This window comes from Syzygium oleosum, unplaced genomic scaffold (assembly GCF_021117445.2).
Source record: "Syzygium oleosum isolate NSW1041296 unplaced genomic scaffold, Sole_v2.1 Sole_v2.02, whole genome shotgun sequence".
NCBI classification, from domain to species: domain Eukaryota; kingdom Viridiplantae; phylum Streptophyta; class Magnoliopsida; order Myrtales; family Myrtaceae; genus Syzygium; species Syzygium oleosum.
Window position 1 is genome coordinate 13463255 of NW_026607486.1, and position 72089 is coordinate 13535343.

Genomic DNA, 72089 nt, shown 5'->3' on the forward strand with positions numbered 1-72089 from the left:
CATTTCTCGTGATCGGTGTCCGCTTCGCGATCGGGTCCTTGGTCCACGTACCGCTTTCTAATTAGCCATACCCTATTGGTTAGTATCCCGAGAGTGATCAGCTCTGGGCGAGACTTACTAAAATGAAATGCGAAATATTGTCAATTTTATTGATCTCGGAATTACATCGAAATTCAGGCGGTTACATATGCAATAGCCGATGAGCTTGGTGTGCCCTTTGCAATCACTGTCGATTCTCAAGTTGATGTGACCATTCGAGAGAGGGACAGCAGAGATCAAGTTCGAGCAAGTGTGGGGGAAGTGGTCTCAGTTGTGAAGGAGCTGATTGACGGGTACAGGACCTGGTCCGATGTGTGGTCGAGTTTCCCGCATCATACACCTGCATCTGCTGAAGAAGATGAATAGTTGAGTTACTGATATCATTGTTTACGTAACTTTACATCTTAGAATCAAATGTACGACGTAATTGGGTATCCAAGGTAGGAAACAAACGGTATACTTTTCATATTATTTTGCTGGCTAAATATGTTACTTGTTCATGTTATTTCCCCGTGTTAACACGGAGATAAAAACAACTAGGAAGTTGCACATCTGCATTGGTCTCTTGATTTCCTATCACTCAGTTTTCATGGAAATTCTGCTTCTCGAGACGGTGAAAATATTTTTCTATGAGCTTCTCTGCTTTAAAGTCACATGTCATCAAGATCCGCCACAACATAAACCCTAGTTTCCCCTTGTTCCCCCTTGTTCCGCTATGCATTCAGCTGCCCCCTTCAGTTGCTCATATGGACCTTGGATTTAAGGTCGATTGGGTTCGATCTCGGATCCACAAGATTTACTCATGCACATGCCGGATAGGTACATAGAGGTACAGCAAAAAGTGGTTATTATTGAATGTGGCGGCGAAAAGTGGTTTTTTTTTAATGCGGCGGCGACATTGGAAGACACTTATTGTCTTGTCTTCTCAATTTCATAGAAACTGAATGCGATAAAAAAAATGTTAAATGAAAATTTTTGTAACATTGATGTGAAAACCATGTTTGGAGGAAAAAGTTGCAGCAAGAATATCAGGTATTGGCCTTGCCAACACAGGCCGGACCACTGTAGTTGCCTGTCTAGTTCCTTTGCCGGGGAGGGCCAGCTCGCCCTCTCCGGAGATAGGGTGGTTGGTGCTCATCAATACTAACCACAATACAATTGACGGGAAAAGGGTCCAATTGCAAAACTTGACAAGACCTGAACATCCATGAACAATGTCTAAATCAAAGTGGGCTAACATGACAAGACCTGAACAGATTTCGTTGACCCGGTAATGTAGTGCGAGAACATCCATGAACAATGTCTACAAGCTCCACTCCCTCGTCAGCAAGACTGGCCTCTGAGACGAGGCTGCCGCCTCCTATAGTGCGCCGCCTCAGCTCCCGAGAGCTTGCCCCATGCCTGCTCTCTCTTCGCCGGTATCTCCTCTCCCAACGCTGTCGCTTACAACACCATCATCAGATCCCACGCCCACTCTTCCCCTCCTCGCTCCCACTCTTTCTTCGCTCAGATGCTATGCCACGGCATCTCGCCGGGATAACTTCACCTTCCCTTTCGTCCTCAAGTCCTGCTCTCGCCTCGGGGAGATGGGCCACCACCTTCACGCCCTGATCACGCAGATGCGGGATCTCAGCAATTTCCAGCTTAGGGGCTTTGGAATTGGGTAGGTCGGTCGATTGTTACGTTCAGAGAAGTGGCTCGAGTTGGACGATTTCTATTGGGACTGCTTTGATAGACATGTACTGCAGGTGCGGGTCGGTCGATGAATGTGTCGACTTGGACCGGGGCGATCAATGGGCTCGCAATGCAACGCCACGGTGACGAGGCTCTCAAATTGTTCGATGGCATGAAGAAATCGGGAATGCAGCTGTATTCTAGGACGATTTCTGCGGTTTTTGGATAAGGTCAACACTGAGTATAGATAATCTTATTTTTTGTAAAACAAGTAATTGAGGATATTGATAAGCAAATTAAATGATTGAGATCCCATAAAAGTAAGAAGTCCTCTTTACTTTATCTATAGTATAGATAATGTTATCATATAAGCAAGACACTAAGCCGTGCGAACTAAATTTCTTATTGATACCATAATTGCTGTGTAAAATAACAACATGGAACATTATCTTTTATGTAAGAAAGAGTGATATGTTATATAAACTTCTATAGAATAAATGTCTTACACGATAATAGTACCTTCCACGAACCTGAATACGTTAATTTCAATAAAAGAATGTGCGTGCCCACCAAACTAGTAGCAAGTAAAAAATCTCTCTCTCTGTGTGTATTTTCTTATTCTATTACTCATGGCACACAACACATGCTCTCTGTCAGTGAAAATATATTTTCTTGGGCATGCCAAAATGAGTGTTGACAAAAATCGACGAATTCTAAGATGATCTGAGCTTCAGACGACTGGAAAGCAATCGAGATCGCCCCGCAGTTCCACACTCGAGCACAAACTGCGTGGATGAGACATGGATGGAGTGACAAATATGTGAATCTAAGTGCCATGAAATGTAAGTTGCGAAGAAATTAAAGGATATTAAAATGAAAATATACTAAGAGGAAAATATAGGAATTAAAATGTAGAAGGAAGCAAAATACAAGGAAATTGAATGGATAAACTCTAGGTGGAGGGTTGACATGTGCATGCGGGCTTTGTTTTCTTCAAACGCCTAAGCCTCTTTTATTTTCTTAAAGAGAAGTTGAACTGTCAATGACACTTTGCTTGAACTTCTCCAATTTTGGTGGCAACCGCTTGATCCATGATGCATTGCCACTATGGCGACCAGGCTGCTTCGACTGCACACCGACTTCTATTTGCAAATAACTCCTTGCATTGCATGTCAACCACTTGTCTCTGACCCGAGCTTCCACTTTCATTTCGTCTGAAAATGACAAATTTTCTGGAGATCATACATTGACAATTGCCGGTCTTAGAGGTACGTAGTGTTGTATGCATCCTCTCTTTCTTGTTTTCTGGTCCTCCTTTGATCGTTATTACAGAATAAAGATGGCATGTATTTTTGGGTTGATGACCGTTTGGCGGGTCTTGGAAGGCATGACTTGGAAAGTTGGAGTCGTCCTTTAGGAGTCGGATGGCGGGTGATCAGAAAATGACCTGAAGAACATTTTGTAGTGACTCTTTTCTTGCTGAATCAAAGACCATTATACACATGATTAAAGCAATAATTGTTCTCCGTTCCTAAAGAACCTATGGTGTCTTATAGTGGCTTTGTGTCTACCCTCTTATGGGCAATCTTTGTCACTCGAGTAATCGAATTCGGTCATTCCAAAGCTTCGACCAATGTAAGCTATATTGTTACAGAGAGGGGAGCTCATCTTAAGTTCAAACATGGTCTCAAATGAAAATTGGTAACTCCAAACAAGTTGGTAATTCAATTTGACAAAAGTTGGTAAATTACTTTAATTTAGATTGAAAGGTTCATGCAAGAGTTAGTAAATTCGAAACTTTTATTAAGTTATGATAATGGTTGGTAAGTTAGCACAAGATCCGATAATTTGCAAATTGTAATAGAATTGGTAATTTCATAGAATTTCTTAATAAATACCAACACGTTATCTAGGAAAAAAAGTGTGACATCCTGAAAGATTAGTCCATTTGGGATTTATGAAATACTGGATTTTATGAAAGTACTCGTAGTCAGTTCTCGCCCGGAACTGATCATTCCTGGGAATGCTAACCATTAGGGAAAGGCTAATAGGGGAATTAAATTCGCGCGACTAAAGAAAATTCGATCGTGAATGGATTTCGACCATTAAATCGCGTTAGTGATATTTTGAGCCACTGTTGGCCGATCCAAGGATAGTTAGGGGTCAGTTCGCCACTGTCCTAGTAGTGGATCACGGGTGATTCCGTAGGACCACGAAACGACGTGACGAATGATTCTGAAATTATACCGAACGATCGTACCCCTCGGATCAAGTGATTGATCTTCGCGATTTTAATGACAACCGAGGTCGTCACGCACCGAACGGACTTGCACGTGACTCGATTCAGTATCAGTCATGAGTCGATTCTGCGAATTTCCCCAGCAAGCCGCCCGTTAGCTCGAGAAACGCTCGAGTTGCGTTTAATATAATTTAATTATGGAATTTTGCCCAAATTGGACACCGGAAAATTAGGAAGTCACGACGGAACGTTAGGACGACGTTGCACGTGACACGTGTCAATTTTTGGTGCGCTCAATTCCTTTGGAAAAATTCAATTTCGGAGAGAAACGGAGGAAGGGACCATTTTACCCTTGAGAATTAATAAAGGGTTAGTTGTGTAAGAGAAGGGCATTTTGGTAAATTGCCAAAAGTTGGTCAAAATTGATTTTTAAGCCCTTGACCCCCTTTCTCTCTCTACTCTCTCTTCTTTCTCCCCCTCTTCCCGTGAAATCCCCCGTCCTCCGTGAGTCCCCTCCCCCTCCACCGTCTACTCTCTCTCTTTCTCCCCCACCGCCGGCACCGCCGCTCACCGCCGCTTGCCACACCGCCGGACGGCCACCTTGCCATCGCCGTGCCGCCCTCCAACCTCACCGTCTCTCTCTCTTTCCCCTCTCTTTCTCTCTCTTCCCGTGACCCATTTCCGGCCGTGCAAGACCACGCCGCTGCTGGACCGCCGCCGTGCAAGCCGGAAACCACCGTGAGTTGTTCGCCTTCGCCGTAGAGCGCCACCGCTTTCCGTTTTAGCCGTTTTAGCCTAGAACGCGGTAAGTCGTCCTCTAATCCCGATTTAGGAAATTGGGTATCGCCGGATAATTGAATTTTTGGGGTTGAAATTGGAGTTGTTTGGGCGAGGAACGTTGGGGTTTTAGGTTGGGAATGTGTGGCGGGCCTTGAGGATTAGTTTGGGAATTTTTGGAGAACAATTTGAGGTGAAATTGAAACTGCGAATCACTGTTCACGAGGCTGTGATGCTCGGTTCGGGACGCAAGTTGGATTTTTAGAACCGGTATTTAATGGTGAGGAAGTCCCATGAAGGACCGGAATCAATTTGGCGTCGTTTGGTGGGAGAAAAATAGAAATTTATGTGTTTTACGTGTGTTTTAATTATAATTGAGTTGTGGTGGTAGAATTGCGTGTGCATCTGTGTAATGGGCTGGTGTAAATATGTTTGATTCGTGCACGTTGGGTTCAATTGAAATGACTGTTCAATTGACCATGAGATATGCTGAGTTAGCCAACGCGGGTAAGTCGCGCCTAAACCTAATTTAGGACTTTGGGTATCGACGGGTAATTCCGGACAAAATCAGTATGAAATTAGGTGCGGAATTACATGGATAGGGAGTGGAAATTTTATGGCGGGCCTTAGGAATTAATTCGGGTAATATTTATTGGAAATTCAGAAAATTAGGGGCTGCGAATTACTGTTCATTTTCCTAGAATCACTGTTCACCGCTGTGGATTACTGTTCACCGAGCTGTGATGGTCCGATTGGGACGCAAGTTGAATTTTTGGAACCTAGAAATTATGGCGAGAAAGTCCCGTGAAGGATCGGAATTAATCCGACGCCATTTGGTTGGAGAAAATTGGCAATTTACGTGCTCTGGGCATGTTTGAATTATTCTGGATGGGGTTGATTTAATTGAGTATTTGTTTGTGTGTTATATGAGGTAACTCGAGGATGAAATGAGGATGTTTCGAGGCTGGAGTGAGACTGAATAGAGTGTCAGATGTTGTGGGATGGAATTGGCAAACTTAGGGCTCGATTTAAGGCCAGGTAGTGTCGGTTTGGTATGTGGTAGTATAGTTAGATTGTGATGTTTAATAGGCATGGAAATGTCGAAATTATGCCTATGAACGTGGCTGTGATTGTGGGCCCATGAGCGGCCTTGTGTGTTTATTGAACCGTGGTTTGATGGATTGAAATGTGCTTGATTATGTGCACGCGTGGGCCAGATTGAATTAATTGTTGAAATTGGCCATGTCGAATGCTGAGTGAGCATGTTTTACGTGTTAATTGATGCGTGCACGGGCCACGTGTGATGGGCCAGTTGATTGTGGTAAATGCTTGATGAGCATGTGCATGGGCAAGAAAGAAAAGTGGTGTGGCTTGTGATTGTGGAAGTTATGTGAAGGTGTGTAAGTGCAAGAATGGGATCGGGCCGAGTATCATAAGCTCGGGCAGCGATCACGTAGGTCTGTTGCATTTGGCACAGGCTGAGGCTTGAAAAAGCAAGAATGAGAATCGGTCCGAGGCACGATCAGCTCGGGTGAGACCGGGATTGGACCGAGGCATCCTAAGCTCGGGTTCCAATCACGTAGGCCTGTCGCATTTGGCACGGGCTGAGTTGGGATCGGGCCTGGGGCGTGTGATGCTCAGGTCGCGATTGGGGCCTGAGGCGTGAACGGGTACGCGGGCCGGATGTGGTGAATGATCGCAGTGTACCTGAGGCGTGTACGTTTACGCGGGTCACTGGCGAGTGATGTGGGAAGTGATGAGTGGTCGCAGTGTACCTGAGGCGTGTACGTTTACGCGGGTCACTGGCGAGTGATGTGGGAAAGAGGAATTGAGAACGGAAAGAATGTGTGCGAAATGAGAATTGTACATGCGTGTGTTTGCATCTAATGTAATTGTGATCGAGTGTGGGTGTGCGCATGATTAAGCCTGACCATATTAATTGATGTACTTGTGTTGTGATGATTTGATGTGCGTGAATGTGTGTGTTTGTGCTATTGTCTGGAGGTACGTGATAGCCTAGGTTGGGTTTAGGGGTGTACTTACTGAGAAGTGTCTCACGGTTGTTTTCAACCAAATATTTCAGAACCCAAACCTGAGCCGTGAATAATCCGCCACCACCTCCAGTACGTTTTGGAGTTCCAGTGCATACAGAGTATGAGACAGCTGAGTTTCAAATGGGAGACGGGATGATGTGGAGTTAGATTCTGAGTGGACGCCAAGCAAGGGGTGTTAAAGGTTGTTACGGGTTGGATGGCAGGTCATCGGTTTTTGTTCTTACTCTTGAAGGGTTCAAATGTGTGCACTGGTAAACTAAGGCTTGTATTTTGTAAATATGGTGGTACAAGTTTGACCGAGTAATGGAAATGTATATATTCTCCCAATGTTTCCCCAGTTAATTTTTTGTTCGGGTGTTTTATGGTTTCCGTGTGCGCAATTAAATCTCTGATGTTTAGATGAGGTCGGCGACAACCTGGGACGTCGCAATTGATCGACCGGAGGCGGGATGTCGCGGGCTCGACGGGAGCTCGGGGCGTGACAAAAAGTCACCGATCATTTTTTTTCACCAATAATTTTTGACACCTACCAATGTAAAAAAGCCTCTCATTGCCATATAATCGCAGAAAATTGAATGTAGATATGAGATTAGTTATCAAGTCCAAAAGGCATATATGAGATCCTGTACATGAAAGATCTAAAAGGTTCTTCCAACGTAATTTGGCCAAAAAATTAGGATACATTCGAGAACAATAAAATCGTTCATATGTGGCATCCAGAACAATTTTTACAAAAGAATAATCAACAAAAGCATAACTTAAATTTATCAAATTGTCACGTAATGCTGTAAACATTTAAATTGATTTATTAAAAAATTTTAATTTTGCAAAGATTTCCCTTCTTTTTCATTTAAAAAACTTTGCCTTTTCTTTCACACGATCGCAATAATTCACTGGACATTCAAAGGGAGAGATTTCTCCTTAAAAATGAAGAACCTTTGAAAATAAGCGCAAAAACCCACCTATTTAAATGCCCTCACAAGATTTCTCCTTTGCATTTATATGGGAAAATTATTCAAAAGGTCATAAATTTATTATACGAATTTCAATTCAGTCCTAAATTTTTTTAATTGGCCAATGTAGTCCTAAACTTTTTGACTTTTTTCCAATGAAGTTCATCCGCTTAATTTAGGCTAGAAATAACTGACGTGGCAATCCAATTAGCAACATCATCCCATATGGCATGATAGGCATATGATGTGGAAGATCTTAAATGAAACAATGTAGTTTTGAAATTATTTTCTCAATTTTTTTAATTTTATTTTTCTCTTTTTTCCCATATCTTTCCTTCTCTATTATTCATCTTCTTCCCTCCGTTGGCAAGGATTGGCGGGGGTCATTAGCATGTTGGTGATGGCTAGCGACCCTCACCCGTGGTAGTGAGGTCCAAGATGCATTCCGAGACGAGCTCAAGGTGTAAGTCTTGACACCCATGAAGTTCGACAACTTCGGGGTCAATACAGAGAAGGAGTCGGAGCCAAGGGACCGCTTCGATGCATTAGACTTCCTCACGGTGACATGAAGCTTGCCGTCAGCGGCTGATCTCGACGTTAGTCTCAAGGAAGTCCCGAGCTCAACCTTGATAGAGCAATGGACACAATTTAGAGAGAAATTGAAGATTATCTAAAGGAAAAGTAGAATTTCAAAAAAGCCTGGATTTGGGGAGACGATTTGGCATTCATTGTCTCCTCCACCTTGAAGGAGACGATGACTAGTAGTGTTCAATAGGAGACGATTTGGCATTCATTGACAAGGTGAACGTGTTCAATCATGGCAACTTGGAAAACTTATGACCAGTTCTTGATTAAGTCCTGTAAGTCCTTCAATTGCATCATCTTCTCTCACATTGAAGAGTGCAAATGGAAAAATTGGAAGCAAAGGATTGTCCAAAATCCTAGTAACATGTTTACGCAGAGTCACCAACTTCATGTGCATTGAAATCTCTGGTCAGTGTGAGCACAATAAAAAATATCGACAGCGCAATGTTTCGTAATGCAGTGTATGTTCGAGTACAATTTGTGCGAAAAATGCAAATTAATGCATCAAAACTATCAAATCTCCAATGTCTTCAAAAATGGAACATGAATAAGCATATCCACGACATATACTCCTGCAATGCATTCATTTCTCAAGAATCAAATACTTGTCAACCCATATTTACGTCCATTTATAGCTAATTAGTTTGGAAACCATCCCAACATCAGCAGGTTATGAAATATAAAAACTTGAAAAACCTAGCAATGTCGGCCAAGTGGCGGCATATAGAGCCTCCCAGATCTGGAAAGACACGAAAGCATTGACTCACGCTTACTGGACCTATGCTTTCGTCAGCCACAGCTTGTCCCACTGGCTTGTTGAGACTCACTTCGGCTTCTCAATCTCCCTCCCTAGTCTCTCCTTCGCTAGCATCTTTAGTCCGGCACTCTTCAAATCCGCTCGGCCCGCCCTCATAGCTAGGGACCTTGAGTCCATAGCGTTTGTGACACTGAGGCGATAGTTGGGAGCAGCTTCTTGACGTCTTCGATGATGCCGAATTCAACAAAGGTGTGGCGGTCATTACGGAGAAAGTCGATAGAGGCCAGGGGGATCTTGGGAGTATGGAGGAGCTAGAAGATGAGGCAGTGAACACCTATGGAGAGTTGGAGGATTGTGACGTGATTATTGACGCCTTGCAAGTAGGGTAGCCACTCGATATCAAAGCCATAATGAGGTGACTAGGAACCATAGAATGAGAACCAAGAGGAGGCGATGGAAAGGGAGTGGGTAAAGAGGGGTATGGATGCTATCACCATAGAAGATGACGTTGTAGAGGTTGTGGATGTCTTGAAAGAGCTTGTGGTTGAAGATTGTCATCATGGTCAAAGACATGGTGTAGAGAAGAAGAAGAAGTAAAGAGACCATGGAGGAGAGAGAGCATAGCAAAATCTAAATACTTAAACGCGAATGAAAAAGACGGTAAAGAGACAACAAAATAGAAAAGTTTTCCCTCATTCAGTTAGAGCAGAGTGGGAAACCTCACTAGAGGAGAGAGGGAGTCATTCAATCATTCTCTAAAAGCTCAAACGTATAAAAAAAAAAAAAAAGACAGAGGAGAGAGAGAGCAGAGTTGGAAAGCACCAGATGAGAGAGGACGTGTCTTCTCCTCATTCAATCACCTTCTCTAAAAGCTCATGCGCGTGTTTTCTCCCCAGAGGAGAGAGAGAAAGCAAAGTGGAAAAACTCACTAGAGGAGAGGGAGGAGACGCGTATTTTCTGCCCATTCGGTCACCTTCTTTGAAAACTTAGATGCGAGAAAAAGACACAGGAGAGAGAGTTGAGCAGGAAAGCTCATTAGAGGAGAGAGGGAGAAGACACGCATCTTCTTCTCATTTAATCACCTTCTCTATGTTGCTCTTCCCTTTTCTCCATCAACGAATCATCTCTCGCGAGCGAACATGTGAGTGTATCTTCAAATGTGGAACAAGAATGAGTATAGCCATAAAACGATACTCCTACAATGCATTCATTTCTCAAGAATCAAATATTTGTCAACCTACATTGACATCAAATTATAGCTAATTGGTTTAGAAACTATTCCAACATCAGCTAGTTAGGAAATATAAAAACTCAAAGAACCTAACAAAGCCTCATGGTCGAGTGGCGGCATATAGAACCCCCTATATCTGGAGCGACGACAAAGCGTCCATGCATGTATACTGGACCTACACTCTCGTCAACCACAGCTTATCCCATTGGCTTACCAAGATCCTCTCCGGCTTCTCGATCTCCCTCCCCAGTATCTCATTCGCCAACGCCTTTAGCTCAACACTCTTCAGATCTGCTTAGACTGCCCTCATGACCTAGGACCTCAGGTCTACCTCGTTGGTGATGCTGAGGCGGTAGTCGCGGAGCAGCTTCTCAACGTCGAGCCCGGCGAAGATATGATGGTCGTTGTGGAGGAAGTCGGTGATGGCATTAGAGATCTTGGGGGCTTTTGGAAGTTGGTGAGGGCCTAGGGATCTTGGAGGCATGGAGGAGAGGTAGTGGAGGCCCACGGAGAGCTGGAGGATGGTGACACGGTTATTGACGCTTCGGTAATTACTCACGTCAAAGTCGACGACGAGGGGCTGTGAGTCAAGTGACTAGCAAAGAGGAGGCAATGGAAAGGGAGTGGGTGATGAAGGTATGGACATTATGGCCATAGAAGGTGACATCGTAAAGGTTGTGTTTGCCTTCAGGGGGTTTGTGGTCGAAGATCGTCATCGTGGTTGAAGACATGATGTAGAGAAGAAGAAGAAGTAAAAAGACCAAAGGAGAGAGAGAGAGACCAGAGTAGAGTCGGGATGCTCAGACGCGAAAAAAATAAAGACAGATGAGAGAGAGCAGAGCGCGAAAGCTCTCTAGCGAAGATGTCTTCTCCTCATTCAGTTAGGGCAGAGCAGGAAAGCTCACAAGAGGAGAGGGGTGTCATTCAGTGGTCATATCTAAAAGCTCAGATGCAAAAAAAAAAAAAAAAAGATAGAGGAGAGAGAGTAGAGCAGGAAAGCACCAGAGAAGATAGGGGTGTCTTGTCCTCATTTGGTTGCCTTCTTTAAAAGCTCGAACACTAAAAAAAGATAGAGGAGAGAGAGACGGCAGAGCAGGAAAGCTCACCAGAAGAGAGAGGGAGAAGATACATGTCTCCTCCTCATTCGGTTGCCTTCTTTGAAGGTTTAGATGCGGAAGAAAAAAAGATAGATAGGAGAGAGAGAGCAAAATGGGAAAGCTCATTAGAGAAAAGAGAGAGAATACGTTCTTCTTTTTATTCGATCGCCAAGAGAGAGAGAGAGAGTGAAAGCTCACCAGAGGAGAGAGGGATGTTTTCTTCTCATTCAATCACCTTCTCTACATTAGCTCTCCCATTTCCTCCTGTAATGCATTCATTTCTCAATAATCAAAAACTTGTTAATCCACATTTACGTCAATTTACAACTAATTGGTTTTGAAACCATCCTAACATTTAGGAAATAAAAAACTCGAAAAACCTAGCAAAGGTCTCATGGCCAAGTGACAGCATATAGAGCCTCTTAGTTTTGGAGTGACACTTGTAACAGCCCGAATTTCGATGTAATTCCGGGATCAATAAAATTGACATTATTTCGCATTTCATTTTAGTAAGTCTCGCCCAGAGCTGATCATTCTCGGAATACTAACCAATATGGTATGGCTAATTAGGAAACGGTACGTGGACCAAGGACCCGATCGCGAAGCAGACACCGATCACGAGAAATGATGAGAGAATATTATGAACCAATGTGGATCGATCTTAGGAAAAGTAACGGATTTGGTTTGGCCAAGGCCAACGATGTACAATCGGATCGCAGGTGATTCTGCATGACCGAGAGTGCACGTGGTCAACCAGTCCTGAACTTAAACCGGACGATCGTGACTTCTAGGACTAGTGATAATTTCTCATTCCCTCAATGATCGGACCGTTATGACTCGGATAACCCTATGTCGATACGCGTAACCTCTAAACAGCCGCCGTTAGTGAGAGACCCTGAAATTGGAAATTGAGCGAGTTTTGATCACGAAATTGGGCCCGAATTTCGATGTTGATTTTCGATAGCTTAAGAGACTATTTTTGGGAATCTGATGTCATATTATGCTGGCCACGCATATTTTGAGTTAGTATGGTTGAAAATTGGAATTTCGGTCCGGGGGTGAAAAATTACGATTTTGCCCCTCGGGACCCCGACGTTGATTCTGAGGCCGTCTGAGATTATTTTTCGCGGCCGATGTCATTTTGGGGTGGCCACGCTCATATAGAGTGGTTTCGGTCAAAAATTGGAATTTTGGCTCGGAAGTGAAAAATAATATTATTTTATTCCCAGATCTTGACAGTCGATTTTCAAGGGCTTAAGAAGCTATTTTCGTGATTCCGACACCATATTATGTTGGCCACGCTCATTTAGGGTTGATCTAGCCAAAAATTGGAATTTCGCCCCGGGACCGGAAAAATGACCGTTTTGCCCCTGGGCCGTTTTCGGGTCCGAATTTTTGGGAATTTATTTGGGATAATAATTAAGGGTCTTCAGCTGAATTATTGGCCCAATTACCCCTTTTGCCCTTCAATTATTGGATAGGGTTAAGTTAAGGCCGTTAGATTAGGGGCGTTTTGGTCATTTTCGCGGATTGGCGACACTTGACGCCCCTAGCCCCTATTATTTGACCAATTTAAACCTGTTTCTCTCTCCTCTCACCCCCATCTGGCCAGAACTCTCTCTCTCTCCTCCCGAAATCTCTCTCCCTCTTTTGTTCTCTCTCGGCCAAGCCTTGCTGGAGCTCGCCGCCGGTCGCCGAAGCGCCGCCGCCGGCCCCCGTGCCTCGCCGTCGACCACCTCAGTCCCTAGCCTCAGCCTCAGCCTCAGCCTCACCCGACCCCTTTCTCTCTCTCCCTCTCTCTTTCTTTCCCTTTTTCTTCCCGGGATAGCACCGCCACCGCGCTGGAGCCTCACCGCCGCCGCGCCGGAGCCCGATCGGCCGAGCTGCTGCCACTGTGACGTTTCCGACGTCCATACGTCACTGTTCATCGCCGTCCATACAGTGTCAGTACGGCGTCCTCGTACGGTCCGTACACCGCCGTCCGTACGGTTCGTACATCGCCGTCTGTACGGTCCGTACACCGCCGTTCGTACCGCCGTCGTCGGGAACGCTAACGCCGGTTTCACTGTTCATCAGTGATCGGCCGCCATTCCTCGTCATCGTGGATTAGAATTAAGTGAGTACAATTCCTAAATCCGGATTAGGACTGATAGTGCGTTTTTTGGATTGGTTTGGGTATTATTAGTGAATACTGGAATGAATTAGTGAACCGAGTGGTGGAAATTTATACTGGATTAATATCAGTGGATCAATGTGAGATTAATTAGTGGGCTATCGGACTAGCCGGGACTAATTGAGGATTAGGTGACTGGATTGCCGGGTATGCCCGGGCTGGATGACTTGTTGATTGCTGTGCCCAATTGTGGGAAATTGAATAATGCCATGTCGTGTGACTGAGTGGCCGACCAATGCGGAGTGTGATTGGTTAATTGATGGCATGAATTTGACTGGATGCCTGAAATTGTTGTTGCTCATGGAGTATTGTACTGCATTGCATGGCCACGCATTGTGAATGCTGAGAATGAGACGTATGATGAAATTGTGCGAGAATGCGTGCCTGTCATGAGCATGTGATCACCTAATATACCCTGATGCGTGTTACGCGGGGTTCAGATAATAATTGGCAGTGTGTGTATGTGTGATCACAATTCGCCCTGATGCGTGTTACGCGGGGTATGCCGTCCTCATGCACTTTGAAGCAGGACGATGCCCTGTTCGTCCGGAAGACGACCTTCCTAATGCGTTTTACGCGAGCTCTGGTTCGTAAGGAGATCAGTGTTGCGTCTCATGCACTTTGAAGCAAGCTAGAGACACTGGGCCAGATCGGTGTTGCGCCTCATGCACTTTGAAGCAGGCTAGAGACACTGGGCCAGATCGGTGTTGCGCCTCATGCACTTTGAAGCAGGCTAGACGCACCGGGCCAGAAGTGGCATTGACTCGAGTCGTAATAAATAATTGAGACAGTATGCTAGGTGAATCGAAATGAGAGCATAGCATGACATTGACATTGCATGCATAGAATGCATGACCCGGCATGCGAGATGAATACTGTGGGCATGTGTGTGACGCATGTGTGATCATTGTATTCGCGCACGTATCTTGAGGACATTTAATAAACTGCCTAACCTGCAGGGAAATTCCTATGTTCTATCTGGGCCCGAGGGCCCAGGTTATTGTTTGCGTATTATGTTGTTTTGCCTGTCAGGAGATTGCATGTTAGCCTAGCCTAGGTTTAGGGGTTATACTCATTGAGATTCGTCTCACGGTTGTAATAACCCACCTTTTCAGACCCCCAGCCATAAGAATGCCGAATCCACCGCTTTTTGGAATACCTGTACAGATACATCAGTATACAAGTACATACCCCGTAGGAAATGGGGAATCGTATGTAAGATACCGATCCATGGTGTTTGTAAACGTGGGAGAGTATTTTCATCAGATTCAGGAATATGTAGCTTGGTGCTTGAGAGATGCAGATGGAAATCTCGGGCAACCCTTTAGGACTTTTGATGCGCCAATCGGTCAAAATGGATTGATGGAACCCATATATGCGGATGGCGAGGTAATCAATCCTCAGGATGTTTACGATGTAGATGGCGTTGATGAGCCTATGGATGGGGAGCCACGGGAGCCACAGGTGATAGCTGAAGACCAAGACCAAGTTGCCGATGAAGAAGATGAGCCGGAGGACATGGATCTGGATTCTGATGAAGACCACGGAGAGGTAGCTGAGGTAGGGTCAGATGTGGAGATAGGAGCTGATGAAGATGACGAGTTAGGTCTTTACCTAGATCCGGAGTTAGAGCTAGATTCAGAGGATGAGAGGATCGTGGCAGAGGCTATGGACTGGGAGGAGTCAGAATCTAGTGAGGAGGCCTATAAGGAATCGTCAGATGACCCAACCAAGTCCTCAGACTCGGATTGGGAGCCGTAGAGAGAGGCCAGAGCTTGATAGGGAGGATCGTTTCTTTTTTACTGCAGTCCCCCTGGTAGGATTAGACGACTCACCCTAGCCACCGGTCCTTTTTGCTTGTGTGGCTGTTTGCAGGTTTTTGAGCCGGTTGTAAACAAATATTGTAAAAAGGATTTTCTATAGCAATAGAAATATATGCATATTTCCTTCCGTGTTGTATGTTGCCGTGCTATCCATTGTCTCATATTATTATTGTCAGGGTTTGTTTATTTCTTCTGCTTGTGCTTGATCTCTGTTGGGCGTTGGGTCGGCGACGCTTCCTGGGACGTCGCACACATACAAATCGACCATAGCGTGGGATGTTAGCGCTTCGTGGGGTACGGGGCGTGACAACACTAAAGCGTCCATGCACGCATACTAGACTTGTGCTCTCATCAGCCACAACCTATCCCATTGGCTCACCGAGATCCGCTTCGACTTCTCGATCTCCCTCCCTAATATCTCTCATTCACTAGCATCTTTAGCCTAACACTCTTTTGATCCGTCCAGCCGCCTTCACGACCAGGGATCTCGGGTCTACCACATTGGTGACACTGAGGTGGTAGTCATGGAGCAGCTTCTCGACGTCTTCGACGATATCGAGCTCGGCGAAGATGTAGCAGTCGTCGTGGAGGAAGTCGGTGAGGGCCTAATGGATTTCAAGAGCATGGAAGAGCTAGAAGATGAGGCAGTGGAGGCACGGAGAGCTGGAGAATGGCATGAAGATTATTTTCCTTTCGATTTCATGGACACTACCCTACAAGAGAAAGTCAATCACTTTTAAGAGAAATGACTTTCTTGTAAAACGATTTTCTTAACTATAAAGTTTCTTCATCTCACATTTACTTCATCACCTTTGTTGCTCAATAGTATATGTCTTGTGAGTTCTCCCTAGCCATGAAAGACAGAGATGTTCATTACAAGCAAAACTTAGGAATTTGGTTGAATTTACACATCCCAACTATGAATCTTGTTCTGACATAAAAAAAAATAACTATGAATCTTGTCCTCGTTATGACTACTTCAACTTCTTCTTTTTTTTGCATTTGAGCTTTCGGCGAAGGTGATCGAAAGTCTCCCTCTCTTGTCTTGTGAGCTTTCCCGTGCTCTGCTTTAACTAAATGAGGAGAAGACATGCATCTTCTCCCTCTCTTCTCTAGTGAGCTTTCTGGCTCTGCTCTCTCTCTCCTCCCTCTTTTTTGTTTTTTCGCGTGAGCATTGCGGCTCTGCTCTAGTCTCTCTCTCTTCTCTCCTCCGATCTCTTTATTACTTCTTATTCTTCTTCTTCTTCTTCTTCTTCTTCTCTGCACCATGTTTTCGATACGATCTTCGACCACAAGCTCCTTAAAGGCATTAACAACATCTAAGACGTCACATTTTATGGCCACAACGTCCATACCTTCCTCACCCACTCCCTTTCTATTGCATCCTTCTAGCTCTTGTCCCGCGGCTCCTAGCCCCTCGACAACAACCACGTCGCCATCCTCCAGCTCTCCGTGGGCCTTCACTGCCTCATCTTCCAGCTCTTCCATGCCCTGATCCCCCAGGCCCTCACCGATTTCCTTCGTGACGATCGCCACATCTTCATCAGGCTTGACATCATCAAAGACGTCGAGAAATTGCTCTACGACTGCCGCCTCAGCATCACCAACGCGGTGGACCCAAGGTCCCTTCCGTGAGGGCAGGCTGGGCAGATCTAAAGAGTGCCGGGCTAAAGATGTTGGCAAAGGAGATACTAGGGAGGGAGATCAAGAAGCCGAAGCGAGTGTCAGTGTGCCGGTGGAATAAGATGTGGCTGACGAGAGCGCAAGTCCAGTACGCATGCATGGACGCTTTGCTAGGTTTTTCGAGTTTTTATATTACATAACCTGCTGATGTTAGAATAGTTTCCAAATCAATTAGTTATAAAATGGGTTAACAAGTATTTGATTCTTGAGAAATGAACGCAATACCGGAGTATCATTTCGTGGCTATAGTCATTCCTGTCCCACATTTTAAGACACACTAACACACGTTCGCAAGCTAACGAATGGGATACTAAGGAGGGAGATTGAGAAGCCGAAATGGTTCTCGGTGAGCAAGTGGGACAAGCTGTGGGTGACAAGAGCGCACGTCTAGTATGCGTGCGTGGACGCTTTGGTGTCGCTCCAGATTTGGGTGGCTCTATACGGCCGTTAACTCTATGTTATATTTTTTTGTCGACGTGTGCAATGTACATGACTATTAACCGGTATATAGGTATTTTCATCTCATTTTTGGATTAGAATTCTCTCTTTTAATCTTGACATCTGTTAGCAAATGAAAAAAAAGGAGAAAATTGACAAAAATTAAACTAACGGAATTACTAGTACAAAAAATACGATACCAATAATTATTGTGAAATTGAGATTGTAAAAATTTGATGAAAAAAATTAATAGAAAAAGAAACACAACTAAGTATCAAGTAAAAGGGGAAAAGGCCCTAATACAAAAAGACGAATAACAAAAATTGGATAATCATTATATATTTTTAAATAATCAATCAATGCAAAAAATAATTGATTAATAACAGATATTAAAGAAAATCACGTTAAATATCATCTAATCATTTCCTTTTCCTTTTGTAATTATTTATAATATTTTTGTGAATCAATTACTTTTTACCTAAGTTGACCATTCAGATATACACAATTGAGTAATCAAATTTTTTTCTTTTGAGTTTTTTGTTACTTGGCGCTTTTTATTTAGGTTGTGTTTATTCTTTTTCTTAAAGTATCATATAACTCTATTAAATTGGCTATATTTATATAATTTTACAACATTTGATTATTTATTGTTCTTATTTATATTCCTTTCTTCTGTTATTAGCAATTTTCGTTAATTTATTTATCTCTCGTTTTCTATATTTTTATTTTCTTAACGACAGTTAGAGAAAAAAAGAGTTATCCTTAAAAAAATAATATGAAAATATACTTTGACCCCTTTCGTGACGATAAAGTCCCGCCCTTTTATATTGGGTTAACAAAACCCGAGACTTGGGAAACGCTCCGTATTCTACATCCCCCTCGTTCAAGATTTACGGGGGGTGTGGCCGGGCTCTACGGCTACGGCCCTCTCGGCGCCGCCATCAAGCTGAACGTCTTGGCGTTCTGGCGTAAGGTCAGTCGCGCGAGAAGATTAGAGGATAATCTTTTAGAAATTTGTTCGATTTGCTCGACTATCAGTTTTCTGCGGGTCTGAGTGTGTGAATCTTTTTCTTATTTCTATTCTTAGCATTTTGTTGACGAGGAATGACATGTTGGAGATTGACTGCTCTGGCGTCGGGTCACGTCGACTCGACAAGTTTACTGACCTTATGGTGAAGGATGAGGAAACTGGGCCTGCTATCGAGCTGGGCAGGACTTTTGCAACGAGATGCTCCAAAGTCGCGAGTACATGCTTTAGTTCTGCTCGGAGACTTTTTTGTAATGAGATCCTCCAGAAGGATTTGACCATTGGTGTAGAGAAGGCCGGCTGCGGAACTAAAGCATGTTCTTACAACTTTGGATGATCTCTCTGCTGATGAATTGGGTGCCAAGATAGAAGAATATGGTATCACAGCTCCTCCAGACACCAAAAATCCTCTCTCAGATCCCTATCCGTTCAACTTGATGTTTCAAACGTCCATAGGCCCGTCTGGTTGTCTGCGTGGTTAAGTACAATCACTGGATGTCACCCTGTCATTGGAAAATGTTTTCAGATTTACGGTAGTTTCTTCTTTTTTCCTCAATCTACAGCAGGTACATGCGACCTGAAACTGCACAAGGAATTTTTGTGAATTTCAAAGACGCATTGAACTCCCCTCTGCTGCTGCTCAAGTTGGCAAGGCTTTCAGAAATGAGGTTGTGCATCGTTCTTTCTGATCATCCTAATTCGTGCATGTTCACATGCTCGGGTTGTGTGCCTGATCTCTGCTTTGATGCTATTGCATATTCGTAACTTGTCTTAAGACTGAGTTACATGTAAGATTTGATTGTCTCGTTAGTCAAAATGGGCTTAATCTGTGGTCTCCAATGCTGTGGTAGAGATATTGTTGTTATCTTCATCGTGCCCTTATATTTTAATCTACGATTGATTTTAAATGCTTTTCGCGCATGTAGATTTCTCCTCACCAAGGTCTTCCGAGAGTCCGTGAGTTCACTCTCGCTGAGATTGAGCATTTTGTCGATCCAGAAGATAAATCCCATCCATAGTTTTCTAAAGTTGCAGATCTGGAATTCTTGATGCTCCCAAGGGAACGACAAATGTCTGGCCAATCTGCTCGGCTTGGTGAAGAAGTTTCAAAGGTTAGCTTGAATAATCTTTTGGACTTGATTTTTCTTCCCCTAACTTGTTCACTTTGAGTCTCACAGTTTTGATGTTTATTTTTACGGAACTGTCAACAACGAGACTCCCGGCTAGTTCATTGGGAGAGTATATCAATTTTTAACTCGCCTCAGCATAGACAGGGATCACTTGCGGTTTAGGCAGCATCTTGCAAACGAAATGGCTCGCTATGCAGTAGATCGTTGGGATGCTGATTTTGAGTGTTCCTATGGTTTGATCGAGTGTGTTAGTATTGCAGATAGGTCGGCATATGATTTACGAGCACATACGGTAAGAGTCATGTTGCTCTCTTTCCAGTACTCTTTCTTTTTTTTTTTTTTGGGAGAAGGTGCACGTTCAAGAATACTGAACAAAACAGCTACATCTTTTGTTATCTCAATAAGTGAAATGATTTTATCATAAGGTCCTCTTTAGTCGTTTTGAAATCTTGCCAGGATTTTTGTTTCTAATTTTTAGGTAGCATGTGCATCATAGGCTGCCAACAGGCCTAAGAAATTAATGATATTTGCTTTTCATTATCCATATTACTTCTTTCTTCAATGATCCCTGTATGGTATGGTGTGGTTTTGTTAAATTGTATAGGTTCTCTTTCTAGCTGTCTTGTGTGGCAACCATCTGATGGATGACATATATTATCCGTTGTTGCACAATATTCTTTTGTCTAATATACTGTTTGAAGCAAAAATTATCCGGCATATTTCGAGGGGGTTAAAAACCGGATAAGAGAAAGTTTAGAGATCTACATGTTCCACGAATTATACAGGCACTAGTTGGAGTGATGATTGTTATCATTTGACAGGAGAAAAGCGGAGTTGCTTTTGTTGCCCATGAAAAATTTGCTGAACCCAGAGAAGTGGAGGTAATTCCTCAGACTAGTTAATTTTGCTAGCTTTTCTTGGAATACATGGAGCAGACTTCTATCCTTTATCTGTGAATGCTTGAGTTTGTTATTATGGCTTAACTAATTAAAGTATCAATGCAGAAATTGGTTATTGCTCCAAACAAGAAGGAACCAGGTCTTGCCTTTAAGAGAAATCAAAGGATGGTGGTTGAATCTCTGGAGGTATATGTGGGGGGTTCCTTGGTTTTTACTCTTTTGCTAAGTATATCAGGAATTCTTCCTTTACTTGATGCTTGCATTCGTCTTGTTAATACCGGGCAATGGGTAAAGAGGAAGCTTTGCAGTTGAAGGCTGCTTTAGAATCCAAAGGAGAGGCTGAATTTCTCGTATGCACAATGGGGAAGAGTGTAATAATCAAGGATAACATGGTTAAGATTGCTAAGCAGAAGATGAGGGAACATCAGAGGGTTTTTACACTGTCTGTTATTGAACCGTCTTTTGGCATTGGACGCATGATACATTGCCTTTTTGAGCATTCTTTCTATACAAGGCCCAGCAAAGCGGGGGATGAACAACTAAATGTGTTCCGCTTGTCTCCATTTGTAGCACCTATCAAAGGTACAGTTTTCCCTTTGACACAGAATCCAGAGTATGAGTCAGTTGCTCAACTTATTAGCAAATCACTGAATGCTGCTGGTGTTAAACGCAAGATTGACATCATAGGTACTTATCCAATTTAGAATTTAGAATCTTAATATCTTGCGCAGCATGAGTTTATAAGAGCAGTAGATGCTTCTTAGATGTACATGCTGACTTTTGTATATATTTACATGAAGCTTATATCTTGGTCACCCTCTTTTCTCTACTCACCATAGAGGGGGATTTTATCAAGGGGTGTGAATGCCTATTTTCCTGTAACTGCTTCATTTATCCTCATGCTAGGATCAGCTCCAAGTTTGACCGACATCTTTTTCCTCTTTGCTTTTTCTTTCTTCAAACAGAGTTATTGATTTCTGAAGCTTTTTTCTTTTCGTATGTGTTTACATGAATTCTATATGTTGATATCTTTTTTTTTTCTTTCCTATTCTCCATGAAGGGGATTATCTGGAGGGGTTTGGACGCCCGTTTTTCTAGGATCGTGTTCTTTTATTTTAATGCTAGGATCAGCTTCAGAATTAATTGGCATCTTCTCTTTCCTCTTTCCCTTTGTTCTTGTTAAAATCTGAGCTACGATTTATGGAATTTGCTAAGGTGCATGTCAGGTTGCAGATCTGAATGACACGCAAATATCTTATAGGAGAACTTGTTTTGTTACGAAGCTGTATATTTGGGTCGAGATTTACTTTCTTGTCCTTGGTGAAAGCACCAAATTTACATTTGATGATCATCTTCTACTGCGCCCTGGCTATGTTTACAGGCAACTCCATTGGGAAGAGATGTGAGAACCGATGAGCTTGGTGTGCCCTTTGCAATCACCGTTGATTCTCAAGTCGATGTGACCATTCGAGAGAGGGATAGCAGAGATCAAGTTAGAGCAAGTGTGGGGGAAGTGGTCTCAGTTGTGAAGGAGTTGATTGACGGGCATAGAACCTGGTCCGATGTATGGTCGAGTTTCCCACATCATACATCTGCATCTGCTGAAGAAGATGAATAGTTGAGTTACTGATATCATTGTTTACTTAACTTTACATCAGTTTGAATCAAACATACAATGTAATTAGTCACACTTTTGGGGGTAGATAATGTAGAAAACAAACGGTATACTTTACATATGTATATTGCTGGCTAAATATGTGCTGTTGATGTTTTATCCGTGTCATAACACGGAGATAGATAAAACTAACAGGAAGTTGCAGATTTGTGTGTCTCTTCTCTTGATTTCCTATCGCTCAGTTTTCATGGAAATTGTGCTTATTGAGAAGGTTAAAATATTTTCTATGAGCTTCTCTGCTTCAAGTTACATGTCATCGAGATCCGCCACAACATAAATCCTAGTTACCCCTTACTCCGATCTGTATTCCACTGCAACCATCATGGCTGTTGCTCCGCCAAATGCTAGCCTTCAGTTGCTTAACCTCAGCCCCCTTTTCTCTCTCTCTCTCTCATGATGGAACAAGGTCCTCAATCTCATGTGGACCTCGGGATTGAGGTCGATTGGGATCGATTACAACATTTTACTCATGCACATGTCGCATAGGTACAGAGAGGTGCCTGATCCTTTTGTGCTCGTGGTGCTATTGATGAAGGTAAAGTCGGAATCACTGAATGCGACGGCGACATTGGAAGACTCTTATTGTCTGGTGTTCTCAATTTCTCGGAAACCGAAAACGATAAAAAAAAAATGATACATGAGAATTTCTGCAACATTGATGTTAAAACCACGTTACGAAGATGATCCGAGCTTCATACGATTGGAGAGCGATCGAGATTGCACCGCAGTTCCACACTCGATCACAAAGTGTGTGAATGAGACATGGATGAAGTGATGAATCTACCAATCCAAGTGACATGAAATGTAAGTTGCGAAGAAGTGAAAGGATATTAAAATGAAAATATACTCAGTGGAAATTATAGGAATTAAAATGTACAAAGAAGCAAAAATACAAGGAAGTTGAATGGATGAACTCTCGGGGGAGTGTTAATATGGGCGTGCGGGCTTTGTTTTCTCCTAGCGACTAAGCCTCTCGTGTTCTTCACGAGAAGTTGAACTGTCAATGACACTTTGCTTGAAATTCAACAATTTTGGTGGCAAACCGCTTGATCCATGACGCATTGTGTAACAGCCCGAATTTCGACGTAAATTCCGGGATCAATAAAATTGACATTATTTCTCATTTCATTTTGCTAAGTCTCGCCCAGAGCTGATCACTCTAGGGATACTAACCAGTGGGGTATGGCTAACTGGGAAAACGGTACGTGGACCAGGGACTCGATCGTGAATCGGGCACCGATCACGAGGAATGATGAGGGAATATTTTGGGCCAACGTGGGCCGATCTTAGGAAAAGTGACGGATTTGGTTTGGCCAAGGCCAAAGATGTACAATCGGATTGCAGGTGATTCTGCACGACCGAAAGTGCACGTGGCCAACCAGTCCTGAACTGGAACCGAACGATCGCGATCTCTGGGACTAGTGATAATTTCTCATTCTCTCGATGATCGGGGCAGTCATGACTCGGATAACCCTAGGTCGATACACGTAACCCCTAAATAGCCGCCCGTTAGTGAGAGACCCTGAAATTGGAAATTTAGCGAGTTTTGATCACGAGATTGGACCCGGATTTCGGTACCGATTTTCAAGGACTTGTACAGCTATTTTCACGGATCTGACATCATATTATACTGGCCACACACGTTTGGAGTTAGTCCGGTCGAAAAATGGAATTTCGACCCAGAAGTGAAAAATGACGATTTTGCCCCTCGGGACACCGATGTTGATTCTAAGGCCGTCTGAGGTTATTTTTCGCGGCTGATGTCATTTTAGGGTGACCATGCGCATTTAGAGTTGTTTCGGTCAAAAATTGGAATTTTGGCTCGGAAGTGAAAAATAATATTATTTTATTCCCTAGGACTTTGCAGTCGATTTTCGAGGGCTTAAGAGGCTATTTTCGGGATTCCAATGCCATATTATGTTGGCCACACCCATTTGGGGATGGTATAGCCAAAAATTGGAATTTCGCCCCGGGACCGGAAAATGACCATTTTGCCCTTGGGCCGTTTTCAGTTCCGAATTTTGGGAAAATATTTGGGATAATTAAGAGTAATTATCAGCTGAATTATTGGCCCTATTTACCACTTTGCCCCTCAATTATTTGGATAAGATCAACCGAGACCATTGGATTAAGGCTATTTTGGTCAAATCGCTCGAATCGGCGACACGTGGCGCCCACCAGCCACCCTATTTGACCGGATTGACTCTCTCTCTCTCTCTCTCCTCCTCCCCTCATTCGGCCAGCCTCCCCCACTGATCAGCCCTCCTCCTCTGTTTTCTCTCTCTCTCTTGGCCGTCCGTGGATCTCGCCGGACCGCCACCGTGCCGCCGCCGTTCGCCGGAGCTGCTAGTCGCCGGCGCCGTTCACGTGTCCCCGACCCCACCAGCACCCTCATCTCGTCCGTTCTCTCTCTCTCTCTCTCTCTCTCTTCCTTGTTTTCTCTCTCTCGGCCAAAGGAACGCCGGAGCTTCGCCGGACCGCCGTCCAGCCGAGCTGCTGCCGCCGTGACCCTCCAGCCATCCGTATGTCGCCCTCTGTACGCGTCCGTACGGCTGTCCGTACGCGTCCGTACGGCCGTCCGTAAGCCCCCCCGTCCGTACGTCGCCGCCGTTCCTCGTCGTCGTGGTCTAGAATTAAGTGAGTGTACCTCCTAAATCCGGATTAGGACTGATAGTGCGTTTTCTGGACTGATTTGGGTATTATTAGTGAATACTGGAAAGAATTAGTGAACCGAGTAGTGGAAATTTATACTGGATTAATATCAGTGGATTAATGTGAGATTGATTAATGGACTATTGGACTAGCCGGGGCTGATTGAGTATTAGGTGATGGAATTGCCGGGTATGCCCGGATTGTTTGACTTATTGGTTGTTGTGCCTAACTTTGGGGAAATTGAATATTGCCATGTCGTGTGATCGTGTGATTGACAATGTGGGATGTGATTGGCTAATTGATGGCTTGAGATTAATTATTGCAGTGCACATTGTAAATTGGGCCACACGGTATTAATTGGCCAAGAGAGCAGATTGTTGTGGCATAAATTGACTGGGTGCCTAATTATATTTAATGCTCATGGTGCAATGTGCTGCATATCATGGCCACGCATTGTGTATGCCAAGAATGAAATGTGTGATGAAATTGTGCGAGAATGCATGTCTGCCATGAGCATGTGATCACCTAAAATACCATGAAGCGTATTACGCGGGGTTCAGATAAAATTGGCAGTGTGCCGTGTGATCACATATTGGCCTTCGGGTCGTGCCTTCCTCATGCACTTTGTAGCAGGATGATGCCCGGTACATCCGGAAGACGACCATCCTCATGCACTTTGTAGCAGGCTCTGGTTCGTAAGGAGATCGGTGTTGCGCCTCATGCACTTTGTAGCAGGCTAGAGACACTGGGCCGGGGGCATTTTTACACTGGCCATGGAGTGTTGTGAGCCTTCGGGCCGTGGTTTTTGGATTAGTTATTAATTAAAAATGGGCTGTATGCCAGGGTGCAGTGTGAGCCATAATGAATAGGGCATAATGATGACATTTACATGCATAAGAGTGCATGGGCTAATGTGCGAGTGTGCGAGTCTCGGTGTTTGGCATGCGAATCAAACATTAATAAGCATGAACATGCGTGTGGCGTACGTGTGACCAGTGTGTTCGCGTATGTGCCGTGAGCATGTTTATGAACTGCCTAACCTGTAGGGTCAATTGTATGATCGATCTGGGCCCGATGGCTTAGGTCATTGTTTGTATTTTGCATTGTTTTGCTGGTCAGGAGAATGCATGTTAGCCTAGCCTAGGTTTAGGGGTTATACTTGCTGAGATTCGTCTCACGGTTGTTATAACCCAACATTTCAGACCCCCAGCCCTGAGCATGCCGAAGCAGCCACCTCTTTTTGAGATCCCCACTCAGATCCATTCGACTACGAGAGTATACCCAGCTGGGAATGGGGAATCGTATGTAAGATATCATTCCGTAGTATTCGTGAATGTGGGTGAGTATTTTTATCAGACGCAAGAATATGTAGCCTGGTGCCTGAAGGACGCAGACGGAAACATCGGGTGACCCCTCCGTACATTTGACGTTTCGGTAGACATAGGCGGGGTGATGGTACCCCAGATGGCTGATGGCGAGGTTGTGGATCCCCCACTCGCAGACGAACCTGTGGCCATGGACCAGGAGCCAGGGGTATGGTACGAGGATCCCGAGCCAATGGCCGAGGAGGTTGAACAGGAGCCGGAGCCCATGGATCAAGACCCGGATGAGGACGGAGAGGTTGCTGAGCTAGGATCTGATGAGGAGGTAGTGTCCGAGGAGGAGTTAGATCTGTATTTGGACCCGGAGCTTGAGATAGACTCAGAGGATGAGTGGGCTGCAGCGCAGGAGATGGAGTCCGAGGAGTCTGAGCCCCCTGAGAGTTCTTCAGGGGAGTTGTCGGGTGATTCTTCGGAGTCCTCAGTCCCTGATTGGGAGCCCTAGAGCAGGCCAGAGTTAGTAGGGAGGACTGTCCCTTTTTTACTGTAATTCTTCTTATAGGTTTAGTCAGACTCACCCTAGCCACCTACCTTTTTGACCTAGTGGCTGTTAACTGCTTGTATCGTTTGTTTTTGTTGTATAAATGGATATTGTATAAAAGTTTTCTATAGTAATATAAAATGTACATATTATCAGAATCGATGGATTGTAGTCGGGCTATCCGTTGTCTCTTATAGCTATTGTCAGGGTTGTTTATTTAATTGCTTCCGCTTGTGCTTGTTCTCTGTTGGGCGTGGGTTGGCGACGCTTCCTGGGACGTCGCACCATAATCAACCAAGGTAGGGATGTTAGCGCTTCGTAGGGTACGGGGCGTGACACATTGCCACTATGGCGACCAGGTTGATTCGACTGCACACCGACTTCTGTTTGCAAATAACTCCTTGCATTGCGTGTCAACCACTTGTCTCTGACCTGAGCTTCCACTTTCATTTTGTCTGAAAATGACAAATTTTCTGGAGATCATACACTAACAATTGCCAGTCTTAGAGGTACGTAGTGTTGTAAGCATCCTCTCTTGTTTTTTGTTTGTCGTCCTCCTTCGATCGTCATTACAGAATAGAGATTGACATGTATTTTGGGGTTGATTTTGATGGGTTGATGACCGTTTGGCGGGTCTTGGAAGGCATGACTTGGAAAGTTGGAGTCATCCTTCAGGAAGTCGTGATGGCCGGTGATCAGAAAATGACCTGAAGAATGTTTTATAGCAACTCTTTTCTTGCTGAATCAAGACCATTGTACCCGTGATTGAAGCAATACTTGTTCTAAGGTCCTAAAGAACCTGTGGCGTCTTATGGAGGTTTTGTGTCTACCCTCTTATGGGCAATCTTTGTCATTCGAGTAATCGAATTTGGTCATTCCAAAGCTTCGACCAATGTAAGCTGTATTGATACAAATAGGGAATCTCTAAGTTCAAGCATGGTCTCAAATGAAAGTTGGTAACTCCAAACAAGTTGTTAATACAATTTAAGAGAAGTTGGTAAATTACTTTAATTTAGGTTAAAAGTGTCGTGTAAGAGTTAATAAATTCGACACTTTTATTAAGTTATGCATATAAATGTTGGTAAGTCACTTCAAAATCCGATAATTTGCAAATTGTAAAAGAATTGGTAATTCAAAGAATTTTTAATAAATACGAATGAAAAAAAGTCACTGATCATTTTTTTCATCAATAATTGTTTAACAGTTACGAACGTAAAACTGCCTCTCATTGCTATTTAATTGCGGAAAATTGAATGTAGATATGAGATTAGAAATTTAGTCCAAAAGGCATAATGAGATCCAGTACATGAAAGATCTACGAGGTTCTTCCAATGTAATTTGGCCAAAAAATTAAGATACATTTGAGAACAATAAAATCATTCATATTTGGCATCCAAAACAACTTTTACAGAAAGAATAATGAACAAAACCATAACTTTACCACCCGCCTGGGTGGCGCTGCTAGAAAGGGCACTCTTCCTCTCGCAAAAGGTTGTGTGTTCGAATCCCGGGCGCCGCAGGGTGACTTAACCGGTGCACGTGTGTGGTGGCTAGCACGTGTCGCTCCCAAGGTTTAACTCCCGGCTGTCGGCCGTGCGGGGGTTCCCTGGGTTACCAAAAAAAAAAAAACCATAACTTAAATTTATCAAATTGTCACATAATGCTATAACCATTTGAATCAATTTCCTAAGACGTTTTAATTTTGCAAAGATTTTCCTTCACGTGATTGTGCTATTTCACTGGTCATTCAAATGGAGATATTTTCTTCTTCAAAATGAAGAACCTTCGAAAACAAGCGTAGAGACCCACCTATGTAAAGGCCCTCACGGGATTTCCCCTTTGCATTTATATGGGAAAATTGCCCAAAAAGTCATAAACTTATTATACGGATTTTAATTCAGTCCTAAATTTTTTTTATTTGGCCAATGTATCCTAAACTTTTTGATGATTTTTCAATGTAATCCATCCACCCAATTCAGGCCAGAAATCGCTGACGTAGCGGTTCAATTAGCATCATCCATCCTATATGGCACGACTGGCATTTGATGTGGACTATCTTAAATGAAACGACATAGTTTTGAACTTATTTTCTCAATTTTGTTTCTTTTCTTTTTCTTTTTTTTCCCAATTCTTTCCTTCTCTACTATTTATCTTCTTCCCTCTGCCGACATGGACTGACGGGGGTCGTTAGCGTGTTGGTGATGGCCTACGACCCTTGCCCATAGCCAGTGAAGTTCCAAGACGGGTTCCGAGATAAGCTCAAGGTGTAAGTTTTGGCACACGTGAAGTTCAACAACCTCGGGGTCAACTCGGAGAAGGAGCCGGAGCCGAGGGACCGCCTCTACACAATGGACTTCCTCATAATGACATGAAGCTTGCTATCATAGTGGATCTCGGCATCAGCCTTAAGGAAGTCCCTGCCATTGAGTGAAATGACATCAAGCTCGACCTTGATAGAGCATTGGAGGCGATTTGGGAAGACAATGAAGATTATCTAAAGGAAAAATAAAACTTCAAAAAAGCCTAGATCTAGAGAGACGATTTGGTGTACCATTGTATCCTCCACCTTGAAGGAGACGATGAAAAAAATGAAAAAGGAAAAAGAAAGAAAATTTTAAAAAATTTGAAAAACAATGGCATTCAAATTACCTCCCCACATCAATCGCCGGCCGTGCCATATAGGATGGTCGATGCTAGCTAAACTGCCACGTCAACGATTTCCAGCCTAAATTGATCGGATGTACTATATTAAAAAATAGTCAAAAGGTTTAAGACTACATTTGCCAAATTAAAAAATTTATGACTGAATCGATATCCATATAATAGATTTAGGATTTTGTTGGATAATTATCTCCATTTTTATCGTGGTATAGGTTACTAATCTAGATGTTGCTTATATAAAAGGAGGGTTGCCCATTTCTGTTAAAAAATGAAGGTTACTAACCCCCTTTTGTTTTCATACTATTGGTCATTTCAAGATTAATTGCGGTGCGGTGGAGGGCCGACACCGGCAATAACCAATTTTTGGAGATCATACATCATACACTGACAATGACCAGTTTTAGAGGTACACAGTGCTGTCAGCATCCCTCTTTCTTCGTTTTTTTTTTGTCGTCCTCCTTTGACCCCTATTACAGAGATTAAAGATGACATGCATTTTGGATTGATTTTGATGGGTCGACCGTTTGGCAGGTCTTGGAAGGCATTGACTTGGAAAAGTTGGAGTCGTCCCTTAGGAAGTCATGATGGACGGTGATCAGAAAATGGCCTCAACGATATATTATAGTGACTCTTTTCTTGGTGAATCAAAGACCATTATCTACATGATTAAAGAAATACTTGTTCTCAGGTCCTAAAGAACCTATGACATCTTACGTTGGCCTTGAGTCTGCTGTCTTATTGGCAATCTTTGTCATTCAAGCAATCGAATTAGGCCATTCCATTGCTTCGACCAATGTAAGTTGTATTGGTGTAGAGAGAGAAGCTCTTTTGAAGTTCAAGCATGGTCTCACTGATCCTTCAAGACGACTGTCGTCGTGGACCGGAGAGGAATGTTGCAAGTGGGAAGGAGTCGAATGCAATGAGAAGAACGACCATGTCGTGAAGCTCGATCTTCATAATCCATGTATTGAAGAGATCGATATTGACATCTTCGTACCTTCAGATAAGTGCATGCTAGGAGGTAACATAGTTCCTTCTTTAACTGAACTATAGTATCTCAAGTATCTGGACCTTAGTGTCAACAACTTTTCAACCCAGGAAATCCCAATGTTTTTGGCTTCTCTTCAGAAACTGGAGTATCTTAACCTTTCATATGCAGGCTTCTACGGACGTATTCCTAGGCAACTCAATAACCTTTCCAAATTAGAATACTTGGATCCGAGTAGTGATTTCGGTTTGGGTTATATAACCTCGAATGACCTTGATTGGGTGTCAAAATTATCTGCCTTGAAATTCTTGCACATGTCATTTGTTGGCCTTTCGAAGGCTGAAGATTGGTTCTGTTCTATTAACATGCTTCCATCTTTGCAATCTTTAGGATTGAGAAACTGTGAATTGCAACATATTTTTAGCTCTTCGCAAGCCAATTTCACCTCTCTTAGATTCCTCGACATTGGGTTTAATAGCATAAGCTCTATTCCACCATGGATATATAACTTGAGCCAGCTAGAACATATTGATTTGTCTTCCAATGATTTTTCGAAAAGCTACCTTTCCATGGCAATCTTCGAGAATAATCGAAGGCTTGCCTATTTTGACGTGTCTCAAAATTTGATGCAAGGTGAATTTCCAAAAAACTTAAGCAGTCTTTGCAAATTGCAAGTGGTACGATTATATGGTAACAACTTCAATGGGAATATCACCAGCATTTTAGGCGGTGCTCTTGGTTGCGTGCAAAGTAAGTGGAAGATCTTTGAGGTTTTCAACAATGATTTTAGCGGTGACCTACCAAATCAATTCGGAGATTTCAAAGAACTAGAGCTCCTTGATCTTTCAGGGAACTCTTTTTCTGGTTTTCTTCCTGTCAATTTGGTTGAGCTATCATCTCTAAGAAACTTGCATCTAGCAAATAACAAATTGAGCGGGACCATTCCAGAGAGCATTGGGCGACTATCGAATTTAAAGGAGCTCCATTTTGCGCAGAATTTGTTGTATGGAGTTGTTGGCGAACTTCACTTTGAAAATCTCAGAAACCTGACCAGTTTAGACATTTCCTCTAATAAGCTCATATTAAATGTGAGCTCTGCCTGGGTTCCACCATTCCAAGCTCGTGACATAGATTTGTCGGATTGTAAAGTGGGACCTGAATTTCCAAGATGGCTTCAAACACAGAGGAACATTACCACTTTGTCGATGTCAAATGCGAGCATCTCAGGCGGCATTACTAATTGGCTCTACAACATTTCCTCTAACATTGAATATTTAGATATCTCAAGCAACATGCTTAGAGGCCAAGTTCCCCGAGATATTGGAGACAAGATGCCACGATTAAGAGTATTGAGACTTTGGGGTAATAATCTCACTGGCGGCATTCCGAGTTCTTTGTGTAAGTTGAATAGGTTGACTCGAATTAATCTCTCAAATAATCGATTGTCTGGGAGACTTCCTCGATGTTGGGGAGCATTGCAAGATTTATGGGTTTTTGCATTTGGGGATAACCAATTAAATGGTCAGATTCCGAAATCCTTGTGCTATCTTCAGCAATTATTCGTGCTTAGCCTAAAGAGGAATGGCTTTACTGGAGAAATCCCAATATGTTTGTCAAATCTACCTATGATGATCCTTGATCTTAGCGACAATGAATTCACGGGTAGGTTACCTCCATTTGGGAAACATCCTCGACCCTTGGCAGTGATCAATTTAGAGAAAAATCACTTTGTTGGAGGCATTCCTCCACAATTTTGCCGACTTCGCAATCTCTGTTTCTTGAGCCTAGCACAGAATAACATTTCTGGACCCATTCCCAATTGTATTGACGGCTTCTCGTCTATGGTTGATTCTGCGTATTTTGCGGGTTTTCCGAACATGAACGGTCTCAATTTCATGGTTAACACAAAGGGAACCAGCCAAATATATGGTGATGTGCTTTCATACTACTTCTCGGTCGATCTTTCTGCAAACATGTTGGATGGGCAGATACCAACAGAGTTCACTAGGCTTCTCGAACTTCAAAATCTGAACCTCTCTCGGAATAATTTGAGTGGACACATCCCCTCAAACATTGGTGACTAGAAAAAATTAGAATCTCTCGATCTTTCCAGAAACAAACTGTCAGGTACAATCCCTCCGAGCATATCCGACATTGACTTCCTTAGTCATTTGAATCTGTCTTTCAATAGACTGTCCGGCCCTATTCCATCCGGCAACCATCTGCGTACTGTGGATGATGAATCTGTTTATCGTGGCAACAACGGACTCTGTGGAGCTCCTCTTTTGAAGAATTGTACTAGAGACGAGCCACATGGTAATGATGGACACCATAGTGATAATTCCAATTGAGATAAGCCTAGCGAACACGGTTTGGACATCCGCAACTGGTTCTATGCAGGATTGGGACCTGGTTTTACGGTGGGATTTCTGGGATTCTGTAGCATCTTGCACTTCAAGCGATATTGGAGGGTCTCTTACTTTCGAGCATTGGATAGGGTCATCGAGAAATTCTCAATGACAGCGATGATCACCATGCTTTGGTTCAAGAGAACATTTCGACAACGCGAATAGGAGCTTGTTTAGCAGGTAAGCCTGGCCCCTTTCTTGCTAGCCAATTTCTTGCATCTTATCTTGGCTGAAGCCATTATTGATTATTTTTGGCATGTGTAACAGAAGAGTTAGAGAGCTGGTGGAACTTGCCCTACTTTGAAGAACTGCTTTGTATTATCAGATGGACGGAAGAAAGTCCGTTCAAAGCAATAAACAGAATGTGTTTCAAGCCTTCAACTTTTCTCTTTCCTCTCTTGTCAATTTGTAGTACGTGGAAATATGAATATGTTAAGTTGCGTGGACCAGTCAACTTGACAGGAACTACTATGGATATGTGTCATTCGATAATTTCTTTTAGTTGCCATTACAGAAGTAAAAAGCATCATCGATTTTCCCACACCGACTTGAGGGCGAGTATTAGGATACATACTTCCCTAGTTTGTGTAGATAGTATCTTCATTTCAAATTTTAATTATCAATGCGCGGGTGTAAATCATTGTTGTTATGAACATAACGCTAGCTATATTATCTGAACTTTTTTTCTCAAGGACACAACGTAAAACGCACTTGTTTGAAAGAATATCCGATGTATTGGCTAAATTGTCCTATTACCATCGAGGTTAAAATATTTTATAGAACCCAAAAAATAAGTCCTCCCTAATCAATTCTTATGACGCTCCTAATCATTAAGCTATACAATGATTTGCTTGATCATCAGCTGATATTTCCGGTTGTTTATTGAAGTCCACAACACGTATCGCGCGTCCATCGTGAAATTCACGGCTCCCTTTCATTGAAAATAGAATAATGTATGTGTACAACGTACAACTATTACTCTAGATACAAATTGATCTTCTAGCTAGATTCTTCTTTGGCTTCCTCCGTAATGATCTTACAACATCGCGTCTCGCCTCCACCACCATACGCTGCTACGCCGGCAATTCCATCGTAGCCTGTCCACCGTTGCACCACCTCAAGCTCCCATACAGTCCGATTCAATTTTCCAGGATGACATTGATAAAAAAAAAAAAAAAAAGAACAGAGAACTTCATCGCGAGAAGAACATCCATGATTGAAGCTCGATGGAGATCAGATTCTTCATTTCTTCGATGGACTGAAATGAGAGTGAAGCTAAGTTCTCTCTCTTTCTCTGGTTTCCAATTTCGATTCAATCAATTACGCTGATTCTCAGCATCTTTCTTGTATCACCGGTGCTCACCTCAATCAACTCTAGTCCATCCAAAAGCCACTGTCGAACCCTCCATCGCCGGCCAACATAGGCTAGGTCGCAACAGAACCAGAGAACAAAGAGCAGAGCATCCTTCACCACACTCACACGATCGTTAAAAATTCCTCTGGATTGAAGATTTTTCTGGTCTTCAAGTCCTCGCCACTACCTTTGTAAGTCGCCCGTTGCCACTTATCACCGCCGGACTCTGTTTCAAAGTCGTACCGATTGTGCTCTGTTCTACTTTGTCTTTTTTTTGGTCGAGTAGCCCAAAGCACTTCATTCTTGGCTGAAGCTCCTTCGCCGGAGTTGATACTCATTGGAGACACTTCTATTAGGTTTGGAGAATTGGAATGGATGCATTTCTCATTAGGCACAAGGCCAATATATAGATACAAAGAAGGGTATAAGCGTAAAAATATACAACTTTAAGATATACAATATAACCAAATATGTACGATATATCTAACACCCCCCCTCAAACTCAATGTGGGTCAACCAAAGAGAGTTTGGAAAGAAGAGCAGCAAAACGATGTAATGTAAGAGATTTGGTGAAGAAATGGACAAGCTAAGCTGCAGAGGCTACAAAAGGGAGAGAAATGACGTGTGTCTGAAGCTGATGACGCGTGATATGGCAATCGATATTGATGTGCTTGGTATGCTCATGAAAGACCAGATTTGTAGAAATGTGAATAGCACTCTTGCTGTCGCAGTGTAGAGGAATGGGAGCAGAGGAGGCAACACCTAGATTAGCAAGGAGACGATGAAGCCAAATAATCTCAACTAAAGTGTCAGCCATAGCACGATACTCAAACTCACCAGAGGAGCGAGACACGATAGGCTGCTTCTTGGCATGCTAAGAAATCAGAGAATCACCCAGAAAAACACAAAATCCAGTGATGGACTTGCGATCAGTAACATCCGCCGCCCAGTCAGCATCAGAGTAAGCACAAAGAGCAAGTGAGGAAGTCGATGGGAGAAAAATAAAGCGTGCCATAGTACCACGAAGATATCGGAGAATCCAGAGTATAGCAGCATAATGAACTGTGCGAGGAGTCACTACAAACTGATTGACAAGATGAACAGCATAGGCGATATCAGGACGAGTGGTCGTAAGGTAGACAAGACTGCCGACAAGACTGCCAACAAGAGCCCGATAGCGAGTGACATCAGACAGAGGCTCACCATCATCCGAACAAAGCTGTAAATGAAGTTCAACAGGAGTAGCCACGGTACGATTATTAGATAACTCAGCACAAGCAAGAATGTCAGTGATGTACTTCTGCTAGGAGAGAAGCATACCATGTCCACTACGAGTAACCTTAATATCGAGAAAATAGCGTAAGAAACCCAGATCCTTCATAGCAAACTGAAGGTGAAGATGTTGCTTAGTATAAGCAATATGAGTAGAGTCATCCCTAGTAATAATCATATCATCAACATAGATAAACAGAATAGTATAACCAGCAAGAGAAGTGTGAGTAAACATAGCATGATCATTTTCACTCTGAATAAAACCAGCTGACCGAACAACATCTGCAAAATGCTCAAACCAAGCTCGAGGAGCCTATTTGAGACCATAAAGGGCCCGATGAAGACAACAAACTTGACCAGGAGAATGAGCAAGACCAGTAGGTGGCTACATAGAAAGTTCCTCCTGAATGGCCCCATGATGAAAATCATACTTCACATCAAGCTGAAATAGAGACCAATTACGAACAGAGGCTACTGTAAGAAGAGTGCTAATGGAAGTCATTTTGGCAACAGGAGCAAAGGTCTCCTCATAATCAATCCCATACTCCTGATCAAAACCACATGCGACAAAATGCGCCTTATATCGTTCAATACTACCATCAAAGCGAGTCTTTATTTTGGAGATCCAGCGACAAGATATCAAGGACTTTCCTGGTGAAAGAGGCACAAGGTCCCACGTACCAGTGCGCTCAAGAGTAGACAACTCCTCAGACATAGCGTCACACCACTCGACATGACGTACTGCCCTACGATAATGTGATGGTTCCTGCAAAGTGTGGACAACAGCCATAAAAGAACCAAACTCATCATAATAACTTGTAGCCACCACATACCTAGCCAAAGGACGGCGATCCCGCGGAGGATTCCGTCAAGGGGACAGTGGGCGAGAATTGTCAAGAGGCGTCGGAGTGGTAGGTGAAGTAGACGAAAGAGGAGGCATAACAGGAGAATATGGTGACACTGGGTCAAACAAAGAAGACATAAGAGGAGGATCATGAGGTGAATCAAAGGAAAAATCCATAAAAACATATGGAGATGACTGTGAAGAATTAGAAGAGGTGGAAAAGAATGGTAAGTGCTCAAAGAACTGTACACTACGAGAGATACGAATATGCCGTGAAGAGGGATCACAATGCCTGTAGCCTTTATGTTATGTGCTGTAGCCTAAGAAAGCACACCGAACTGACTTGGCGGAGAGTTTGGTGTGCTCATGGGAAGAAAGAAGCACATAACATGTACAACCAAAAACACAAAGGTGGTGATAAGTGGGTGGTTTCGAGAAGAGACGTTGGTGAGGGGTGGCTTTGGAGAGGACAAGAGAAGGAAGTCGATTTATCAGATAGATTGCAGTAGAGAGTGCTTCAGCCCAAAATTCAGGGGGAACAGAATTAGACAACAGAAGAGCACGAGTAATATCCAAAATATGATGGTGTTTTCACTCAGCAAGACCATTTTGAGCAGGAACATCAGGACAGGACAACTAAGGTAGGGTTCCCTGAGAAGTTAAGAAAGAAAAAAAAGCTGTAGAGAGATACTCCCAACTTGAATCAGAACGAAAGACTTTCAATAGTTTTAGAGAATTGAGTAGAAATCATGGTTGTAAAATTTTTATAGATAGAGAGAAATTCATCACGAGAACGCATGAAATAAACTAAGGTAGAACGAGAATAATCATCAATAAATGATACATAATACTTAAAACCACTTCTAGAAATGTGGAGGGCACGACCCCAAACATCTAAATGTACTAAATCAAAACAAGCATTAGAAACAGAAGAGCTAATAGGAAAAAGGAGATGCAGATTATTTAGTTAAAGAGCAACTAGTATAAGGACGCATAACAGATGATGGAACAAGCTCAAGTACACCCTGCTGACGCATAAAAGACAAACGAGATGCAGATATATGACCTAGATACTGGTGCCAACTGTCGCGACCGACCTCCGGCTTTTTTATCGAACACGCAAAAAGGGGGGGCTCGCCTGGTACGCGCTAAGTCCAGGTTGTGACATCCTAAAAATTTGTCCATTTGGAATTTATGAAATACTGGGTTTTATGAATGTACTCGTAGTTAGTTCTCGCCCGGAACTGATCATTCCTGGGATACTAACCATTAGGGAAAGGCTAACTGGGGATTTAAATTCGTGCGACTAAGAGAAAATTCGATCGTGAATTGATTTTCGACCATAAAATCGTCGAGGTGACATTTTGAGCCACTGTAGGCCGATCTGAGGATAACTAGGGGTCAGTTCGCCACTGTCATAGTAGTGGATCGCGGGTGATTCCGCTGGACCACGAAATGAATTGACGAATGATCCTGAACCTATACCAAACGATCGTGCCCCTCGGATCTAGCCATTGATCCTCACGATTTAAATTACAATCGAAGTCGTCACGAACCGAATGACCTTGCGCGTGACTCGAATTATTATCAGTCACGGGTCGAATATACAAATTTCCCCAACAAGCCGCCCGTTAGTTTGAGAATCGCTCGAGTTGCGTTTAATAAAATTTAATTATTTAATTGAGCCCAAATTGGACATCAAAAAATTAGGAAGTCACGACGGGATGTTAGGACGATGTTGTGATTGGAATGTACAACTTTGGAATGTCCCGAATCCTTCAGAAAAATCCAATTTCGGCAAGAAAATGGAAAAGTGACCATTTTACCCTTGGGAATTCATGAAGGGCATGTTTTATGAGGGAGAGGCGTTTTGGTCATTTTGCCCTAACTTTTTGGTTGGACATTTTTGCCCTTGGAATTTTATGAAATTCCCAAATTGCCTTTGGATATTTTTGGGAAAGATTCGATCTCGGCCGTCGGTTCTAAGATAAGATCGAATCTGGGCCGTCGATTTGGATTGTGAGAGAGGGGCAAGATGGTAATTTGCCACTTTTGGTCCAAATTTCACTATTTAAGTCAAGACTCATTCTCTCTCTCCCCATTCGGCAGCCCCCCCACCGAAATCTCTCTCTCCTCTTCCTTGGCCGTACACCGGTCACTGCCGCCCGACTGCCCGCCGAGCCACCGCCCGTACGCCGGCCGCCGCACCACCGACACCACCCCACGCCACCGTCTCTCTCCCTCTTTCCCTCCCGCTCGTGTGGCCGAGAGCAACGGCCAAGGAAGGCCGTTGCCGCCGCCGTCAAGCCGCGCCGCCGCTCACCACTGCCATTCCCGCCGATCGCCGCCGCTTTTCGCTCTAGCCGAGATAGTCTAGAGTGTCGGTAAGTCACGCCCTAATCCCTACTTAGGACGTCGGGTATTGACGGACAAAATTAGGAGTGAAATCGGGTTTAATTAGGTGTGGATTTGTATGATTGTCGGAGTGGAATTGATTGGCAGGCCTTAGAGACGAATTCGGGAAATTTTGGTGGAAATTATAGGCCAAAGGCGGGCTGTGGATGGCCGATTTGAGTGCTGTGGTGATGGGTTCGGTGCGCAAATTGGATAATTAAGTCCGGCAATTAAGTGTGAGAAAATGTCGTGAAGAGCCGGAATTGATTCGCCGAAGTTTGGAGGTAGAAAAATGAGAATTTGTATGTCGATTGTGTATTTGTAATGTGGCTGAATTGTGGTGATGAAATTGTGTGCATTGGTGTGCAATTGATTGAGTAATATATGCTTGATTATGTGCACGCATGAGCCGAATTGAATTGATTGTCAATTGGCTGTGTTTGAATGTCGATTGAGCATGAGAAATGCGTAGTTTGATGTGTGCACGGGCCAAGTGTGAATGGCCAATTGTTGAGCATGTGAACGAGTGAGAAAGTGCGTGTGGAGCAATATGTGTGATTGTGGAAATTCCTGAGGCGGTACTATTACGCGGGGAATTGTGCCGTCCTGAGGCGTGTACTTCAACGCGGGTCGTGCTGTAGGTGATAGATGTTGAGCCTGAGGCGTGTACTGTAACGCGGGCAAGAGACATGGCCTGAGGCGTGTACTGTAACGCAGGCCCTAGAGTATTGTGATAAGTTGGTAGCAGTGGACCTGAGGCGTGTACTGTAACGCGGGTCACTGGCGAGTAATGTGGAAAGGATATGATGATAATGGAATGAATGCGCGAAATGCGATTTGATCATGCATGTGATTGCATATGGTGTGGTTGTGACTAACGTGCAGGATGCAAGCTGGATAAGCCCAAGTAAGAATAATTGATGTGCCTGCTATGTGATGATTGTGTGTGTGATTGTGTTTTGTGATTGTCTGGAGGTACGTGATAGCCTAGGTGGGGTTTAGGGGTGTACTTACTGAGATATAATCTCATGGTTATTTCAACCAAACATTTCAGAACCCCGGCAGGAACAATGAATCCCCCGCCGCCGCCGCCCGAGCGTTTTGGAGTATCAATGCACACCGAACATGAAGTTTTAGAGTTTCCTATGGGTGACCATATGACTTGGATTAAACACACCACCGTAGTTTTTGTAGATGTAGGATTGCCCTTGTGGGAGCCCCATACCTACACTGCTTGGTTCTTCAGGGACGGGGTAGATGAGTTCGAGCCTGTCCGAGGATTTGACGTCCCTTTTGATGGAGTTGGGGACTGGGACCCTTCTGCTATAGCCCCTCCCGACGGCGAGTTGACTAGTGCGGAAACTAGTCTGGCGCAATCAGGACTGCATCCAGCGCCTGTGGCACTGGGATCTTCAGGGGCTGAGCACAAACCGGAGCCGGAAGAGTCTCTATTCCCGAGGAAGAACCAGAGGCGGAACCCGAGAATGAGCCTGCTGAGTCTGCAGAGCCTGAGGAAGAACTGGATTATATACTTCCGTATGAACAGTGGATGGACCCTAATTTCATGCCTAAGGATGGTTTCTTTGAGGAGCTGGTCGAGGGAGATCAGGACGAAGTTCCAGCTGAATCGGGTGATATAAATCACCCAATCGAGATTAAGGCCGAGCCGGAGTCCTCGGAGGAGCAGACCGTCCAGGGGGACTCAGATTCGGATGATGAGGAGTCTGATTCAGAGTGGACACCGAGTAAGGGGCGTAGGGGCTAGTATAGGGGTTTGGACATAGGTTTTTTGGAGGTGTACCATTTTTGAAGATAGGGTACCAGGTCATCGATCCTTTTTGTCATCGGTGGTTTATAGTATGGTGTGCATGGGATAAATGGTGGTTTGCAAATTGTGAATATTTTATAAGTTTGATAAATGGAAATGAATATGTATATTCTCCCTGATTATCCCAGTTTCATTTGTCCGGGTACTTTAAGGTTTCCGCTGGTTATTTCAAATCTCTGATAATTATAAGTGAGGTCGGCGATACCCTGGGATATCGCATTAATCGACCAGTGAAGGATGGCGCGTGCTCGATGGGGTTCGGGGCGTGACATCCTAGTTGAATTGGTATCAAAGCAAGGTCAGCTCGATCTAAACTGGTCGAAGTTGGAGTGATAAGGAGCAGAGACCCTGGGATAGTAATTTAGGGAGACTTTAGTGAGATATAGGGCGGAATAAGCTATACGTGCCTCCAGATTGTTTGTTGTGGTTGATTGAGTGAATTGATTATGGTGAATATTGAAATGCAGGTGCGTCTGGACCTGAGGTAAGTGTTCAGACCCTATTGATTGTGGCCTTGTGACTATAGTGATTGATTGCCTGCTGAGTGAATCTTTGTGTTAAATTCATTGCGTAGGACTAGACTGATCTAGTTGGTCTAGGTTACTAATTCCTGAGTGGAATTATAGCAGGTAGGAGAGTGATAGGAAGCTGATACAATGAGCAGCGAAGGAAAAGGTGTAGGAAGAGTCCCAAGAAGGGGCGCAGGAAGAGGGGCAAGAGGTGGAGGTCGTGCTAGAGCTAGAGCTGTAGAGGACTTCGGAATGGGTGTTAGAGCGATAGATAATCCTGGAGTTGGTGCTGGAGCTGCAGTGGACCCCAAAGTCGATGTTAGACCTGCAGAGGATCCTAGAATGGAAGCGGTCATGAGGACCCTAGAGCAGATTGGTAACATAATAGGACAGCAGACTCAGGAACGAGTTGCTACGATTGCCCAAGCTGCCGAGGCCGCTGTGGCCACTGCTACTAATAATAACAATGGAAATCAAGGGCAGGGGCAAGTGAATGTGAATAGACCAATACACCAACTGATCGAGCAGTTTATGAAGCTAAAACCACCTAAGTTCTCGGGAAAAGATGATCCTGAGGCTGCACCCCAATGGGTAGAGGAACTTGAGAAAGCCTTTGAGGTGTTAGAGTGCACCGATCATGAGAAAGTAACCCTGGCGGTATACCAGTTGCAGGATAACGCGAATGATTGGTGGAAGGCCACCAGGGATAGGGTGTTTCCAGAAGGTACAGCCCGAACTTGGGCTGCTTTTACCGAAAGTTTTTATGAAAAGTATTTCTCGGCAAGTGCTAGGGAAAGTAAGCTAGCAGAATTTATGAGACTCCGCCAAGGCCAAATGACGGTAGATCAATATGAGGCGGAATTTGCGAGATTGTCTAAGTTTGCGTCGAGAATGGTAGAGCATCCCGATGACAAGGCGCGAAGATTTCGGGATGGATTAAAAGCTGACATTCGCAGCCAGTTATTACTGGTAAATCTGAGGACTTATGAGGAAATATTTGATAGGGCTCAAGTCCTTGAGCGTGATCAGGTAGACAGGGCAGCCGTATCTGGGTCGCGATTTGTCCAAGGTAGGGACAATCGTAATCTCGGGAAGAGGCCGATGTCGGGCAATAGACGTTTTGTCCCTCCTATTAGAAGAAGTATCGGGAAGTCGACCCGTAATTAAAATGGTCCATGTAGGGTATATGGGGAAAGGCACGGAAATGGACCTTGTCCAACCCGGGGCGGAGCATGTTTTGGGTGTGGTGGATTTGGTCACCACATAAGAACTTGCCCCAATCTTCGGTAGACTAGATCACCTGCGTTGCCGCCACCTCGAAACAGGAATCAGATTGGAGCGGCCCAGACAGCAAACCCGAATAGGCCTCAGGCGCAAGGACGCGTATATGCTATGGCCAGAAGAGAGGCTGAGAACACGCCAGGGGTTGTCATAGGTACGATTTCTCTGTGCAACCATGCTGCGTATGCTTTATTTGACCCTGGGGCGTCACATTCTTTCATATCTAAGCAGTTTGTTGAGCTGATTGGAATAGAACCGCAATTGCTTGATGTTGTGTTATGCGTGATGACTCCCATGAATGATAAGATGTTGGTTTCATTGGGGTGTCCAAATTGTAAGATTGTGATTGGGGATAGGGAGGAAATGATTGATTTAGCGGTTCTAGCCATGTACGATTTCGATGTGATAGTAGGTATGGACTGGCTGTCTAAGCAGAGGGCCGTAATGGATTGCAATAGCAGGGTGATCCAATTTAATCTCGTTGGACATCCAGAATTCAAATTTGTAGGAAGTCGAAGAGGACCCTCGATTCCATGGATTTCGTCGCTGGAAATGACGAAGTTGTTGAGTGAAGGGTGTCAAGGATTTCTAGCGGCTGTAGTTGATTCGACGGCTGAAGAGCCGAGGCTTGAGGACATAGCGGTAGTGTGCGAGTATTCCGATGTGTTTCCTCAGGAATTGCCGGGACTGCCACCAGAAAGAGAAGTAGAGTTTGTAATCGAGTTGGCACCTGAAACTAAGCCAATCTCGAAGGCATCTTATAGAATGTCGCTGTCGGAGTTAAAGGAATTAAAGGTGCAGATGCAAGAATTGTTAGACAAGGAATTTATTCGTCCGAGTGCGTCTCCGTGGGGAGCGCCGGTTTTATTTGTGAGAAAGAAGGATAGATCGTTGAGATTATGCATCGATTATAGGCAGCTAAATCAGGTGACGATTAAAAATAAGTATCCCTTGCCAAGGATTGATGATTTATTTGATCAGTTACAAGGGGCTTCGGTATTCTCTATAATTGATTTGAGAACGGGATATCATCAGTTGAGGATTAGGAAGTAAGATATACCGAAGACGGCATTTCGGACGAGATATGGACACTATGAATTTATAGTAATGCCGTTCGGATTGACAAACGCCCCTGCTGCCTTTATGGATTTGATGAATCGGGTGTTTAAGGAATTCTTAGATCAGTTCGTGATTGTTTTTATAGATGACATATTGGTGAATTCGAAGAGCCTAGAGGAGCATGAATTTCACTTGGGTCGAGTATTGCAGACTTTAAGAGAGAACGCACTATATGCTAAGTTTAGCAAGTGCGAATTCTGGCTCAGTCGAGTAGCATTTCTTGGACATGTGATCTCTGGGGAAGGAATCTCAGTGGACCCATCGAAAATTGAGGCAGTAATAAAATGGCCTAGACCAACGACGGTAACAGAGGTTCGAAGTTTTCTGGGTTTAGCTGGATATTATCGTCATTTCGTGGAAGGATTTTCGGCGATAGCAACACCGCTGACACATTTGTTGAAAAAGGAGATGAAATTTGAATGGACTGATAAATGTGAAAGGAGTTTTCAGGAATTGAAGCATAGATTGACAACCGCACCGGTATTGATTATTCCATCAGGACCCGGAGGATACGAAATTTATAGCGATGCGTCGTTGAAAGGATTAGGCTGTGTGCTAATGCAAAATGGGCAAGTAGTAGCCTATGCGTCAAGGCAGTTAAGGCCGCATAAGTTGAATTACCCGACGCATGACTTGGAATTAGCCGCAATCGTATTCGCCCTAAAAATTTGGCGACATTATTTATACGGAGAGAAATTTCAGATCTATACTGATCATCAGAGTCTCAAATATTTGTTTTCTCAAAAGGAATTAAACATGAGGTAGCGTCGGTGGATGGAGTTGCTGAAAGACTACGATTGTGATATATTATATCATCCCGGGAAGGCTAACTGGGCAGCCGATGCTTTGAGTCGAAAGTCGAGCATCGCCCATTTGATGGTCAAGGAATGGACATTGTTAGAAAAAGTGCGAGACTCGGAGTTTAGATTCGAAGTAAGTCAAGTCTCGAGCTTGCTGGCTACGCTTAGGATTGAACCGGAAATTCAGGCTAAGATTAAAATGTTGTAGTCTATGGACCCAGAGATTCAAAGAATTTTAGAGATGGAGGAGGCCAAGAGAAAGCCGGATTTCCAAGTATCCAAAGACAGGATATTGAAGTTCCGAGGACAATTATGCGTGCCTGACGATGCGGAAATTAAGGAAGAAATTTTATCAGAAACGCATCGTAGCAGTTATAGTATCCACCCAGGCAGTACTAAAATGTATCGAAATTTGAGGCAATATTACTGGTGGAACGGTATGAAGGTGGATATAGCCAGACATGTGGCTAAATGTCTGACGTGCCAGCAGGTAAAGGCACAACATTGTAAGCCTGGAGGATTATTACGACCTTTGAAAATCCCAGAGTGGAAATGGGAGCATATAACTATGGACTTTGTGACGGGATTGCCAAGGAGCCAAAGAGGCCATGATGCTATTTGGTTGATTGTTGACAGATTGACCAAGTCGGCACACTTTTTGGCTGTGCGAAAGGACTTCGCATTGGATCGGTATGTTGAATTGTATGTGCAGCAGATAGTTCGATTGCATGGGGTACCAGTGACTATTACCTCAGATCGTGATCCTAGGTTTACCGCCAGTTTTTGGAAAAGTCTGCAGACGGCTTTAGGATCCAAGTTACAATTTAGTACAGCTTACCATCCTCAGACAAATGGCTAGTCTGAAAGGACAATTCAGACCTTAGAGGATATGCTTCGGGCATATGTGTTGGATTTTCAGGGTAAATGGGAAGAGCAATTGCCCTTAGCAGAGTTTGCTTATAATAATAGTTTTCAGCAGAGCATTGGTATGGCGCCCTTTGAAGCACTATATGGCAGAGCGTGTACGACGCCCGTGTGCTGGGACGAAGTAGGAGAACGGAGTATAACCGGGCCAGAGTTAGTCCAACAGTCAGTTGAGGCTGTTAAGGTGATTCATGAAAGGTTGAAAATAGCGCAAAGCCATCAGAAGAGTTATGCAGACAGAAGGCGAAAGCCTTTGGAATTTCAAGTAGGGGATCATGTATTTCTTAAGGTGTCGCCCATGAGAGGACTATCCAGGTTCGGTAAGAAAGGGAAGCTGAGTCCGCGGTACGTGGGACCTTTTGAAGTTTTAGAAAGGATCTGGGATTTAGCGTATCGACTTGCACTTCCGCCGAATTTATCGCAAGTGCATAATGTGTTCCACGTATCGATGTTGAGGAAATATGAACCGGACCCAACTCATGTGTTAAATTATGAGGAGATAGAAGTCAATGACAAGGTGTCCTACGTTGAGAGACCGGTAAGGATTGAAGATCGGAAAAAACGGGTTCTAAGGAACAAGACAATCCCGATAGTCAAGGTTATTTGGGAGCACCATGGGACTGAAGGTGCAACTTGGGAAAGTGAAGAGATGATGCAACGTCAATACCCCCAGTTGTTTGAGTAGTAGTAGAATTTGTAAATTTCGAGGACGAAATTTTTGTAAGGGGGAAGAGTTGTGACATCCTAAAAATTTGTCCATTTGGGATTTATGAAATACTGGGTTTTATGTATGTACTCGTAGTTAGTTTTCGCCCAGAACTGATCATTCCTGGGATACTAACCATTAGGGAAAGGCTAACTGGGGATTTAAATTCGTGCGACTAAGAGAAAATTCGATCGTGAATTGATTTTCGACCATAAAATCGCCGAGGTGACATTTTGAGCCACTGTAGGCCGATCTGAGGATAACTAGGGGTCAGTTCGCCACTGTCATAGTAGTGGATCGCGGGTGATTTCGCTGGACCACGAAATGAATTGACGAATGATCCTGAACCTATACCAAACGATCGTGCCCCTCGGATCTAGCAATTGATCCTCGCGATTTAAATGACAACCGAAGTCGTCACGAACCGAACGACCTTGCGCGTGACTCGAATTATTATCAGTCACGGGTCGAATATATGAATTTCCCCAACAAGCCGCCCGTTAGTTTGAGAAATGCTCGAGTTGCGTTTAATAAAATTTAATTATTTAATTGAGCCCAAATTGGACATCGGAAAATTAGGAAGTCACGACGGGATGTTAGGACGACGTTGTGATTGGAACGTACAACTTTGGAATGTCCTGAATCCTTCAGAAAAATCCAATTTCGGCAAGAAAATGGAAAAGTGACCATTTTACCCTTGGGAATTTATGAAGGAAATGTTTTATGAGGGAGGGGCGTTTTGGTCATTTTGCCCTAACTTTTTGGTTGGACATTTTTGCCCTTGGAATTTTATGAAATTCCCAAATTGCATTTGGATATTTTTGGGAAAGATTCGATCTCGGCCGTCGGTTCCAAGATAAGATAGAATCTGGGCCGTCGATTTGGATTGTGAGAGAGGGGCAAGATGGTAATTTGCCACTTTTGGTCCAAATTTCACTATTTAAGTCAAGACTCATTCTCTCTCTCCCCATTCGGCAGCCCCCTCCACCGAAATCTCTCTCTCCTCTCCCTTGGCCGTACGCCAATCACCGCCGCCCGACCTCCCGCCGATCCACCCCCCGTACGCCGGCCGCCGCACCACCGACACCACCCCACGCCACCTTCTCTCTCCCTCTTTCCCTCCCACTCGTGTGGCCGAGAGCCACGGCCAAGGAAGGCCACCGCCGCCGCCGTCAAGCCGCGCCGCCGCTCACCGCTGCCGTTACCACTGATCGCCGTCGCTTTTCGCTCTAGCCGAGATAGTCTAGAGTGTCGGTAAGTTGCGCCCTAATCCCTACTCAGGACGTCGGGTATTGACGGACAAAATTAGGAGTGAAATCGGGTTTAATTAGGTGTGGATTTGTATGATTGTCGGAGTGGAATTGATTGGCGGGCCTTAGAGACGAATTCGGGAAATTTTGGTGGAAATTATAGGCCAAAGGCGGGCTGTGGATGGCCGATTTGAGTGCTGTGGTGATGGGTTCGGTGCGCAAATTGGATAATTAGGTCCGGCAATTAAGTGTGAGAAAATGTCGTGAAGAGCCGGAATTGATTCGCCGAAATTTGGAGGTAGAAAAATGAGAATTTGTATGCCGATTGTGTATTTGTAATGTGGCTGAATTGTGGTGATGAAATTGTGTGCATTGGTGTGCAATTGATTGAGTAATATATGCTTGATTATGTGCACGCATGAGCCGAATTGAATTGATTGTCAATTGGCTGTGTTTGAATGTCGATTGAGCATGAGAAATGCGTGGTTTGATGTGTGCACGGGCCAAGTGTGAATGGCCAATTGTTGAGCATGTGAACGAGTGAGAAAGTGCGTGTGGTGCAATATGTGTGATTGTAGAAATCCCTGAGGCGATACTATTACGCGGGGAATTGTGCCGTCCTGAGGCGTGTACTTCAACGCGGGACGATGCCCGGTATTACCGAAGGACGGTCAACCTGAGGCGTGTACTTCAACGCAGGTTGTGCCGTAGGTGGTAGATGTTGAGCCTGAGGCGTGTACTGTAACGCGGGCAAGAGACATGGCCTGAGGCGTGTACTGTAACGCAGGCCCTGGAGTGTTGTGATAAGTTGGTCGCAGTGGACCTGAGGCGTGTACTGTAACGCGGGTCACTGGCGAGTGATGTGGAAAGGATATGATGATAATGGAATGAATGCGCGAAATGCGATTTGATCATGCATGTGATTGCATATGGTGTGGTTGTGACTAACGTGCAGTGTGCAAGCTGGATAAGCCCAAGTAAGAATAATTGATGTGCCTGTTATGTGATGATTGTGTGTGTGATTGTGTTTTGTGATTGTCTGGAGGTACGTGATAGCCTAGGTGGGGTTTAGGGGTGGACTTACTGAGATATAATCTCACGGTTGTTTCAACCAAACATTTCAAAACCCCGGCAGAAACAATGAATCCCCCGCCGCCGCCGCCCGAGCGTTTTGGAGTATCAATGCACACCGAACATGAAGTTTTAGAGTTTCCTATGGGTGACCATATGACTTGGATTAAACACACCACCGTAGTTTTTGTAGATGTAGGATTGCCCTTCCGGGAGCCCCATACCTACATTGCTTGGTTCTTCAGGGACGGGGTAGATGAGTTCGAGCCTGTCCGAGGATTTGACGTCCCTTTTGATGGAGTTGGGGACTGGGACCCGTCTGCTATAGCCCCTCCCGACGGCGAGTTGACTAGTGCGGAAACTAGTCTGGCGCAATCAGGACTGCATCCAGCGCCTGCGGCACCGGGATCTTCAAGGGTTGAGCACGAACCGGAGCCGGAAGAGTCTCTAGCGGGAGACGATCCAATGGACGTGGATCTTGAGCCTATTCCCAAGGAAGAACCAGAGGAAGTAGAACCCGAGGCGGAACTCGAGAATGAGCCTGCTGAGTCTGCAGAGATTGAGGAAGAACCGGATTATATACTTCCGTATGAGCAGTGGATGGACCCTAATTTCGTGCCTGAGGATGGTTTCTTTGAGGAGCCGGTCGAGGGAGATCAGGACGAAGTTCCAGCTGAATCGGGTGATATAAATCACCCAATCGAGATTGAGGCCGAGCCGGAGTCCTCGGAGGAGCAGACTGTCCAGGGGGACTCAGATTCGGATGATGAGGAGTCTGATTCAGAGTGGACGCCGAGTAAGGGGCGTAGGGGCTAGTATAGGGGTTTGTAAATAGGTTTTTTGGAGGTGTACCATTTTTGAAGATATGGTACCAGGTCATCGATCCTTTTTGTCATCGGTGGTTTATAGTATGGTGTGCATGGGATAAATGGTGGTTTGTAAATTGTGAATATTTTATAAGTTTGGTAAATAGAAATGAATATGTATATTCTCCCTGATTATCCCAGTTTCATTTGTCCAGGTACTTTGAGGTTTCCGCTGGTTATTTCAAATCTCTGATAATTATAAGTGAGGTCGGCGATACCCTGGGATGTCGCATTAATCGACCAGTGAAGGATGGAGCTTGCTCGATGGGGTTCGGGGCGTGACATAGGTTCGGGACTTAACTCAGGCTCTCCCAAGCCCATACCATATCGCGACTTAGGGTTTAAGTTTTCAACATGCAAGTGGTTTATATCAAAGAGTCGCCACTAATCGATTTGGGGTGAGTCGATTAGAAACCCAAATAGGGTGATGGGAGAATCACCCTATTCCTACGAACCAGAGATTAAATGAGTTCGGGGACTTGGTTACACTAGTTGGATAACTAATGCCCTTTCGGTACCTTTTTACCCTGTTCATTTTTTTGAAAATTTTAATTAAGCAATTTGGATTGATTTTAGGACCTTTCTCCTAACATGTGAGGTGATCAAGCGAGTGCATAATCATAAACGATCAGCAGTCAAAATAGATATGCAGCCTTAGGTTCTAATCCTAACTAAGTCAGATGACATTCAAAACATAACAGTTCATGCAATTATGTTTTAATTAAAAACATGCAAAATAATAACAAAACAGTAGTAAAAATAACATGCAAAATACTACCGCATAACCCCATAGGCTTGTCTAATTTAAATATGGCAATTTATGCAATTATAACAACATGCATAATAATACAACAATAAATTAAAACAATCAAATATATCACATAATTTAGAGAAATAAAAAAAATTTAAATTTTTTTTAAAAAATACTTTTTAAAATAATTTTTTTTAAAAAAAGGTAAATACGGAAAGAGAAAAAGAAAAGAAAAAAAATTAATCTTTTAATTTTTTTAAAAAAAATTAAATAAAATAAAATAATAATATAATATAATATAATATAATATTAAAACCGGGTCGGGTCGGGTCGGTGGATCCGGGTCGATCAGAACCGACCCGGGTAAACGGATCAGACCCAGGGCGTTGACCCGGGTCGGATCAGCTGATCCGAGTCGGCCAGAACCGACCCGGGTCAACGGATCCGACCCAGGGCGTTGACCCGGGTCTGATCGGCTGATCTGGGTCGGGCATCGGAATCGGATCCGATCAGGACTGACCCGGATCCGTGAAACTGACCCGAATCGACTGATTCGGGTCGGTAATCGGATGCAGTTTGGATCTGACCGATCCGAGCCAATGAACCGGCCGGTTCGACCGGTCTTCGCGCCTCAGACGCCGGGAGGCCACTGACAGGACGAAATTCCAGCGATTCGCCGGCTGTTTCATCTGGCCAGTGGCACCAATCTCTTCAGGACATCAAGCTGAAGAGAACCCAGCACCTGGTCGCCGGAGAACCGATCGGAACAGTCGCCGGCCAAGCTCCGACCGGGGCTCGTTTGAGCCCAAACGTCGGTCGGAGCTTGGCCGACGGACCCAGATCGTAATTTGATCTTACTCGGCCTCCAGTGGTCATCCCAGAGCTGCCCTAAGGCCACTCAGCCTCCAGCCAGCCTCGACATCACTGACCGGAGCTCAAACAAAACGAGTCCCTATTGGGCATTTTATCGAACAGTTGGAGTGCACGACCAAAATAGAGGTGTTTTGATCTATTCCGAGGCCTCGCCACCCTCCAACGACCAATCCTTACCTTCGGCGACGACGTGTGAACAACGGGGGACGACGGTATGGCCGGGATTCGCGCGAAATGGCCAGCGCGAGTCCCGGCCAAACTGAACGCAAAAACAGGGGAGAACAGGGCAATAGGGACCCGGGGGAAGCTCACCGATCAGCGACGTGACTGGAAGATTTCCGGCTAATCTGCGGTCGACGGCGCGGCTATGGGGACCTGTAGAAGTTCGAATCTCCTTTCTTTCTCTCTCTTTTCTCTCTGTTTTTCTCTCTCGCTCTGTTTTCTCATTTCTCTCTCTCTGTTTTTCTCTCTCTCGGCCGACCAGGGGTTGCTTCCGGGGGTTGCCGGTCGGCTTGCTGGAGACGGCGAGACCGGCTAGGACCTGCAAGACACTCCGAGGCTCCTCTCTCTTCTCTATTTCCCTCCAATTCTCTCTCTAAATTTTTTTTCGTGCCCTGTTCTGGACCGAGAAGAACCACCCCCCTCTCTCTCCTCTCTCTGGCCTGTATAGCCGACGACGATGACGGTGCTCTCTGCTCCATTAAATGCTCTGCACCGGCCTACCGCTCCTACTGAAGACTTTCGTGGCAATTTTGCGCGGTGGAGCGGGTAATCCGCATTGTCCCAGGCGCGGTCGGGACAGAGGAGAGCAGAGGAGAGAGGGGGAAGGTTCGACTAGGGAAGGGGAGGAGAAGAAAGAGCTAGGCCGGGCCAGGCCCAGCTCGCGCAAAAGGGGAAGAAGAAAATGGAGTGGGCTGGGCCTGCGACAGGGGGGAAAAGAGGGTCGGGTTGGGCCAGCCTTGGCCCGGCCCGATCCGATTTTTTTAATTAATAATTAATTAATTTTTTAAATTTTTTTAAAATTTTTTTTTGAAAATTAATTAAGAAAATATGCTCTAATAAGTCTTTTTAATGCAAATATGCCTAATGTCTATATGCAATGCAATTAGAAACTAAATAATTTTTTGCTTAGGAATTAAGGACATTAATTCCTAAATTTTTGTGTAATTAATTTTGGGCAATTAAAAATAGGTGTCAACAGCTGCCCCTCTTTGAAGGTGAGCTCGCAGAGGTTGAGATCGCAGAGGTTGCAGTCAAAGATAAAATGACACCTAAATTTGGCCCATATATGCTCAATGAATGTTATTTTTGGCGAGACCGTGAGTTCCATTTTTAATGATGCGATAAGATGATACATGCTAAAGTAAATAAAAACATACCTGGGGCTACTTACCTTGCCGAAGGGTAGAGTAATTCCAGATAGTTGATATTGTGTGTCGAGGACCCGAACCTTTCTTCGGTCGCCTTGATTGGGGAAATCGCTTGCCTAGGACCCAAACCTATCTTCGGTCGCCTTGACTGGATTTCGTTTGTTTAGGACCCGAACCTTTCTTCGATCACCTTGGCTGGGGAAATCGCTTGCCTAGGACCCGAACCTATCTTCGGTCGCCTTGACTGGATTTTGTTTGTCTAGGACCCGAACCTTTCTTCGGTCGCCTTGACTGGGGAAATCGCTTGCCTAGGACCCGAACCTATCTTCGGTCGCCTTGACTGGATTTCGTTTGTCTAGGACTCGAACCTTTCTTCGGTCGCCTTGACTAGGGAAATCGCTTGCCTAGGACCCGAACCTATCTTCGGTCGCCTTGACTGGATTTCGTTTGTCTAGGACCCAAACCTTTCTTCGGTCGCCTTGACTGAGGAAATCGCTTGCCTAGGACCCGAACCTATCTTCGGTCGCCTTGACTGGATTTCGTTTATCTAGGACCCGAACCTTTCTTCGGTTGCCTTGACTGGATTTTGCTTTGCCAAAGTACCTGCATCTCATAAGGGGTACCTAAAAAGACTTAATGTGAACAGAGGGGGTTAATCCTATGCTCAGGAGGGGTACCATAACAATCATAGGTACATGGTGAACAGAGAGGTCAATCCAATATTCAGTTGGTGAACAGAGAGGTCAGTCCAATGTTCAAAGGGTACCATAACAATCCTAGGTACATGAATTTTTGGAATCGGGCATGGGTAGAATACACTTACCTAGGCACGTTCCTGCCTCTTAAGGGCGTGTCTCCTATCAGACAAGTTTTTTTGTGCAAAGACATACGCATTCATTGGAGAAATAGACAACTGAGGCTATTCTAGAATATCGTGTGAAATATCCTGACCAGCAAGTCAAGATGCTTTTCTTTTTCAAAGGAACACCATGTTTACCTTCTGGATAGTTTGAAAAGAATTCTGATGAATACTGGGATTTCTTACCCAGAGGTTTGATGCATCATCTGCTGAATACTCGACCTTTTTCGGGACATCTCTCTTGGGATGATAATGAGGGCTTCTCCAGTGCCCGGATTTTCGTGTCCTATCACTGGGGATCACAACTCTGAGCTGTCAAAGACGATTAGCGCAAACATGCGTGCATTCATCAAGGATAGACAAGCTAGGCTATTCCAAAATGTGTATTTGAAAGTTCATGCATGATGATTTTGCCATGTTTGCATCACCAAATATCCACCGAGGGTCGATCAAGACAATTTTTGCTCGCAAAGGTGGACTTCCCGAGATGCTGAATGAGGGACCTTCAGTCAGAAAGGATTTTCCACTCACTCTCATTGAAAAGGGTTGTTTGTCCCGTCCATTAAGGCGGGAACATCGAAAACACTCAATCTGACCGTTATCACATCAACAAGGGTCTGAGTTTTCTCGCGAAAGGTACGACGCTGCCAATCTGAGAGATCTTCTACAGGGTCGTAATGTAGGCTTGGTCAATGGCTTAACAAAAGAGACTGTCCGAGTCAAGGCCATGAAAGAAAATATTCTGCAATTATCTCCAGGTTTACAAGTCAAGAACCCTACAAAATGAGATAGAAGTAGTCTTGCTCGCACTTCCTCGAGCATTGTTTATAAACATTTGAAATTCCACGTTAATTCAAGTGCCCTAGTCAGAAGAGACTTCATGAGGGATGTAACGTGGACTTGGTTTACAGGTTGAGGAACGAAATGATCGTTGGGCTCAAAAATGTGTGTGAGGGTGAGAATTGGTGCTCATCTTGGCATTGTCACCAGTCTTTTTCTCCACCGTCAGGATCCTTTTGGAAAACTCCGTGGGTAATCTCGTGCTTTGGCTTCTTGGACAGCTTTTTCTTGAGGAGCTTCTGCGTCAAGCGTCTTCCTGCATACCATTCGATCTCTGTCCCAATTGCTTTCTCCAGAATAGGTTCATCTTCATGTATCATGTGATAGATCTTTGTCAAGACAGAGTTCTTAAAGTGGGGGTTTATATCGAAGAAGAACTCAAGTTTAAACCCTTTGGGGTCGTCTATTCTACACCACTTAATATCTTTGAGATATTTGAGAGCACCTTCATCACGCTCAGAGATCTCCTCAGCTAAAACTTCATTGTTTTTCAAAGCAATTACCCAGAAATTATGGACTCTTTTCTCTTCATCTTTTTCATCATTTTTCTTCTTCTCCTTTTCTTTTTCTTTGTTTTTTTATTCATGGACATTGGCCTTGCTTTTACTAGGCACACTACTTTTTTATGCCCCTAGTTTTCAACGTTTTTTTTTTGCTGTTATTTTGGTATTGTCAGGACTAGCCTAAACAAGTTTGAACAGAACGACATTATTAGGCTCTTGGAGTCTTCATCTTCATTTGGTACTTTAGACCATGGTGCTCAAACTGTGGTGACTTTTGCATTGCCCCGGTGTGGGGGATGATCACCAACTGGGTTCGTACGAAATGAAATCGCTGGCTCAATTGGGCTAGCAAGGGATATAAGTGTATAGGATAGAAGAAGAATTGCTCTTCGTCATCTTAGGGCTCTTAAATTATCGTGAGAGTTCATCTGCAATAATAACACTCAAAGATTAATGCAAGTGAGAGCAAGAAAATTTCTATTCATCTTTTCACCTTGTGCGAGCTACTGCGACTGATGATCATAGAAAATTTTAGATATTACAAACTCCTCATCCTTCTTGTCTTGCTCAATTCCTAGATGAAAACATCACTATTATCAATGATATGTTGGCATTTTGGACAGGCATTAGTTTGCTACTCTTCTCTTGACAAAGCCCTCTTGGCCTCGACCGTCCTGCCGTCGATAGTGTGCTTGTCTTGGAGGACCCTGTCGAGGACCACCGGGTCCGTGAAAATGACGAGGCCGAAGCCACGGGGGCGGTGATCGAAAGGGAGGGACGCACTTCTTGCTCCCTCTGAATTTGAATCCTCCCTATAATGCCAATTTACCTCAAGCTGCCCCAATGTGGGGTAGTTCTTGACAGAGGTAATTTAAAAGGAACCTCCGAGTGTATGGGCTCAAAAATGGTGAAGCAAAGGATCATGGGTAGTGTATGGGGCAGAGAAATGAACTGGCTTTTATCACTTTGGCTACCGTACCTTACGCGAGAAATCCCTTTACCTTGTATAAATGGGACCTTTTCACTCATCTTGCAAGGGTTTGGTATGTGAGAATGTGTATAAACTAAGGATTACCTCTCATCATCCTGACACACCTCGTTCAATACATCGGAGCAGTTCGACACCATTCGTCGAATTATCAAAATTTTCATCAGGGAATTGGTGAATGAAACAGGTAAAATGATCATGCAAAATTCCTTACCAAAAGACGTGCGATGCACTTGGAGAAAGATTGAGCATTTATTTCCTTTAACGTGTTCCCTCTTTTTTGCTTCTTTCTATTCTTATGAGAAGAGTTTTTTAGGGAAAGAGATACTTACCTATGCTGTAATAGCGAGGCAAACCTGCAAGGTAATAAAAAAGACTGTGTTAATGAACGGCTTTTTGAGGGACAGGAATTGGGAACGATACAACATTACCCTTCATGACTCCCTTCATTTGAGATTAAACTGACAACTCCTTGAGTTTTCTCGGATGTTGATAATTCCCTTCTAACAATAACATGAGCTTATGTTAGAAATGAGATGATTGAGGGTAAATTGAGAACGATACAAATTACCCTTCTTTCATTTTGCCTTCAAAGCTAGCAAAGTCTTTTCTCTTCTCATGGTTGGTCTCAAAGCTCGAATGAAATCCTCTATAATTAAGGGTGCTCCCAATTAGACGGTCCTATTATCAGTGCATGCTGTGTTAATGCGGTCCCGGCACGTCGGGGAGTTTCTCAGGAATCATATGATTCCTGACATGCATAGGGCAGGTGCAATTGCTAGCGTGGGAATCTTCGCAGCAAAGCTAATTTCTGCTTTAAAGGTCTTTGACGGATATGGGCGTGACTACCATCGAGACTTCCGTGGTTGTCAAGATCGGCTTCGATGCCATTTTGTCATATACAAAGTCCTTTCCAGTTAGACTTGTTACCATGAGTATTCTTTACTCAATTTTGTCCTATGTAAAAGGAAAAGATATGTCATTTCTATGCTAAAGTGGATGAACTTTAGGAACGAAAAGCACCCTTTTTGATGGACCGGGAGATCGCATGCCCCCTAGTCTACTTTTCCAATTAAGCACTTCTTCGTCATGTTTCATTCGAGAGGTCCCAACATTGGTGCTCCATCCGGCTTGCTAGCACGTCAGAGTCTAGCATGTTCCCCAGTTCATTATCTGCAAAAGAAAAGGGATGGAATGTCATTTTTAAAATTTGTTAAGGAATAAGACATACCTATTTTTTTCAAAAGGGGTAATCTTTTCTTGATCTGCCCCCCGACTTTTGTACGAAATGATGTTTCGCTCATCTTGGAGTCAAGGAATGCTCAGCATTCTCTTCGACTTTCTGGGGCTGATATCACCCACTGGTAGTAATGAGATTTGCCCCATGTTTCATTTGAAAGTTGGATGATCTTTGATCGGACTGCCCCTATCAGATGAGTTGGTTCGCTAGCATCACCAGGGTCTAATGTGCTCTTCAATTTGTGTCATTTCCAAATGTCCCCTTTGTAATAAAAAATCAAAAAGGAGTATGCTCTGAGACACGAAGTGAGCGAGTTAAAAAAACAAACAGGGCTATGAGCTTGCACGCTTTTCCACCACCGTTCTTTTTTTGTCCTTTTGAAAAATGCTAAAAAGTTTGTTTTATTTTTAAAAGCTTAGAAACAAGGAAGCATGAGGAAGCCCGGGCTTCAAAACACTTTCCTTTTCGTGGCTGGATATCATTAACGGGTCGGTTTGGGATACTTCTTCAGGCCCTCAAAATAAAACATTTGTAATTCTTATGAATAATTCAGGCGAATTACATTTGTTGGAATGGAAATTGCAATACTAAAATTCCAAGCATAATTAAAAATTCAGAAAACTGGGAATCTTAGAAAACAGCTGAGACTTTAAAAAGCAAGAAAAGCTCCCACATAGGGGAGGATTTAAACTATTAAATATGCCTCTATTCTAAGGGAGGAAAATTGAGTCTTCAATTTACTCAATGACAACATCCACACCTCCTGCTTAATTGGGTGGTGCATTGCATAATGAAAGCATCTTTGCATTCAACAATTTCTGGACCTTATTTTTTAAGACAATACAGTCATTGACGGAATGTTCCATTTCACCCAAATGATAGTCACATGCCTTGGAGGGATCGTAGTTGGGGAAACGCTCAGGATTTTCACGCTTTGGCTCTTTAGCAAGCAACCTCTTTTTCAGGAGAATAGGCAGGATCTGAGACATAGGCCAAGGGAGTGGCGTGAACTGCTTTTTGTTATTTCGCCTTTGGGGTGGAGGGATACCAGGTTTGTATTGTTCATGTTGCATGAACTTTGGGCATAGGGTGCTCAATTCCTTAGGATCAAAGGACTCGTGGACATTGTCAGCTATGACGTCTTTACCCTTTTGGTTGACACTGGAAGGCTCCATTTGAATCATCACCCCTGGTTTTGGAAGCGAAGCAGAGTCATGGTGAGTTGGCCTAAGCGGACTGACAGATGTTCCACTTGTTTTGAGAGTTGTCGAAGAAAGGTGAAGACTTGCTTCATTTCGGTCTCCATGTCCGCCATACGAGTTGTCATATCTTTTCAGCCATTTTTACTTGGCGGGTTAGTATAATTCGTAATTACCTGTTAAAAAAATGGCAACGAATGAGTATAAAATCTCATAAATGATTAGTCCATGACTTAGTCTAGTATTGCATCTGTCTGTCATGTATTTTCTTTATTTGCAAAAAATAAGGGAAGCAAAAAAGGTTTTTATTTATATTAACATTACAAACGGCGTCCCCGGGGTTCGAACCCCGGTCTCCTCAGACCGTTTTAGCTCATCCCCGGATACCACTGGGTCGAAGGCCACGGTGGTGTCATTAAGGCGCAAAACATTTCATTTATATAATAAAAAGTGGTCCGAGCTATATTAACATTAGTACAACCCATAAACATTTTTAAAAAAGAAAACCAAAACCCCTAAATATAAATACTAGGAAAAATAAAAGACAGGGGCTTTTAACAAAAGGGTGCCTTTCCCGGATACTCATTCTATAAACGATGGGGAAGCTACAGTTTCTCAGAGCCGCTAATTTTCACGGACAAGCTCCGCAATAAGCGTATCCCTCGTCCCCACAGTCCTTTCGAGATGGTCGATCTGTGTTTCGCGACTGGGCTTATTGATTACATTCGGGACTTTTGGCTGTAGATCGGTCGGGATTTGTTGATGTAGAATGTAGAATAGAGAGGTATGGTGGACCTTTTCCTGCCCTTTCAATAGTCTAGGTACAAGAATGTTCTCAGGCTGACACTCAGTTCATATCCCTTGGATGGCACGAATTTCTCCAGCGTAATTGTAGTTTGAGCGAGTGAATCGAGCTTGAAACCGGTTTGTCTTGAGAGGCGGCGGGATCTCCTGAAGGGCCCCGTACTGGCAAGCTACCCAGTAGGGATAGTACGAAGTAGCGCCAGATAAACCAAGCAGTGGAACGGGGTTGTGAAACTGGTGAGCATAATGACCTTGACCCTCATGGAACCATTTAGCGTGCCATAAGAAAGCTTTGGGATCGGGGTCTTTCAAAAAATTTATCCAGGTAGAGTAATCCTTATGAGGGGAATTACTTTTTAAGACCTCAAATCTTTGTATCGGATACATAAGGTCATCAACTTCAAAAAGCTGCATGAGGTGCCCAAATCCTCTTAAATGAGATAAAAACCAGATTTGCAAAATTTCTGGGGTGGCCTGCATGATTTTCTCATCATTTTGTTTAAAACAGTTTAGAGACAAAAATGTTTCTTTCATAACCGAATTAACATAACCCAAGCCGGTGCAAATTTGTTTGGCCACATACGCAATCGAGGGGTTTATTGAATTTTTACGATGGGAGAAAATGACACACCCGACAAAAGCAAGGATAAAAATCTTAGCTTTTTGGCTCGTGGGTTGACTTTCAAAGCATTCGTTTAAGAAAAACCAGGGGCAGGCACTACAATGAGCTTTAACGACTCTTTTCACGGTATTGCTCTCGGTTCGCAAAAACTGGGATAATTTGGGTAGAGGGGATACACCCAAAAGTGGTTTGATGAGCTCATATCCCAAAGGCTTTCCAATGACAACACTATACTCTTCGAGAGTCGGGGTCGTTTCAAATTTACCAAATATGAAAGTGGATGTCTGTGGGCACCAGAAATGTGCTAATGCTTGCATCATGCCCATATGGATATTGATTTTGAGCAATGGAAGTAGGCGACCAATTCTTGTTTTGACATATTGTTGGCTATTCTGATCGAGTCGGTCCCACCATGCCAGAAGCTCTTTCTTAGGAGTGGGGATGAATTAGACATCAGCTTTTCCCATCGTATATAGAATGAATCAACGGGTGGCCTAACAGTAACAAATCAAATGAATAAATGGGCTGCATAATAAAATGAGAAGGGATAGAATATATACCTTTCCTTGAACCATGGCAATCACAACAACATGCACATGAGGAGTGAGGTTCGATTTCTATCTAGACTGGCTCGGCAAAATGAAGTTAAAAGGGTGCCTGACCGTCGCAGTCTCGCGTTGGTGTCAAGTCCTTTTAACCTCGGCTAAATCGAAAGAAATATCTTATAGTCACGCGAATAGCGGCTAAAGATATTTCTTTACGATTTTTTAGAAATAAATTTCGGGGAAAAGAAAGGCAACCTCTACATCGCGGGCTTGCGTTCCAGGTCGTATCTTTCTTAACACCATCCTAAAATGCCCTATCGCGGCCCAGGTCCGGCAGCGTGGTTGTGTGTGCAACAGTGTAGTGCTAAATCATTAAAGCATGCACAACAATTCATAAACAATCAATTCGAACCAGCAAGAACAAATAACACCTTAATGTCAGGATCATACCTGGAGTCCTCGCTGCCAAACAAAAATTATTTTGAACAGGATAAAAATTTTTGGCTTAAGTCCACTTTTTTTTTAAAAACAAGTCCCTAGTGGAGTCGCCAATCTGTCGCGACCGACCTCCGGCTTTTTTATCGAACACGCAAAAAGGGGGGGCTCGCCTGGTACGCGCTAAGTCTAGGTGCGGGACTTAACTCGGGCTCTCCCAAGCCCATACCATATCGCGACTTAGGGTTTAAGTTTTCAACATGCAAGTGGTTTATATCAAAGAGTCGCCACTAATCGATTTGGGGTGAGTCGATTAGAAACCCAAATAGGGTGATGGGAGAATCACCCTATTCCTACGAACCAGAGATTAAATGAGTTCGGGGACTTGGTTACACTAGTTGGATAACTAATGCCCTTTCGATACCTTTTTACCCTGTTCATTTTTTTGAAAACTTTTGTCAAGCAATTTGGATTGATTTTAGGACCTTTCTCCTAACATGTGAGGTGATCAAGCGAGTGCATAATCATAAACGATTAGCAGTCAAAATAGATATGCAGCCTTAGGTTCTAATCCTAACTAAGTCAGATGACATTCAAAACATAACAGTTCATGCAATTATATTTTAATTAAAAACATGCATAATAATAACAAAACAGTAGTAAAAATAACATGCAAAATACTACCGCATAACCCTATAGGCTTGTCTAATTTAAACATGGCAATTTATGCAATTATAACAACATGCATAATAATACAACAATAAATTAAAACAATCAAATATATCACATAATTTAGAGAAATAAAAAAAATTAAAATTTTTTTTAAAAAAAAGGTAAATACGGAAAGAGAAAAAGAAAATAAAAAAAATTAATTTTTTAATTTTTTTTAAAAAATTTAAATAAAATAAAATAATAATATAATATAATATTAAAATCGGGTCGGGTCGGGTCGGCGAATCCGGGTCGGTCAGAACCGACCCGGGTCAACGGATTCGACCCAGGGCATTGACCCGAGTTGGATCAGCTGATCCGGGTCAGCCAGAACCGACCCGGGTCAACGGATCCGACCCAGGGCGTTGACCCGGGTCGGATCGGCTGATCCGGGTCGGGCATCGGAATCGGATCTAGTCAGGACCGACCCGAATCGATTGATTCGGATCGAGTAATCGGATCCGGTTCGGATGTGACCGATCCGAGCCAATGAACCGGTCGGTTCGACCGGTCTTCGCGCCTCAGACGCCGGGAGGCCACTGACCGGATGAAATTCCGGCGATTCGCCGGCTATTTCGTCTGACCAGTGGCACCAATCTCTTCAGGACATCAAGCTGAAGAGAACCCAGCACCTAGTCGCCTTAGAACCGATCGGAACAGTCGCTGGCCGAGCTCCGACCGGGGCTCGTTTGAGCCCAAACGTCGGTCGGAGCATGGCCAGCGGACCCAGATTGTAATTTGATCTTACTCGGCCTCCAGTGGTCATCCCAGAGTTTCCCCAGGGTCACTCAGCCTCCGGCCAGCCTCGACATCACCGACCGGAGCTCAAACAAAACGAGCCCCTATTGGGCATTTTATCGAACAGTTAGAGTGCATGACCAAAACAGAGGTGTTTTGATCTATTCCGAGGCCTCGCCACCCTCCGACGACCAATCCTTACCTTCGGCGACGACGTATGAACAGTGAGGGACGACGGTATGGCCGAGATTTGCGCCAAATGGCCGGCGCGAGTCCCGGCCAAACCGAACGCAAAAACAGGGGAGAACAGGGCAGTAGGGACCCGGGGGAAGCTCACCGATCGGCGACATGACTGGAAGATTTCCGGCTATTCTGCGGTCGACGGCACAGCCATGGGGACCTGTAGAAGCTCGAATCTCCCTTCTTTCTCTCTATTTTTCTCTCTCTCGCTCTATTTTTTTTCGTTTCTCTCTCTCTGTTTTTCTCTCTCTCGGCCGACTAGGGGTTGCTTCCAGGGGTTGCCGGTCGGCTTGCTGGAGACGGCGAGACCGGCTGGGACCTGCAAGACACTCCGAGGCTCATCTCTCTTCTCTATTTCCCTCTAATTCTCTCTCTCAATTTTTTTTCGTGCCCTGTTCTGAACCGAGAAGAACCACCCCCTCTCTCTCTTCTCTCTGGCATGTATAGCCGCCGACGACGACGACGGTGCTTTTTGCTCCATTAAATGCTCTGCACCGGCCTACCGCTCCTACTGAAGACTTTCGTGGCAATTTTGCGCGGTGGAGTGGGTAATCTGCATTGTCCCAGGCGCGGTCAGGACAGAGGAGAGCAGAGGAGAGAGGGGGAAGGTTCGACTGGGGAAGGGGAGGAGAAGAAAGAGATGGGCCGGGCCGGGCCTAGCTCGCGCAAAAGGGGAAGAAGAAAATGGAGTGGGCTAGGCCTGCGACAAGGGGGAAAAGAGGGTCAGGTTGGGCCAGCCTTGGCCCGGCTCGATACGATTTTTTTTAATTAATAATTAATTAATTTTTTTAAATTTTTAAAATTTTTTTTTGAAAATTAATTAAGAAAATATGCTCTAATAGGCCTTATTAATGCAAATATGCCTAATGTCTATATGCAATGCAATTAGAAACTAAATAATTTTTTGCTTAGGAATTAAGGACATTAATTCCTAATTTTTTGTGTAATTAATTTTGGGCAATTAAAAATAGGTGTCAACACCAACGGTCAAGGTCAAGGATGGCAAGAGTAGGTTGAGGTGAGGGAAGCTGAAGATGCCGCATCGTATACAATCCTCCATCAGTTGTAAAGAAGCCTTCTGGATTTTTAAGTGCAGTCCGTTGAGTGAGATGCTAAACAGAGGCAGTCATGTGGTGAGTAGCACCAAAGTCGAGAATCCAGGAGGAATTATCACCTGAGGATTGTGCAGTAGCTGCAATAGCAACAAAGGAAGATGCACCAGAAGAACCAAGATGAAGATGAGCTAAACTAGAAAGCTGAGCCTCAATAACAGCAAGACCATCATCTGAAGATGAGGATGAAGTGGCACGGTCCACGGATGGAGAAAGGGCAGGTGCAACTAAACGCAAGGATCCATCAAAAAGATCACGCAACTTCTAAAAACATCAATCCTCATAATGTCCATTTTGTTTATAGTAGTTACAAAAAGGACATGAACCTCGCTAAGAAGAGGTATGCTGAGATGAGCGACACTGGGAACCACGCTGAGAGGAACTGGACTGGAAAACAGGCAGTGCGGTGGTAAGTACTACAGAGGGATCTAGAGATGGAGGAGCACCAAGAATTCCTCATCTAGTTTCCTCGACCTGAAGTCCCTTGCTTGCATCAAAAAGAGATGGAGCAGGATAACGATAGATAATCTAATTGCGAACTCCCTCAAAATCTGGTGAGAGTTGCATCAAGAATTCGTAAAGACGATGCTTGTTCTGATCTTCAAGCTTAGACGCAACACAAGCAGTGCAACCAGCACACGTGGAACATGTTGGACGAGCCAACACATCAAGTTGCCACCCAAGAGATGTCATATAATTATAAAAATCACGAATAGATCGTGTACCCTGGGTGGCACGATGAAGTTCTTGCATAAGCTGATAAATACGGACAGAACTTGTTTGTGTAGATATCTCAGCAGTCTGATCCCATAATTGTTTCACACCAACAATTTGAGAAAATTGAGGGTGAAGATAAGCGCTAATGGAACCAAATAAAACTACCCATGTTTTCCGATCAGCAACATGCCAAGACTTAATTGAGCAATTTGATCATAATTACGTCTGGGCTCAGCAATATCAGACAAAGATGTAGGACAAGAACGAGTACCATCAACATGCTCATATAAATCACGATAAACAAGAGTAGCCATCACAGAGGGTTTCCAAATAATATAATTGGAACCATCCAACTTAACATTAATGCGATCACTACTATCAACCATGATCCTGAGATTGATAAATCAAAGCGGAAGCAAGAAGATATATGAGAGAAGAAAACAAAACCCGAGGTCGATCGCGAGAATGAGGCGAAAGACAAAGCAGACCAAATTGATCGAGACAAAGTCGAAGGAGATCGGATCACAATGAAGATGTCGGATGGATCGCGAAGTCGGCGTGATGAAGACAACGTCGGACGACCACACGGATCGCCGAATTTGGGGATTGGTGTATAGTAATTACAAGAAGCAACACCCTTGCTCTGATACCATGTTAGGTTTAGAGAATTGGAATTTATGCATTTCTCACTAGGCACAAGGCCAATATATAGATACAAGGAAGAGTATAAGCGTAAAAATATGCAATCCTAAGATATACAATATAACCTAATATATACAATATATCTAACAACTTCCAGAACCTCCTATTGCTAGTTTGATCGTAGTTCATGACAGGTAATCGCACCATCAAGTGCTGATGATCCTGAGGTGGTCGGAGTTAATCGTCGGAGATGATCATTGTGGAGTGGAGAATGTGTTTGATGTTCTCTGAATGAAGTAAGCGTGCCTTGTTGTCCTCTGAATATGTTTGTTATTCTCTGATTGTGCGGTTCTCAAAGATGAGCCAAGACTTTAAAGCATTTGAGAGTAGAATAAGAATGAAAGAAACGAACAGAGATTTAAAGCAAAACTTCGTCTTCTGGAATGAAAAGAGTCCAGTGAAGCTTCAGGTGAAAGAATGAAGAAGGACCGAAGGAGAAATAAAAATAAAATAAAGTAATATTGAAAACAGATAGGAAAATGCAGGCCTCAATTAGGTAGCTTAGGTCTTAGGAATAGATTTAGTTGAACTTCATTTAGTTCATGTTCATATAGTTTAGGAAGTTTCATTTCATGATTTTTAGGGTCATTTGAATATTAGATAGTTTTAATATCTATAGTTTTAATATTAGAAAAAAATCATTTGTCATTTATATTAGGATTACTTTTAGGGTAAGCTAGTTCTTCTTCATTTTAATATCCTTTAGTGATTTTTGTTTTAGTAGATAATTCCCTTTAGTTGAAATTAGACTCCAATCTTGATTCTAAGAATTAGCTCACGAGAGTTCATGTTCTGGGCTCAACAATAAGGTGGTGTATATTCTTTGCTTGACTCATATCGGGTACTTTTCTGCATTTTATTTTGCGTCTTTTCTTCATTGCTTTCGAGTCATTTGAGATTTCAATTTTAGCTCATGGAGATCATGTCTCGGGGCTCATAACAAGATCATGTACTATCGTTTGCCTGACTCGTATTGGGTTACTTTCCCCATTTTTATTCTTACTCGCCTTTTATTACTACTTTTGATGTGTCGTTTTGATTTTAATATATTTTTTCGTGTTGCGATTCGTTTATCTTCATTTGATGGGTAGATCATGCTTTAGGAGTTGAAAAATAAAAACAACTGTGCATGGACATAGAGTGGAAAAGAACTCTTAATTTGGCAAAGACCTCATGAATCACATAGTCGATAAACAATCGAGTTAAGGTACCAAAAGAGCACTAATTGAATAATAAGTTTAATTAAGTCCCCGAACAAAGATCTCAAGTTGCATAAGAAGTGGAACATCCTCTTGTGTTCTACTTGGGCCTTTAGCCAGTCCCAATAGGCTAGTGATGACTCCCGTATAGGATAAAACTTCATAGACGAATCAAATCAATTGAGCCTCCCAACGTCAAGCAAGGTAAGGGTTTAGGAAAATCTATGCCGAACGAGGGCAGGCACCTTGAATTTGAGGACCGCCCGTCCCCACTTGACATTACCTCTAAGCCTGCTCCGCAACGGACAAGGACCGCCTCAAGAGGGTCACTGCACAACTAATGAATCATTTAAGAGAAGAGACAATTAGGGGTGATAGAAATCTACACACCAGTAGGGCTGGGCACCGGGGTCGTGCTGGCCCATGTGGCAGACACAAGGCATGTTTTTCTAAAAAATTGATTTAAATTTTTCTAAATAAAAAGTATTCAAAAAATGAAAGTACTGTTTTTAAACATTTTCTAATGGAAAAACACTCATTCAATTAAACCAAATTAAAATAGAAGTAGAACTTGATATAATTTGAAAAAAAAAAACAAATTGCAAATAATGGTTACACGCAAATTAGACCAAAAGAGAATGTCCGATAAATTTGCTGTCTTTGATGCAGTGTCCCTCAATATAATTGGGATAATATAATGTGTCCTCTTGTTCATGTTGGGCACATTCCTTTAGAATTAATTTTTGACAAAAACCAATCATGCCTTATGACAGCTGTTTCTAAATTTTTCACAAACAAGCTAGACCTATTGTTTTCCAAGACTCCAATAATATTGTAAGTCGATGGGATGAGTAAATCAGGAGCTATGATGGATAGAATTGGAAAACTAGTAGCTCTCCTCTTCCATCATTTTAGAACATCGATGTTGCCTTTGCCAACTCTATCAATATATTTAGAGTAGTCTGTTTCCTATGTACATCTCCTATTCAGTGGTAGATGAAGACAAAGACCTAGTGAAAAACTGTGGGGTGTTTTTCTTTCTAAAAAGCAAAAACCAGACAGATTTCTAGACACTACTTACTAAGGGTTCCATCTCTGCCCATGAGGTGGAACTTGTGGTATCGAATGAACTAGCGTTTGCAGCATACATATTTCGAAACCCACTCATCACCATCTTCAATATCTATTTCACTTGAATCTCCTCACCCAGCCCAAAATTTTTGTAATATGAGACAATGAGAGTTTCAAGCCCCTCCAATACTGGATGTCAACAAAACAGACAAAATGTCCTTTTAATATTTGAGAAATTTCGCCTTCATGGTCACTAATGGAGTGACACCAATGCTACTTGCATAGCAATATATGTTCTCGCTATTCTCTTTGTAAAGTGATTAATGGACAATCAATTACCCTTTTAATTAATACATTGGAATGGCGCGTACCTAAACTTATCTCTGTTATATGTGAAGCAAAATTTAAGGGAGAGGGGGGGGGGATGATTTCAACAATACACTTTTGCACAAGAATTTCATGAATTGGTCAAAGCTTGCTATAGGTATTGTAATAAACATTTTACCTCATCGACAAACCCTGAACTGAAACTTTCAAGGTCATTTACGTGCAATCAATTCATTCTTCACATTCCAAATTTGGATTTAATTAACACTAGACATTCGATAATAATTTGCTTTTATTTGTTAAAATTAGTCAAATCCATAAATATAGTAAATTCTTTACATAATTGAAGTTATTTTATTCTTTTAGTCACACACACAACGTGCGCTCTTTTTCACACACATGGCGTACGGCCGAAAAAGGTTTTCTTGGACAAGCACCAATGAATTGAGTGATACATGTCAAATCAAGTTATCATCACTCATTAACATATGCCACGGATGGCATTAGTCCTAGCATGACTATGCGCAAGAAGAGAGTACAACTTACAAATTGTTTTTAATTCTCTACATTAGCAGATACAATAAGTCGTAGATAGATTGTTGAAAGCTTTAAAGAAAAAAGAAGAAAAAAAGAACAAATAAAGACTGTGAATTCTCGTTGTCTTTGATGGCTTGACAGGACGGGTCTTGGAGGGCACGACTTGGAAATTTCGAATCATGCTTTTAGGATTTGGAAAAGATTTAGTGCCGTTTCATTGGGAATCAAGACCATGGGATCAGTTGGGAAATTTGCGAAGAACTATGGCGTTCTACACTAGCTTTCAGTTCGAGTCTAAGCTCTTATTGTGCACTTCTTGTTATCCAAGCACTGGAATTCAGTCATTTCTAAACCCGTTAAATGGGTGGGTCAGGTCGGGTTTGGGTCGAATAAAAAATGGTCAGACCCAAATAGACTCATTTGACCCATTTTAACCCATTTCTATGTAATGCAAATCTAATTACCCATACCTGACTCAATTCATATTTTTAAAACACTTCCATATTTAACTCAATCTAGGAAAACTCATACCTAAACTGAAATGAGAATGCGGAATGAGTGAGGGCGAGATTGAGTGAGGGCGAGAGAGATGAGTTGGGTTTAAATCAATTGTAAACTCATTTACAACCCATTTAACATCTATATTATGTTTATACCAATTTATGATCCATTTACTAAATATAACTAACATATTATGACCCAATTACTTATACATGGGTTAAAAAATGGGTTTATGATCCATTTTGATAGGTCTAGTCATTCCAAAGCTTCAACTAGTGTAAGCTGTGTTAGTACAGGGAGGGAGCTCTTCTGATCAGGCAAGGTGTCGACGACCATGGTTGAAAATTTTCTCCAAGGCACATTCCCCACTGCCATCGTTGAAAATAATCCAAGGCTTAAATATATGCAAATTGTTTTCAATTCTCTAAAATAAACATACGCAGGTAGAAACTTTCTACTTTGGCAGATACAATAAGTTGTAGTTAGATTGTTGAATGCTTTAAACTGAAAAAAAAACAACAGATGAAGACTTTGAAGTGTCGTTGTCTTTGATGGCTTGACGGACGGGTCTGGGAGGGCATGACTTGGAAATTGTGAATCATGCTTTAAGATATGGAAAAGATTTAGTACTTTTCCATTGTGAATCCAGACCAAGAGATTCCTTTGACCGAAACCCATTGGGAAATTGCGAAGAGCTAGGTCGTCCTAAACTAGCTTTCAGAGTCTAAGCTCTTATGTGCACTTTTTGTTATTCAAGTGGGTGGATTTCTACGCCAAAGACAGAGCCCTGGTTTGTAGACGGAGTAACTTGAAGTATAATGATGTCTCTAATAACAATTTCGGTGGTCACCTACCTGTTCAAATTGGAAATTTCAAATTGATTCTTTGATCTGTCGTGGAACTCAATTTCTGGTCCTATTCCCTCTACAGTGGATGAGCTGTATCTCTGAGAGAGTTTCATCTCGAAGGTAATGAATTAAGCGGGAACAATTTCGGAATATATTGGCCGACTATCCAATCTGGAGGCGATGGACATTGATTTTTCAATGGCATTGTAAGCCAAATCCACTTGACAAATCTCAGGAGCTTGCCCGTGCTATCAGTTTTCCATAATGAAGTTGTTATAAATGTTAGCACGTCTCGGGCTCCTCCTTTCCACTTTCAAGAGAGTCTCATGTCCAGTTGCAAAGTGGGACACTAAAATTTCCAAACTGGTTTCGAACACAGAGAACTATTTCGACATTAGACATGTCATATGCAAGCATCTCAGGAGAAATTCCCGATTGGCTACCCGACTCTTTGGCTAACATTGAAGTGCTGGATCTCTTCTATAATATTGTCAGAGGCAACATTTCCCAAATTAATGAAAAAAAGATGCCGCAATTACATCCGGTGTGACTTTGCGAAAATAACCTCATTGGTGACAATAATCCTTTTGCAGCCACATTTATGTATCACTCAACGACCTCTCCTTATTAATGTGGGACTTGGGATGTCACAACCTCAATTGTCATTCAACAACAATCCTTTCTAAGCTCCATAGTCAAAGGAGTTGGGCACTGATTTTTTTTTGTAAAATATGATATCAATATAAGGAAACTGATTGAAGTTCCATCCGTGCAAGATAAGGCATGTTTTTCGAGTATATTTTCGAGGATGCAACCCAAAATCAATACAGAAAAGAAGTACTACATATCTAGTTTCTTCTAAGAGTAAGGACTTGAAAGGTAATTGTAAATACAAAAGTCATGGACGAAATCGTGATTTGGTTTTAAGGTGTCTTTATCACTTTTTGACGTTAACTCTGGTATGAATAGATTTCAAGAGACAGACTACCCTCATGATACAATTTAATCTTCTAAACTCTCGTAATGAAAACCTGTTAATGCGGAGAGAATTCAGCTAACTATATGAGAACAAACAAGTATCATGAGATGGATTCCCAACGGTCACAACCTCTGCATTAATCAAAATCTTATAAAAGTTAGAAGGTTGAACAGTTTAACAAGACAACTCAAGCCCAACATTCTATGTCAACTAGTGAAGATCCGAGGCTTTGTCTAGGGTCATCATAAAACTGATTGATCATTCAAGCAATTGAACAAAGAATAATAACAGACAAATGATCGATGCCAGTTCGTTCTTGTTTAGTCAAGAAAATAATTGCATCTGTATTCATGGTGCCTGTTGAGGAAAAGTCTCAGATTGCACTGGGATTGCTACGTATGGAGAAGACAGTGCACTTGCGGCATACTCAACATTTTCCGTTTTTGTTTTCTTTCTTTTTTTCTAAATTGCAGAGGACAGAGGGAAAGGAAAATAGAAAATAATTGCACGACATTGCTCATAAATCCTTCCGTGTTCTTTTTCCCTCGCAACACGAAGAAAAGTCGCTTTGGTGTCTTGACCATATGACGGGTCCTGCAAGGCATGACTTCATTCTAAACAAGAGAACCTCCGATGGGTATGGACATTTTCTATCTTGTCTTATGGACGTCCTTCTCAACCCCAGAGAAGGGTTAATTGCTATCCACACGCTTTCCTCCCTGGAGTTTTTCTTATTGATGGGATGTCATTTGGAAGATGCTTCAGCCTTTCCCTCTCTGCACGTCAATTTCACTTCTTTTACTGTATCCATTAGTTCCCTTTTGGCATGCAGAAATTATGTCGAAGACCATCCGATGCATTGTGCCAAAGGGAAGCCTTTATTTGCAATATACTTAATTATTGAAACCATGAAGAGATCATATAGATGTCTTGTCCTTCTGTTTGTAATGTAAAGCTCATATAGTTTCCATAGTATTTTCTTTGCACGGTTTAGTACTCTTCCTCTTTGAATCCGTCAATATCTAGCGTTAGGATACTGTCTTAGAATGTGTGGCCTTCTTCTTCCAGGGGAATACCTGGCTCTCACGGGGGATAAGCTTAATGGTGTGGAAATGGTTGCCTGCCGCTTGGCTACTCACTATTCACTAAATGCGGTTTGTTTTCAATGCACCTTTGACTGCTACTTCAGTGTTTTTTTAACACCACATACCTCGATAATCTCTTCCGAGTTATGAATAATGACCTTGACAGAGATTGGCTTTGATCGAAGAGCGTCTTGGTAGACTGACTACTGATGATCCGTATGTTATAGAGACATCCCTTTCACAATATGGTGATCTTGTTTATCCCGACAGGAGGAGTATCATTCATAAGTAATGTTCAACTTTAGTCTACAGCTTCTGGGATCTTTGTGGCAAGATTTTTTACTTTTATCCTCCTCTGAATGAATGACTGTATGCTTTTGGATCTATACGGTATAACTTTACGGTATACACCTGTCTGGGGGAACAGACTAGAGAAGTTTGTCATGTAGCTAATAAATGATGTACATTGTGAGTTGATTGCGTTCTACCACACATAACTATAGCTTTCTTACTTTTTGGTGCAGTTGGCTATAAGGCAAAGAGAGGTTTTATAAGCTTAGAATTTTTGTACTAGCTATATTCACACTTTTCTGTGGTTGATTCTGTTTTATCCAAACCCGAGTAGAACTATGAATCAGTCATTCTAAACACTTAAAATCTACATGATAAGTTATTAGTTATGACATATTATTAGTTGTTGTGCATATTAGAACTGTGCAAGGGACAAGTAAATATTCCAGATAGCATAGTGATTGCTGCTTTTATGGAAAACAGTTTCTTCCTTCTCTGTGCAATTATATTCCTTCTCTCCTTTACTAAAGAATGAACCTGCACATTTTGTTTTGCTTAGTGCCAGAATTTATTTTGTTCTCTAATCTGTTCAGTTTTATTTGTTGCAGTTATTGAAGTGTGTATCGAATAATTTTTAAAACGGAGTATCTTTGTCTTGTTCTCTTACAATATTTTAGTGTTGACTCAGGATTGAAGTGATCGATAAATGCTTTAGCCATGACATGGTCGAGGAAATTATTCATGCACTGGTAAGTTGGACAAGAGACCTTGAAAAGGACTCTTATGTTTATCGTTGGAAAGGCCATAATGCTTGACATCATACTGGTTTTTGAGATGGTGTGCCTGACGTTTTATTTTGCCAGATGACATGATAGTAGAATTGGGACTACAACTGAGAAATGCAATGAGTCAGCGTAGTTAATATCCTAGATGTTCTATTATTACCATCTTATTAAATTGG

The 72089-nt window shown here is 43.2% G+C and overlaps 2 protein-coding genes and 1 pseudogene across 2 annotated transcripts in view; all 3 read left to right on the forward strand.

Moving 5' to 3' along the window:
- The first annotated feature begins 18828 nt into the window (after nt 1-18828).
- LOC115681799 (glycine--tRNA ligase, mitochondrial 1-like) lies at nt 18829-22398 on the forward strand (annotated as a pseudogene).
- Nucleotides 22399-30110: 7712 nt separating this feature from the next.
- LOC115681805 (receptor-like protein EIX2) lies at nt 30111-33448 on the forward strand. Its single transcript, XM_030605882.2, has 2 exons — nt 30111-33003; nt 33091-33448. The coding sequence occupies exon 1, from the start codon at nt 30535-30537 to the stop codon at nt 32497-32499; it is 1965 nt and encodes a 654-aa protein (XP_030461742.1). The 5' UTR covers nt 30111-30534; the 3' UTR covers nt 32500-33003; nt 33091-33448.
- Nucleotides 33449-70567: 37119 nt separating this feature from the next.
- The window catches only part of LOC115681803 (3-hydroxyisobutyryl-CoA hydrolase-like protein 2, mitochondrial), a 2233-nt gene continuing 711 nt past the window's right edge, over nt 70568-72089 (forward strand). The window contains exons 1-3 of the mRNA XM_056308750.1: nt 70568-70906; nt 71004-71125; nt 71817-71877. Of these exons, the coding sequence (XP_056164725.1) occupies nt 70799-70906; nt 71004-71125; nt 71817-71877 (291 nt within the window). The 5' untranslated portion in view covers nt 70568-70798. The remainder of the gene's footprint in view (nt 70907-71003; nt 71126-71816; nt 71878-72089) is intronic.

Bases quoted from the DNA above. Each gene is read 5' to 3' on its own strand.
- LOC115681805 (XM_030605882.2), top strand. From the start codon at position 30,535: ATGTTTTTGGCTTCTCTTCAGAAACTGGAGTATCTTAACCTTTCATAT.